Source organism: Chanodichthys erythropterus, chromosome 1 (assembly GCF_024489055.1).
Source record: "Chanodichthys erythropterus isolate Z2021 chromosome 1, ASM2448905v1, whole genome shotgun sequence".
In the NCBI taxonomy this organism is placed as follows: domain Eukaryota; kingdom Metazoa; phylum Chordata; class Actinopteri; order Cypriniformes; family Xenocyprididae; genus Chanodichthys; species Chanodichthys erythropterus.
In genome coordinates, this window is record NC_090221.1 from 37,407,905 (window position 1) to 37,479,993 (window position 72,089).

General features: G+C 38.6%; 4 protein-coding genes across 5 annotated transcripts; 3 read left to right on the top strand and 1 right to left on the bottom strand.

Annotated features, from left to right (window-relative positions):
• The first annotated feature begins 320 nt into the window (after positions 1-320).
• Positions 321-7,501, top strand: si:zfos-741a10.3 (uncharacterized protein LOC796591 homolog). Of its 2 annotated transcripts, none has more exons than XM_067383900.1 (5): positions 321-447; positions 2,998-3,330; positions 4,044-4,151; positions 4,574-4,645; positions 6,559-7,501. In XM_067383900.1, exons 1-5 carry the CDS (start codon positions 327-329, stop codon positions 6,720-6,722), a joined length of 798 nt encoding a protein of 265 aa, XP_067240001.1. In that variant the 5' UTR covers positions 321-326; the 3' UTR covers positions 6,723-7,501. The 2 variants fall into 2 exon arrangements, with proteins under 2 accessions (XP_067240001.1, XP_067239991.1); XM_067383890.1 differs by having other exon boundaries at positions 4,571-4,645; positions 6,559-7,500.
• A 7,055-nt stretch (positions 7,502-14,556) lies between these two features.
• LOC137018995 (uncharacterized) lies at positions 14,557-19,447 on the top strand. Its single transcript, XM_067383913.1, has 5 exons — positions 14,557-14,744; positions 15,426-15,764; positions 16,725-16,955; positions 17,056-17,148; positions 17,238-19,447. Exons 1-5 carry the CDS (start codon positions 14,702-14,704, stop codon positions 17,309-17,311), a joined length of 780 nt encoding a protein of 259 aa, XP_067240014.1. The 5' UTR covers positions 14,557-14,701; the 3' UTR covers positions 17,312-19,447.
• A 1,868-nt stretch (positions 19,448-21,315) lies between these two features.
• On the top strand, positions 21,316-28,029 carry LOC137018999 (uncharacterized). Its single transcript, XM_067383927.1, has 4 exons — positions 21,316-21,500; positions 23,651-23,980; positions 25,155-25,265; positions 27,420-28,029. Exons 1-4 carry the CDS (start codon positions 21,458-21,460, stop codon positions 27,548-27,550), a joined length of 615 nt encoding a protein of 204 aa, XP_067240028.1. The 5' UTR covers positions 21,316-21,457; the 3' UTR covers positions 27,551-28,029.
• Positions 28,030-68,381: 40,352 nt separating this feature from the next.
• On the bottom strand, positions 68,382-69,928 carry im:7150988 (Golgi-associated plant pathogenesis-related protein 1). Its single transcript, XM_067383984.1, has 5 exons — positions 69,864-69,928; positions 69,668-69,691; positions 68,908-69,117; positions 68,751-68,828; positions 68,382-68,646 (listed from the first exon to the last, which is right to left on the bottom strand). Exons 2-5 carry the CDS (start codon positions 69,672-69,674, stop codon positions 68,489-68,491), a joined length of 453 nt encoding a protein of 150 aa, XP_067240085.1. The 5' UTR covers positions 69,675-69,691; positions 69,864-69,928; the 3' UTR covers positions 68,382-68,488.
• Between the last annotated feature and the right edge of the window lie 2,161 nt (positions 69,929-72,089).

The window sequence follows — 72,089 nt, forward strand, 5'->3', positions numbered from 1 at the left end:
TTTGTGGTTGGTGACTTTCTTCTGCTCTGCGCTTCTGCTTTTATGCTGGCAGAAATAATTAGTCTTTTTCTTAAATCATATCCACCAAATGATTTAGCAGATAAGAACAGATGAACGTTTATTTGATTTAGACTAAGAATAATCTCTGAGCAAGTACATTTGTAAATTTTAGATGATAAACATATAGCTTAGAGCTGCTTGTTTATTCTTTTTTTAGTCTTTATTGCTGAAAAGTGTGGAAACTGCTGACCCACAGCGTCTGTCTCTCCTTGAAATGAAGAAACTTCCTCTTTCTTCTTTCTGTGTAAAAGTCAGATAATTTCCTGATGTGTCAGTCGAGCTGCATGAACACAGACGGACAGAAGCCACGATCTTCTGCTGGATTATTGGGCTCTTCTGGAGAAATGAAGCTCATCTTTGGACTGATGCTGCTGAAAACTGCTGCATGTGAGTCGACTTTCAGATCAATTCTACAGCAATTCTATTCACAATTCTATGGCCTAGGACTTGAACTTATATGAAGGTCACACTACAGCTGTCTTGAAATCGTTTATCTTGCACTTATCATTGATTCATTTTTAGATTTAGATAAATTGTGTTTTATTGTTTAGATTTTATTTATTTACCCTTGCTGTATACTTTGATTTTCAAATATATCATGTATATCATGAAAATGAATGATATACATTTACATTTGCATATAATCATTTATCAGATGCTTTTATCCCCAAGCGACTTACAAATGAGGAACATTAGAAGCAATTCATCACAGAGACAACCATGTCCATGTTTATAGTATATTGCCTGGTTTATTAGGAATTAAGCAGAGAGAAGATAAATACGATTGTTTTAGTAGTAAGTGTCAGTTTAATATTGTAGTTAATTGTTTGTGAAAGTGATAGTTATTACTTTTAAAAGCTATCATGATCTAACCCAATGTTCATGAAGGGTTCAAGAAAAAAATACAAAAATGATAGAATTCTTCTGTGATTCATGTATGTTGACTGTTGGACTTTTAGTAGACAAATTAAATAGAGAGAATGTGAAAAATTTTAATTTAAGACCGTTTATTTAAAAAAAAAAAAAAAAATGAAAGTGCCCATTGCTGAAGAAACACGCAGAGCTGACAAATAAATATTTGTGTTGTAAAATTACATTTTTCAAAAGCTATTTTATTTTTTAGTGATCTGGTCATTGTAGTTGTGTCCCAAATGGTACACTATCTTAAAGATTTCACAAGGGGGTTTCACAGTGATGCCACTGATTTTTGGCTCCCCAAAGAACCTTTCAGTGATCAGTTTTTAACATTTGGACAGTTCTCAACATAACATTTATACACATATAGAGTACACATATACACTCTTAAAAATAAAGGTTGTTTATTGGCATCGATGGTTCCATAAAGAATATTTAACTTTAAAGGTGCTCTAAGTGATCCTGAGCGGAGTAACTTCCTGTTGACGTTCGAAGTGTTGTCAAACAAAACAAAGGCTAGCTAAACCCTCCCTCCTCCTCCTCTTCCCCTCCCCTCCCCTCCATGCTTCCTGAAACAGTCATGAACGCACATTTAAAATCATTCTCGTTGGTTATTGGCTGGAGCGTGTTTATTATGTTAAGTGGTCCAGGCTGCACCAGTTTGTTTTTATTTTCGGAGCTTGTGGCGACTACAGAGACCACGTTTTTTTACAGTGTGTTCAGGGGACAGACAGCTAGTGGATAGTGAGGAGATGTTTGCTGTATGTGACAAAAAATGTTTTGGCCTAAAAACACGTGACGTCACTTAGAGCACCTTTAACTTTACATAACTTTTTTTTTTCAACTGTTTTTACACGTTTTCAAAACTTCGCACACAAATCTGTAAATTGCACACACAAAATGCAAAATGTCTCACATCTCTTGCAAAATGAAGCACTGCATTCAAAATATCACAAATACATCTCACAAGCAAACATTTGTCTTACGTTGTAAACACGTTTGCCATAATATTCTATTTTTGGATATATCATAAAGTTATTCAAAGCCTAAAGCTCTTCTTTCATGAGCACCACATTTCTGTTCAAGAATGAAGGTAATTGGCTGAGAGATGTTGAAAAATTCACAGTAAACATGAAAGCAAGATTTAAACCAAACTATTTATTTTTTACTGTAGTATTTGTGGTTGTGAATACAGTATTACGGTATGAAAGAAAAGAAATATATCAAGCATGTGTAGTTGAACAGAAACAGTGCATGTGTTTGAAAAAGGAAATCAATTTACTTCCTGTGTGTTAAATAGAGAATTGTGTTTTGCAAAAAGTTTTTTATGAAATTGAAAACTGAGTCGAAGGCCGAGGATTAGTGTATGGTTTTGCAGATTTGGTGTGTGATTCTGGTGTTTGAGTGTTGGGCTTCAGAAATTGTGTGAAAAGTAAGAATTTTGTGTGTAAGCGGATGAAAAAAACTCAGTTGAGTGCATGAAGTGTCCGACATTTCACACTTAATTCTTAGTGCATAAGTGCACTTTTTCTTTTTGGCATTTTCAGTGTGAACACACTAATCACACTATTTATACTATATAGCGTTGTGCACAGGTATGCACATTTTTTCTGTCTTGTCTGTTTTTTTAATTATTGGAATATTAATATGTGAGTAAAATTGTAAATCAGACTAAAGGGATGATCATGTGCTGATGTCTGAGATTGATTGGAGTTCAAATGCTTCAGTGAGATCAGATAAAATGTCTGTTTATTCACATTTATACTGTAGAAGTTTCATTTGATTAAAAAGGTTTTTCTGATTTTAATTTATACTGAAAGAGTCACTAGTGCTTCATAATTTTTGCATTCATTTGAATGTCCAACATTTAAAAATTATACTTATTTTACGGAATTTTACAAACTAGAATAAACACCCAAAGAGTTGACAAATTAACCTCTCTCTCTCTCTCTCTCTCTCTCTCTCTCTCTCTCTCTGTGTGTGTGTGTGTGTGTGTGTGTGTGTGTGTGTTTTGTTCTTCAGGTCTGGACGTTAACTGCAGTTTTAATCAGTCAGATCCCTGTCATGCAGCTTTAGGAGACAAACTCAGTCTGCTGATGGCGGACACTAGTAAATATAACCTAACGATAAAAAAGAAAATAAGCAGCACAGAAGATGATCCAGTTTGTAAAATAAAAAAAGGCACAATAAAGAAGAATGAATGTGATCTTTATAATAAGAGACCTGAAGTGTCAGTCATTAATGGGACTCTGATAATAAACGGTGTGATCAGAGCAGATTCAGGGACTTACACTTTAAAACTCGATGGCTCAGACGGCACAGAAACATCTAGAGATCTTCAAGTGATTGTTGAAGGTACAGTAACTCTCTCATCAGACTCATTACAATCTCACTCTAAAAACTGCTGGGTTAAATATGGACAAAACCAGGGATTGGGTTGTTTTTACCCAGCCATTTTTTTCAACCAATTTTGGATTTATTTTTTTAGCCAGCAATATATTAATATAGTAAAAGGCATGTTTTTGCTCACCCCCAAATAGGGGCAAATTTGTGGGGTATTTTAAGCTGAAACTTGACCAGACCAGAGACTTATATTACATCTTGTGAAAGAGGGCATAATAGGTGCCCTTTAACCCAACCTGCTGGGTTTGTCCATATTTTACCCAGCTTGGGTTTTTTTAACCCAGCATTTTTATGTTCTCCAAAGATCTCACTCTCATGCAAATCAATGAAAATAATAAAAACTGTGATCAGATTCTGGGACATAATATATATTAGTAATCTATGACTCAGACGGCACAGAAACATCTACATATCTTCATAAAGATGAGACTATTTATAATCTGATACATTAATCAGAGCTGTAGCCACATTAGAGGACATCATGTCACCAGTATATTCAGATAACTGTTTGATCAATATGTGTTAACAGCAGATTTTCATTCTTATTAAAACAATTGTTCGATTCAGTTACTGTGGTTTCTATTATTGTTTCTGTAGTTATGAATGAATGAGGAGCTTCAGTGTTTAACTCTTAATAACCTCATCCTGTGTTTTTCCTTCCATAGCTCCTCCCGTCACTCCGATCGTTCTCGGATGTCTTGCTGTAATTCTCGTAGCTCTGGTCATCACGGCATATTACTTTTACAAGAAGAAGAATCAGATCAAATCAACAAGTCAGTCTTGAGTTCATGATTCTGTGAAATTGCAGCGCTGCTGTATTATTAGATTCATCATTTTATTTGTCCTCGTCTGTAAATCAGTTTAGGTTAAATCATCAGATTTATGAATATATGTAAATATAATGGTAATTAATCTGCAGTTCATACACACACTGTTGTGATTCGTTCACCCAAACATCTGTCATTATTTATTCACTCTTATGTTGCTCCAAACCTGTATGTTGTATTTTATAAAGTAAATAATGACATATTTACATTTATACATGAAAAACTTTATCTTACAAGTATTTTAATAGAAAACAGATGAAAGCAGAAACAGTTTGGAGGCAATTTATTGGTTAGCTTTAAATGAGTGATAGATCATAAATCATTATTTATGTTTTTAAAGATGCTTAATGTCAGTGTTTTCTCAGCAGGTCCAGTGTCAGACGGTCCAGAGCCTGTGAATGAACACGTCAATCAGAAGAACAGAGAAGAAGAACAGAAGGGTTAGTTAAAATGAGCTAGTAAAAATGAGCTTTGATGAGTAAATAACACACAGTTTCAGGAGCTGAATATAATGCATAATGGTTTACAGTAGCAATGTGAAAATGCAAATCTTGCCCTCGTTGTTATAGGATAAACAGTGTCAGTGAATCAAATCAGAGATGCAAACGCTCTACTATAGGAAAGATCACAAGATATCAACTAAAAATATTGTAGGATTTCACAGGTTTATGGAGATTCATGACCTTTTTATTATCATCAGTATGATAAAGATTAGTCTTGATCTAATTTGCAATATTATAGAGCCGAAAATGGCATGAAACTATAAAGTGAAAGATAACATGATAAAAAAGCATCTGTGGCTTTAGTAAAAACACCCTGCCCTAGAGTCACCCAAAGATCAGCAGAAAATTGACCAACAGCAAGTCTAGAAAGGAAGCTGAAAGTTTTTTCTGTGTTGCTGTTGTAACACCATGTGTCACGCATGAGTCACGAAAATGAGATAAAGAATAAAGTCATGATGAGTCCCAGTGTCTGTGTGAGAATAAATAAATATAATCAAGAGTGGAAGTAAATAAAATAAAAAAATATAAAACTTAAAATAAATTAAATGCATTATAAATAAGTATGTAAATAAAACAAATAGTATAAAAGAATTTAAATGCACTATAAATGTCATTGGATGGCTGTAATGATCACACAAAAATGAGAAGTACAAACTAAACAGTCTTTAATAATAAATCCAGTAGATCACCGGAAAGAGAAAACTCAAGAATAACACAACCACTTTACCATAAACAATAATGGACAATGAAACAAAGGAAACGAGGGCTTGAATACCATAATCAAGGTAAAACAGAACAGCTGCAGGAACTAATTAACTACCAGACAGACTAATAATGATCAGGAACACAGGCTAAACGAGAAGACGGAAAACAGAAGCAGAAAACAATGAAGCTAAGAGGCCGTTTACACGACACGTTTTCAATTAAAAACGTATTTTTTAATCTAAAAACTTTTTATGTGTTTTGGCCGATCTTTTACATGGCAACGGCCTAAAAACAAACTTTTGAAAACAGATTTCAAAGTGCAAGTTTTTGAAAACACTGTTTTTATCTCCATGTACACTGCAAAAACGTGAAAAAGTACAACTTTGTTTTGGTAAGCTTTTCTCTTCAAGCATGTGACAAAAAGAGCCGCTCAGATTTCACTCCCCTTGTGATGCAGGAAGGGGATCTTATTACAATATTATAAGAAGAGATTTTGTGAGGGGTTTTTTGTCTGTGTATTTATGTTGCATCAACTATTCAATCATTGCCACAATCCTTTTTTTCTGTTGCTACTGTTATGTCATGTATCTCTGTTTTATATTTAAAATTTTACTATGAAATGCAACTGCATTCATTTCTATTCTTGGACTGGGCAAATGTCTACTGTCCACTTGATTGTGATTTTTGTTCATGATAGTCTCTCCATCAGTGTCGACTCCGGTTTGGACAATGTAAGGCTGAACACTTTCCTCATTTTGGCTGCGTGAGATTCTCCAGCTTTGTTGTTGTTGAGCTGTTAAAGCTCCTCCCTCTTCAGGAGCAGCAGCTCATTTGCATTTAAAGGGACACACACAAAAACGGCGTGTTTTTGCTCACACCCAAATAGAGGCAAATTTGACAAGCTATAATAAATGATCTGTGGGGGATTTTGAGCTGAAACTTCACACACACATTCTGGAGACACCAGAGACTTATATTACATCTTGTGAAAGGGGCGTTATAGGTCACATTTAATCTCCACTAATGTCATTTTTAACCATGTTTGTAGGTGACGTTGTCTTTGGTACTTCATCATTTACACATTAATGCAACAGAAATCTTGTTTATAATCTCATCTGTTCATTATCTGTCGTCTGTGTCTGCAGATGAATATGCCACGATCGACTCTCAGAACAAGAAGAAGAACAAGAAGAAGAACAAGAAGGATGAAGAGGTTCATTACGGAGAAGTGACGTTCACCAACTCAAGCGTTCAACAGCCGCGTCAGACGAAGGAGGACTGTGTTTACTCTGAGGTTCACACACGCTAATGAGAAACTGCTTCAAAACCCACAGACTGTGAGTCTGAATGTGTCATGAAAACACAACGCCCCGGGTTTGAGCTGCTTATGATGCAACGCTGAGGTTATTGTGTATTTCTTTCCTGTGTGGGAGGAGAAAAGACTAAAGGGAGTGTCTGATGCAACCAGAACAGAAATATAACCGGACAAACTCTGACTGATGTGAACTTGTGCTAAATAAATAATCAATAATTGTTCTTTATATTTATCTTTGTCAATCAATGCAATTAAAATAAACACACGTGTTTCCTGCACTCTTGTTCTTCTGTTTCCTTCACTTTGTCTCCATCCAGTGAACAACAAAACATCACAAGAAACAGAAACTGATCCAGTGTCAGTTCTGAAGCGCTGTGTGTTTCATGTGTTTCAGCGAGAGAAAATTTGAGGATTTACTGACCGCTGAACAACAAGGATGAACGATCATAACAAGAGCTGAAGCAGAAGATCACCTAGTTGTGTTTTAGTGTCTGCTGGTAGATTTGATCAGCTGACTCGTCACTACACTGTTAAGAGCTCATTAAAGCTGTGACATCATAGAACAGCAATTATTTACATGTAACACATGTTAAATCTAACACGCCAGATGAAAGGGCTTTCAGTCAAATGTTACAAAAGTTTCAAAATAGGAGACAGCAGAGATAACATGAACAAAGACTGAAAGCTGCTGTTACTATGGCAACAGACTGAAGTGTGCTGATGGAGACCTCGTGTGGTGAACTCGAGTAATGACAGAGATTCGGTACAAATGAAGGTTGTTTATCAGGAAAAAAAATTTTTTTTAAAAACTGCAGTAATTAGGTGGTTGTTAATATAAATGTAATTTTTAACTCAATGCTTTCATGCTTTCAATCACTCAGAAATGTTTCACGCAGGGCCAGATTTACCTCATATCTGTGGGTTTCAAAGTGCAAGTTTTTGAAAACGATACTCTCTCTCTCTCTCTCTCTCTCTCTCTCTCTCTCTCTCTCTCTTTAGTGTACATACTCAAAGTTACAAGTTTAGGTTTTAGCAAATATACACACTTAAAACACCTCAATGAATGTATTGTGTAATATTTTAGTTCATGGTGAAGTGTGTGTGTGTGTGTGTGTGAAATTTTATTAGTAACACTTTACGATAAGGTTTCATTTGTTAACCTTAATGTATTAACTAACATGAATTAACAATGAGTAATAACGTTAGTTATTAAAGGTGCCAAGTATAGTATTTATTTGGATGTTTACATTTGATTCTGAATGAGTTTGATAGTGCTCTGTGGCTAAAGCTAACATTACACACTGTTGGAGAGATTTATAAAGAATGAAGTTGTGTTTATGAATTATACAGACTGCAAGTGTTTAAAAATGAAAATAACGATATCATGGATCATGTCAGTTATTATTGCTCCATCTTGCCATTTTTTATTTAGCTGGCATATGCAAATATTGGGGGCGTACATATTAATGATCCTGACTGTTACGTAACAGTCGGTGTTATATTGAGATTCGCCTGTTCTTCGGAGGTCTTTTAAACAAATGAGATTTATATAAGAAAGAGGAAACAATGGAGTTTGAGACTCACTGTATGTCATTTCCATGTACTGAACTCTTGTTATTCAACTATGCCGAGGTAAATTCAATTTTTGATTCTAGGGCACCTTTAAAAATACTGTTCGTTGTTTGCTCATCTTAGTTCACAGTGCATAAACTAATGTTAACAAATAAAAAAAAAAATATTTTAATAATGTATTAGTAATTGTTGAATAATTTACATGAACTAAGATTAATAATTGCTGTAGAAGTATTGTTTGTTCTTAGTTCATGTTTACAAAAGTATCTGACTAATGTTAACTAATGAAACCTTATTGTAAAGTGTTAAATATCTGCTCTTGATCTTTCAGTTTTGTGTTTTTTTTGCTCTCTGATTTTGAACTTCTGCTTGAATTTGCAGTTCCCTTTCGATACTTCACTCGTACTGCGTATGGGGAAAAGTCTCCCTTTTTCTCCGTTACTGAAGCCTTTTTCAATAACGCAGTGTAACTGCATCGTCATTGGTTCACTCATAGACAAGTCGTTGAACCAATGACGGCGCGGCATAGCTACGCGACCTATGGCGAGAGAGCGCGTGAACTTTCCCACCGAAATGGGCGGGGTAAGGGGCTATATAAGCAGGCGTTTCGCCATAGGATTTCAGTCCTTTCTCCTTCAGCGACGACAACGCATCTCCTCGCTGATCTCCGCCTGAAGCCTGAGGAAGCTCGCCGCCTTCGAGAAGCTCCCGCCGCCGTCTGAAGAGGCCCCGCAGCGGATCCAGCTGAACTCGCCGGTTGGAGACAGCGCCGGCGCCCTCCCTGACTGCCGCCATGAGCGCCGTCCTCGAGACGCCCGCCTCCCACTCCCGCTTCCGGCCGCCTTCTCAGCGTGTCTCCTGCCGCCATCCGGTGCGCCCCTTGAGAGCTTTCCCACGGCTTATTGCCGCTCTAAAAGAGCGTTTCCTCAGCGGTTCTACCGCTCTAAAAGAGCTTCCGCGGCCCTCGCCACTCTAAAAGAGCCCCCCAATCGTCGTTATAACGGCGGCGGCGTGTCTGCAAATGGCGCCCCACTCTTGTGGCACGTGCAGAGCCCCTCTGCACGATGATGACGGACACAGCGAGTGTGTCGCGTGCCTGGGCAAGTCCCACGCCGACGGCGGCGCTCGCTGGAGCCTCATGCCCGCACTGCGAGAGCATGAGCCTCGGTTCTCTGCGCTCGCGGGTCGCCTTCTACACTGAAGGCGATCTCGCCGCTCACGCCCTCCCGTCTCCCTCCTCCCGCGAGCCGGCCAGGAAGAGACAGCGGGTTAGAGCGACTCAGCGCCCGGAGTTGTGTGAGCTCACGTCGGCCCAGCCCCCGTGTGCCTCGCCTTCTCCCCCGAGAGAACATTCTCCCGTCATGTTCTCCCGACCAGAGCAGCGTCCCTCTGCAGATGCGAGCGACCTTGTCTCGTTTGGAGGATCTGATGAAGAGCCGGATGACTCCATGTCTCTTGCGGCTTCTGAAGCAGAAGGATGGGCTGGCGAGCCGGACGAACCTGCTCCCCCGCCTCCTCTGGAGCCCATTGATCACGGCCAGGGTATGGATACCGAGCTCTTCCGCATCCTATCCAGAGCAGTGGAAGAGCCAAACCTCGACTGGGCCCCTCCGGAGGAGCCATCGCGTAGCCGCCTGGATGAATGGTTCCTGCCAGGCCGCCGCCAAGCCCCTCGCCAGCGTTCTGCTCCATTTCTTCCTGAGGTGCACGAGGAGCTTACGAAGTCGTGGCGCGCTCCGTACTCCGCCCGCCTCCACACAACACACCGTTCTGCCCTCACTGCTGTCGACGGCGCAGAAGAGAAGGGCTATGAGCATTTTCCGCCCCTGGATGAAGCGGTGGCAGCTCACCTCTGTCCTCCCGCGGCTGTGGGATGGAAGACCAAAAGAGCCCTGCCTTCCAAGCCCTGCAGAACCACCTCTACTCTGGCTGGAAGAGCCTACACCTCTGCAGGCCAAGCTGCTTCGGCGCTTCACACCATGCCGATCTTCCAGGTGTTCCAGGCCAAACTCCTCCGCTCACTGGACGAGTCCGGCATTTATGAACCTGCCTTCAAGGATCTCCGCAGCGCCACCGATCTAGCCCTGCGGGCCACGAAGGCCACTGCCCAGGCCATCGGTCATTCCATGGCCAGCCTGGTTGTGCTTGAGCGCCATCTTTGGCATCAAGCAGCGCAGCCTAAGGAGCATCGTCAGCGCCCTCGCCCTGCTAAGCGCCAATCCTCCTTCCCGAGACGCCAGGGACCCTGGCCCAAGATTGTGCTGGACCCGGTGACTCCGAAGACGTCCTGATCCAGCAGGAAGGAAGAGGGTTGGGGAATGTCCCGTTGCGACCGGACCACCCCAAAAGCTCCCTCGTGCAGTCTCCCCTCTGCCTTGTTTAATTCCGGGCGTGGGAGAAATGCTCTGTGTTGTAGCTGGGCCCACACATGTTGCGCCCAAACAAAACGCAGTTTTCATGGCGAACATGGCGCCCTGGCGATACAGCAGCACGCGGCTTCCTTCAAGAACAAAGCCTATCTTCCTCTGAAGCTCTTCCAGAGAATCTTAGGGCTGATTGCTTCCGCCTCCCCAGTTCTGCAGCTCGGCCTTCTTCGGATGCGGCCGCTACCGTTCTGGCTGAAATCCCGGGTCCCCCCACATGCCTGGCGGCACGGCCGCTTATGTCTCAAGGTCAATTGGGCCTGTCTTTTAGCCCTGAAACCTTGGATGAACCCTGCTTGGTTCAGTCTTGGGATACCCCTACAGGCGGTGTCACGAAGGACGGTGCTCTCGACGGACGCATCCAACTCAGGTTGGGGGGCTCTGTGCGAGGGCAAACCGGCCCTCGGCTCGTGGTCCCACGAAGAAAGCCATCTCCATATCAACTGCCTCGAAATGTTGGCAGTGATGAAAGCCCTGCAAGCGTTCCAGGTTCACTTGACGGGACGCCACGTCTTAGTCCAATCGGACAGCATGACTGTGGTGTCATACATAAATCACCAGGGCGGTCTATGCGCTCTGGCGAAACGTCTTCTGGAATGGGCAATACCAAGGCTTCGGTCGCTCAGGGCGACTCATATACCTGGCAAAACCAACCTGGGTGCAGATATGCTGTGACGGAGCAACGTCCCCTCAGACAAGTGGATGCTCCATCCCCAGATGGTTCTCAAGATTTGGGAGCTCTTCGGGAGAGCAGAGATAGACCTCTTCGCCTCAAAAGACAACTCTCATTGCCCAACATATTTCTCAAAGGAAGTCGATGCGCTGGCCCACACCTGGCCCAGCACACTCCTTTACGCATTTCCCCTGATCGCACTGATCCCGCAAGTCATCAGGCGAGTCAGGGAAGACAGACACAGAGTCCTTCTAGTGGCCCTGCTCTGGAGGAGCCAGACTTGGTCCTCAGAGCTGTTCAGGCTCTCCACGAGAGCCCCATGGCCCATTCCCCTGAGGCGGGACCTCCTCTCTCAGGCGAACAGAACAATCTGGCACCCCCAGCCAGAGCTCTGGGCTCTACACCTCTGGTCCCTCGATGGGAGCTGACTGACCTTCCCATGGACGTACTAGAGACCATATCTCAGGCGAGAGCCCCGTCCACGAGACGCCTCTACGCCCAGAAATGGTCGGTCTTTGTTGATTGGTGTTCCACACGCAACATAGACCCCGTGGGGTGTGACGTATCTCCGATACTGTCCTTCCTGCAAGAGCGTTTGGATCTGGGGCGCGCCCATTCAACGCTCAAAGTATACGTAGCAGCCATCTCAGCGTTTCATGCTCCTATCGCTGGCCAATCAGTGGGTCGAAACAACCTTGTGGTTCGTTTCTTAAGGGGTTCTAGGCGATTAAATCCTCCTCGTCCCCTTACTGTTCCCACCTGGGACCTTTCTTTGGTCCTTAGGGCTCTCAAAGCAAACCACTTCGAGCCGCTGAGTTCAGCTGACCTCAGGCCTTTAACCCTTAAAACCGCTCTGCTACTTGCACTAGCATCGGTCAAGCGTGTTGGCGATTTGCAGGCCCTCTCTGTGAGCCCTGCGTGCCTCGAATTTGGGCCTAATGACTCTAAGGTCGTACTGAAACCTAGGCATGGCTACGTCCCCAAGGTGCTCTCTACTCCGTTTAGAGCTCAGGTCATTTCGCTCTCTGCTCTTCCTCCCTCCGCGGATGAACAGGAGCTGGAGTTACTCTGCCCTGTCAGGGCATTGAGGACCTATGTAGAGCGATCACAGCCTTTCAGGCAGTCAGATCAGCTCTTTGTCTGTTTTGGTGGCCGCACCAAAGGGTCTTCGGTCTCAAAGCAACGTCTCTCGCGTTGGATAGTCGACGCCATTAATCTGTGTTACTCCTCCCTGGACATTGAATGCCCCTTAGGAGTTAGGGCCCATTCCACTAGAGGAATGGCTTCCTTCTGGACCTGGTCTAATGGAGTTTCCATTAAAGACATCTGTGAGGCGGCCGGCTGGTCCTCGTCGTCCACTTTTGTCAGATTTTATCATCTGGACGTTCCGGCCTTACAAGCCCGGGTCCTCTTGGTGTAACCAGGCGGCCTCTTCGAGTTCCGCCTCTCACCGATCAGGAGTTATCTCCTCTTGTAGTGTAACAAGGGTTTACGACGGCTTTGCCTTCTTACTTGCTCTCTTGGTCCCCTCTCTGTGTCCAAAACAAGTTATGTCGTTCCCTGCCGTGGCACGGCGCGGTTGAATTTGTTCCCCATACGCAGTATGAGTGAAGTATCGAAAGGGAACGTACTCGGTTACTAACGGTTCCCTGAGATACGGAACGAGTACTGCGTTACTTGCCGTGCCACGAGGCTGCGGCTTCAGTGTCGTCGCTTTAGTCGATTGGCCTGAAATCCTATGGCAAAACGCCTGCTTATATAGCCCCTAACCCCGCCCATTTCATCGGGAAAGTTCGCGCACTCTCTCGCCATAGGTCGCGCAGCTATGCCGCGCCGTCATTGGTTCAACGACTTGTCTATGAGTGAACCAATGACGATGCAGTTACACTGCGTTATTGAAAAAGGCTTCAGTAACGGTGAAAAAGGGAGACTTTTCCCCATACGCAGTACTCGTTCCGTATCTCAGGGAACCGAGGTTACGTTAGTAACCGAGTACGTTTTTTAGATGACTTTTAACATGTTTTGCCACATTCGTGCATTTTTCTTCACAAGATCTCTGTCATTATAGAATATTGCTCAACACATCGTTCTTTAAGAATTGTAAATGGAGTCTGTGTTGAAATGTTTACTTTGGAATTGATTTCAGTGAAAATAAAATTATTTTAAATTAAACTGGTTTTGCAGTCAAAAAACGCAACTCGTTGGATCTTAAGTTTAATATAGACCTAGTCAATTTTTTTGTTTTATTTCAGAAAGCACACATGAATTAAATTTAAACAAGTTTGCAATATAAATGACATTAAAATGAACTCGGTATTGAGTTAAATGAAATCAATTAAAAATAATTAAACTGTTTTTGAAGTCAAAAGCTGCACGCTTGTTTGATTTTTTTTTTAAAGCTGTTTAAATTAATATAGTAATTTTTTTATTTTAATTCACAGAAATCACACATTAATCATATTTAAACATATTTGGAATTTTGCAATATAAAAAACTAATTTAAATAGTAGATGATCAAATTAACTTTAGTAAATGAATCCAGCTGTAACTCTTGTTTCCTCCTGCAGATGTCACTAGTAACCAGGAAAGTTTCTCATCTTTGACTCTTACACTCAAACATTACATTATAGACTTACATTATTCCTGTGTTTATTTTTATAAAGTTTATTTGACACAGGGGTGTCCAGTCCTGCTCCTGAGGGCCGCTGTCCTGCAAAGTTTAGCTCCAACCCAACTTAATAATATAATTTTATATTATAATTTAATATAAAATTAAATTATATAAGTACAATCAGTACTCTTAAGTACATTAAAAATGAAGTACTTTTGTATTTTCACTTTATAAATATTTTATTATATGTATCTGTGCTTTTACTCAAGTACTTGATTTGTACTTCATCCACTGACAAATCATGACAGATGTTTTTAGTAAATGGTTTGTTTGTCAGTAATGGTTTCTACTCAAAGTTATTTTAATTGCGGTCGATCCTCAGTGATCCTGCAGTTACAAAAGCAACCAGGGGGATGAAAACAGCTTATTAACATAATAACATCTTTATGAAAGTTAAAAATTGCAGAAGCATTAGTCGATGGAAAGTTCCCACCATTATTTTGTTGTTCTTGTGCATGACGTTCATCCTCAAACTTCTGCAGTAAATGATGTGAACTTCCTCTTCTCTCAGGAAGTTTGCAATAGTCTGAATATACAGTGAGCACAGATGAGTGTCAGCAGATCTTGATTGCGTGACTGAAGCAGCATCTTCTCTCTTCTGCTGGATTATTGGGCTCTTCTGGACTCTAGAGAAATGAAGCTCATCTTTGGACTGATGCTGCTGAAAACTGCTGCATGTGAGTCCACTTTCAGATCAAACTCATCTAATGATGAGATCGTGTTCTGCTGCTTCCGCTCTCTCTCTCTCTCTCTCTCTCTCTCTCTCTCTGTCTACCCACTCTGTTCATCTCTCTTTCCCCAATGTTCTCTGTTTTCTATAAGTTCATATGCACTAAACTAAACTTAATTTACTGTGTTTATCCAATTGATTTGTCCAATGTATTTGAATGAAAACAATTAAAAAATATATCCTAACTTCTTGAAGTAAGTTAAACTCAAAAATGTCCATGCATGCAAAAAAAAAAAAAAAAAATCAGAATCAGAATCAGAAAGAGCTTTATTGCCAGGTATGTTGTTTACACATACTAGGAATTTGTTTTAGTGACAGAAGCTCCACAGTGCAACAGAGTAACAGTGACAAGACAAGACACATAATAAAAAGAATAAAATAATACACATTTACAAGATAGACAAAGTGCAAAAAAAGCAAAAAACAATATATATTATAGACAATTGTATGTACAGTTATGATGTGTGCAAATTTGAAATATAAATAAGCATTTTAAGTAAATAAAGTGTAACCGTGTTGTGTGTTCCGTGTTTGTCAAGTGTTCATGAGATGGATTATATATATGTTTGTGTAATATTCAAATCCTGATGATAGAGATGTGTGTGTGTGTGTGTGTTTTGTTCTTCAGGTGTGGAGCAGAACTGCTGGTTTAATCAGGGAAGTCCGTGTCATGCAGCACTCGGAGACAAACTCAATCTGCTGATGATGGTGCCGGATATCAGTAAATATGAGCTGAAGATACAAAAGAGTATGAGCAGCAGAGAAAAAGATCCATTTTGTAGAGTAAGGAATAACACAATGAAGAAGAATCAATGTGATCTTTTTAATAACAGATCTGAAGTGTCAGTCATTAATGGGATTCTGATAATAAACGGTGTGATCAGAGCAGATTCAGGGAATTACACTTTAAGACTCGAAGACTCAGACGGTAGTGAAACATCTACAGATCTTCAAGTGATTGTTGAAGGTACAGTAACTCTCATCAGACTCATTACAATCTCTTTTTCTTTTCTTTTCTTTTTTTTTTTGCTTTTAGCAAACTTAATTTACTGTTTATACAATTGATTTGTCCAATATATTTGAATGAACAACTTTTTTAAAAAGCTTATGCATGTAAAAAAAAATAAGCAAAATATAATGAGTTGAGATTTTCAGTGTATATGCAACTGCTCAAAGTTACAAATTTCGTTCTAGAAAATATACACACTTAAAACACATCGGAAAATCAATCAAAAATCTATTTCAATTATGCTATAAAATTCTATGAATGTTTGAATAATATTTTAATTCATGATGAGGTGTGTGTGTGTGTGTGTGTGTGTGTGTGTGTGTGTGTGTGTGTGTGTGTGTGTGTGTGTGTGTGTGTGTTTGTGGGTTTGTTCTTCAGGTCTGGAGTTTAACTGCAGGTTTAATCAGTCAGATCCCTGTTATGCAGCTCTGGGACACAAACTCGATCTGCTGATGGTGGACACTAGTAGATATGACCTGAAGATACACAAGATAATGAGCAGCACAGAAGAAGATCCAGTTTGTACAATAAAAAAGGCACAATAAAGAGGAGTGGATGTGATCTTTTTAATAACAGATCTGAAGTGTCAGTCATTAATGGGACTCTGATAATAAACGGTGTGATCAGAGCAGATTCAGGGACTTACAGATTATATCTCGAAGACTCATACAGCAGAGAAACATATAAATATCTTCAAGTGATTGTTGAAGGTACAGTAACTCTCTCATCAGACTCATTACAATCTCATGTTGTCCAAAGATCTCACTCTCATGTAAATCAATCAGATGAATCTCCGTGAAGGTTTTATTCATGTAACACACAGTAAACACACTACATACTCCAGGAATATATGAGTAGTGTGGAAGGATGGCATTCTGCTGTGTTTGTCATGTGACTGTCATGTGTCCCTCCCTCCAGCTCCTATTGGCTCAGTGGAAGTGTCAATCATCTGCTCCTCCAGTGGGGTGATGAGGGCGTCCTGCTCCTCTGATGGAGATCCGCTCCTCTTCAGCTGGACTCTGAATGGAGATCCACTGATGGATGGAAACATCATTGATCTGGATGAGGGAACTGATGGAAACATCAGCTGCAGCGTGAAGAACCACGTCAGTCACCAACAGAAGACCGTTAGTGTAAAACACTGTCCTGGTGAGATGATTTCTGTTCATCTACAGATATCAACAACCCAATATAGTTTATCTAATTGATTGATTGATTGGTTGATTGATTCTGTCTGTGTTGTTTTCAGCGTCTCTGGTGTTTGTTCTGGTCTGGTGTTTTCAGATGATGCTTCTGTTGGGTCTGTTAGGAGGTTTTCACATCTACATGAGACACACGTCAGGTCAGAGACATTTATCATCATCATTATGGATTTGACATGCAGATATTAAGAGTGTGAAGATGATGATGATGAGAATCTGATGCTTTTAGGAAAGAAACAGGAAGATCAACAAGTGAGAATGAGCAGATTTAGAGAAGGACATGAACACACAGCAGAAGATTGAGGAGAGCAGCAGCAGATCTCATCACATCTATGAGAAATCACTTCAGAACGGCCAAGACTTTCACATCCATCCAACATTTATTTTACACATCTGGAGTATTTATTTACTTCACGACACAAGATCTTCACAAGATAAACACATTGTTCTTTAAGAATTGTAAATGAAATACATTGTTTTTCGTTGTCAATCAATGCAATTAAAACACACACGTGTTTCCTGCACTCTTGTTCTTCTGTTTCCTTCACTTTGTCTCCACCCAGTGAACAACAAAACATCACAAGAAACAGAAACTGATCCAGTGTCAGTTCTGAAGCGCTGAAGGAATTCTGAAGGAATTATTTACATGTAACGAATGTTAAATCTAACACGCCAGATGAAAGGGCTTTCAGTCAAATGTTACAAAAGTCTCAAAATAGGAGACAGCAGAGATAACATGAACAAAGACTGAAAGCTGCTGTTACTATGGCAACAGACTAAAGTGTGCTGATGGAGACCTCGTGTGGTGAACTTGAGTAATGACAGAGATTCGGTACAAATGAAGGTTGTTTATCAGAAAAAAATGTTTTTAAAAACTGCAGTAATTAGGTGATTGTTAATATAAATGTAATTTTTAACTCAATGCTTTCATGCTTTCAATCACTCAGAAATGTTTCACGCAGGGCCAGATTTACCTCATATCTGTGGGTTTCAAAGTGCAAGTTTTTGAAAACGATACTCTCTCTCTCTCTCTCTCTCTCTCTCTCTTTAGTGTACATACTCAAAGTTACAAGTTTAGGTTTTAGCAAATATACACACTTAAAACATCTCAATGAATGTATTGTATAATATTTTAATCCATGGTGAGATGTGTGTGTGTGTGTGTGTACGAAATTTTATTAATAACACTTTACATTTACATTTGTTAACCTTAATGTATTAACTAACATGAACTAACAATGAGTAACACATTTGATACATTATTAATTCATCTTTGGATTTGGTGAGGATTTGGTGCGACAGTTTGTAAATTGGACATGAACGCAAACCCCCTTGTGATTTATGTGGGCGACCACCGATGTGTTGTCTGACCGGACAACAACATGTTGGCCCCTGAGGTCTGGGAGAAAATTCCTGAGAGCCAGAAAAACAGCCATCATCTCCAGGCAGTTGATGCGCAAGGAGAGGTGGTGTTCGCTCCACAGACCTTGAGTCGAGCCTCCGTCTAGAATCGCACCCCAACCCGTGAGGGAAGCATCTGTCGTTAGCATCTTGCGATGACAAGGAGCTCCCAACACCGGCCCTTGGGATAGGAACCAGGGTTTCTTCCACATGGCCAAGGCACGTAAGCATCGTTGTTCTCTGGGTTGGAGAAAGCACACTCTTCTTGGCGTTTAACCTTAACCCCGACATGTGAGTGAGAACATCTCGATGCCGAGCCGCTAACTGTTGCGATTGGTCTAATATTAACCAATCATCGATGTGGTTCAGAATGCGAATGCCTTGTAGACGAAGTGGTGCCAAAGCTGCATCCATGCACTTTGTGAATGTGCGGGGTGATAACGCTAGGCTGAATGGAAGAACCCGATATTGGTAAGCTTTGCCCCCGAAAAACTTCCTGTGATGCAGAAGGATGGAGATATGGAAGTATGCTTCGATTGTGACAAACCAGTCCTCGGACCTCACTGGGGACCGCTGCGCCCTAAAGCACACGAGGCGGCAGGGTTGGCAGAACAGCCCCCTGAGGGCACCGAAGAGAACTGGGCACCGTATGATGAGGTGTAAACCACTTCTCTTCGGAGGGGGCTGCCCTCAGGGTCCTGACACTGGGGGCGCAAGCGGGGCGTCCATAAGGTAGTTCTTGTCCTTGTCTTCAATGGAGCTCAAATTCAACCATAGATGCCTTTCCATAGCCACCAGGGCTGCCATGAGCTACGTCGGGAGTAATTTCCCCGCCCTCATCACTATCGCATGGTCTGAGCACTATGCACCCGATAGGAGGCTGGTTTCTTCCAGGATCTCGACACCACCAGTTTGCTTTTCGGACAAACATCCTGCCTCTCTGCTGGCCATTCGAGATTTAACTCCCTGAGGTCTGAAAACGCGTCGGCGCGTTTTGTAGGATTTTTTTCACATTGCAGCAAAACAGACTTAAATTACTCCGTCATTTCTTGTCACAGAGACATAAGTAATATATCAATTGAAACTATAGAATGTCTTCTTTTATTTGTGTACACTCAGAGTAAAAACACAATGTTGTGCTTTTTGTAAAATAAAGAAAACTAACATGATGCGTGATCTCTCGTCTCCCTCTGAACTAAGACCAATCTGATAGTTCTTAGAAAATGAACTGTAACTTAGTGAATACTAATGACAAAAAAAATGACACTTACGTCTAAAAAAACGTTGAAATGTCAGGTTTTAAATCGTGTAAGTCAAATCGAAAACAAACATTCTGTGTTTATGTAATCTGTATGAAAAGAGAGCCATGTCAGAAGTCTGTGATTCAGCTCATTATCCGCTAATGCGGCCACGGCCACAGAGCCAGCGCTATTCAGATGCAAATTCAGCTAATACATGCATTCATCGTCTCAATCGTGTATTTATTGTCTTGAAAAGTGTTTATTTGGATAGTAAAGCCGTGGTTAGCGATCTCTAGAAGACATGCCGTTAGTTCCTGGTTCCTTTTCTTCCTTATATGAATTTGTGGCCTAAAGGTGTACAGAGAGCGCCCTCCGGCTGCAAGTATGAATTAAAAACAACATTCCTAATATGTCCTCTTCTTCAATAGAATAATTTGTGGACTAAAAGTGCACAGAGCGCCCTCCGGCTGCAAGTATGAATTGAAAACACAGTATCCAGCACTCATATTGATGACAATAAATATTACTTCTAAGTATAGAAATTTGACATAAATATATAAGAATCCATCAGTATTTCTCCAAATGTGCATGCTTTTAAGCTAAAAGCCTATATGAAATGCCACAGAGGTAACATAGTTGTTCAGACACTTTGCATCACAGAAATACATTATATTTTAAAGAATATAATAGAATTAAATTGTAATAATATTTCACAGTATTGCTATTTATGATGAGCTGAGACATTATTACAGATGGTTTTTTCAAAGTTTTTTTCATTTTTATTTATTTTAGTTATTTATTTATTTATTTTTTACCCGGAGGTAACGAGTCTTACTGCAGGCCCAGGGTTGGGCGTTGTCCACACTTGTGGTCCAGGAGCTTCACAGCCCTTACTTCATCGCACCCAAGAAAGGAGGTGGACTGAGACCGATCTTAGATCTGCGAGTTCTGAATCAGGCCTGTACAGGCTCCCATTCAAGATTCTCACTCAGAAACACATTTCCAACATCAAGATGGTTTGAAGAGATAGACCTTCAAAGCCATTTCTTCAGTTTGTCTCCGAGGGACAAACCATTTTAAAAATGTTATGCATAGTCCTATCACGCCTGTTTTATATTGTTTGTCAGCACACATTACATATTATGTATCTGCATCCACTAATCTTCCACACTGACTAGTGCTGGCTATTTGACAATTCATAATCATTAATAATTATTTTGATCAATAGGATTATATAAAATATATAATAAAAAATTAATTATATAAGTAGCCTATATAAAATTACATTCAGTACTTTTTACTGAAGTACATTAACTTTTGTACTTTTACTTGAGTAATATTTTATTATATGTATCTGTACTTTTACTAAATACTTGATTTGTGCTTCATCCACTGACAAATCGTGATATAAGTTTTATTTAGTAAATGGTTTGTTTGTTTGTCAGTAATAGTTTCTACTCAAAGTTATTTTAATTGCGGTCGATCCTCAGTGATGCTGCAGTTACAAAAGCAACTAGTGTGATAAAAACAGTTTATTAACAATAATATCTTGATGAATGTTAAAAATTGCAGAAGCATTAGTCGATGGAAAGAGAAACATAAGTGTTATTTTTGTGTTCTTGTGCATGGCGTTCATCCCCAAACCTGTGAACTTCCTCTTCTCTCAGGAAGTGGGCAGTATTCTTAATATATCATGAGCACAGATGAGTGTCAGCAGATCTTCTGTCAGAGTAAGAAGTGATTGTGTGACTGAAGCAGCATCTTCTCTCTTCTGCTGGATTATTGGGCTCTTCTGGACTCTAGAGAAATGAAGCTCATCTTTGGACTGATGCTGCTGAAAACTGCTGCATGTGAGTCCACTTTCAGATCAAACTCAGCTAATGATGAGATCGTGTTCTGCTGCTTCCGCTCTCTCTCTCTCTCTCTCTCTCTCTCTGTCTGTCCATCTCTGTCTGTTTATCTAGTGGTTCTCCACTTGCATACGGCCCGTCACGAATGTAAATGCGGCCTGTGATATGCCGACCACAATTTAAAAAAAATTAAAGCATTACAATTTAGTTTTGTTTTTAAATTTAAATTAAAGTGAATTACACAAAAATAAATGAGCTATAATGCTTTATTTGTCACAAAAAAGACAGCTCAAAATGGTCAAATTTGTTATTAGAGGAGAAAAACTTAATGTGGAACTTACAATGAAGGAACACAGAAGAGTCACAGAATCAGCAGCAAAGGAAAGAAGAATCAGTCTAATAGGTGCTTAAACTTCATTGGCCGATGGCGGCCATGTTTTTTTTTAGTTACGCCAATGTCTTCAATGACTGTCATGCCCCCCTTGGACCAAGACACTGCATGCCAAATTTCAATCAATCGGACTAACGGTTGTATAGTTACAGCTGTTTTCATGTGTTTTTTTTTTTTTCAAATTGCAGCGCCACCTAATATCTAATCGACGCAATTTTTTTTATCGTGACCAAAGATTGAACCCATACACACGTGAACCGAGTTTGGTGCAAATATCTCATTTCGTTCTTGAGTTATTGCCAGTTTAGTAAAAGTGGCTCCGCCCTCATCGTACGTTCTGCGCCCCTTAGAGACCGTGAATCTAAATTTCAACTTTATTTTTGATAATTATTGATATTCAGACACCAGAGAACATTGCATTGGTTTGGTTCCGATCGGGCGAAAAACCTAGGACTAGTTTGCAAAAGCTGGTTTTTCAAAAAAAAAATTAAAAATACCTGAAAATTTAGCCAGGGTGACGAGCGAATCTGAGACATGCATTTTGGATTCCAACGATATAAGATACTTGAGCCTGGGCCTCACGGTTCAGGGGTTATGGGCCATTTCGTACTTTTGACTGCTGTAGCGCCCCCGTCAGGCCGATCGGGGCAAGTCTTGGTGACGTTGTAGGCGCTTGAACAACTAATAAGCTTATTTGCCGTACTGTCCAAGCAGATCAAAGGCTCCGAGCTTGGACTTTAAAGCAAGCAATACAGCAATTTTTACACAATAGTTGAGTTAAATAAAACTACCCAGCAGGTTGGGCAAACATTTAACCCAACCACTGGGTTAAAACAACCCAATTGCTGGGTTTGTCCATTTTCGACCCAACTTGGGTTGTTTTTAACCAAGAATTCATGTATGTTGACTGTTGGACATTTAGCAGACAAATTAAATAGTGAGAGTCGAAAATCGTCATTTAAGAGAGTTTATTATTATTATTATTATTTCTAAAATATAAAAGTGCAAACACCCAGAGCTGATAAAACAAACCTTTGTGTTGTAACAGTACATTTTTCAAAAGAAATTTTAGTTTTCAGTGATCTGGTAATAGATGTGTCTTAAATGACACTATCTTAAGATTTCAAAAGGGTTTTTTTTTTCACAATAATGCCATTGAAGAACCATTTTTTTGGTTTAGTGGTCAGTTCTCAGCATTTGGATGATTCATAACATTTATGAAATAGAGAACATAGTCTAAGTGCCTCACTCTTAAAAATAAAGGTTGTTTATTGGCATCGATGGTTCTTTTACTTGTACATAATTAAAGCCGTGATAGGGATGAAGTGTCCAACATTTCACACTTAAATATTTCAGTTAAATTAGTGCATAATAATAAGTGCACTTTATTCTTTTGGAATTTTCAGTGTGAAAACACTAATCACTTTATACTAAAAAATGCTGTAGAATTGTGTTTAAGTTTGCACATTCTTTCTGTCTCAAAAGTGTAAATCAGATTGTCTTCTTATGATCAGAGTTCAGATGTTTCAGTGAGATCAGATCAAGTGTCAGTTTATTCACATTCATACTGTGGAAGTTTAATTTGGTGGAAACATTTGTGTCTATGTTTTTGTGATTTTAATTTATGCTGAAAGAGTCATGAGTACTTCATGATTTTGCATTTATTTGAATGTCCAACATTTAAAACAGATGAAACTAGAAGAAACACCCAGAGAGCTGACAAATAAACGTGTGTGTGTGTGTGTGTTTTGTTCTTCAGGTCTGGAGTTTAACTGCAGTTTTCATCAGTCAGATCCCTGTTACGCAGCTCTGGGACACAAACTCAATCTGAGGATGCTGGAGGTGATTAAATATACCCTGAAGATACAAAAGATAATAACCAGCACAGAAAAAGATCCAGTTTGTAGAGTAACGAATAACAGAATAAAAGAGAATGAATGTGATCTTTTTAATAACAGACCTGAAGTGTCAGTCAATAATGGGATTCTGATAATAAACGGTGTGATCAGAGCAGATTCAGGGACTTACAGATTAGAAATCAATCTCCGAAACAGCACAGACACTGCAGATCTTCAAGTGATTGTTGAAGGTACAGTAACTCTCATCAGACTCATTACAATCTCATGTTCTCCAAAGATCTCACTCTCATGCAAATGGATGCTAATTACACAAAAAATAACAGATGGATGATTTCAAGACACTGAAACATCTATATTTTCATAAAGACATTCTCATCAGAATAAACTGATACTATAATCAGAGACGTAACAACCATATGGCATGCCAACCCCAATATATTACGATAATTGTTTGATCAATATGTGTTAAAGGGACAGTTCACCCAAATATGAACACTCTGTCATCATTTACTCAACCTCAAGTTGTTCCAAACCTGTACGAATTTTTGTAATCAAAAGAATATTTCTAAGCAAACAATTGATGTGCCCCATTGACTTCCATATATTTTTTCCCATACTGTGGAAGTCAATGGGGACCAGCAGCCAATTGTTTTTTGGAGAACTACATTTCTAGCAGAAAGACTCAGGGAGGTAAGATAACATGACAACCATATTTATTAACAATCAGCAAGCAAAATGTTGTAAGAAAGTTATTTGGCGTAGGCCCCGTCCGTAGCTCAGATCCTTAAGGGTTGTGGACTCTGCATTTCCTGCCTGAAGATGAAGGCAGGGGCATAGCCGACCCCCGGGAGGTATGGACAGGGACCATCCTGGTGGTGGTGGGGAGGATGGAGGTGAAGGTTTTCATCAGCATCTGCAGACTCAAACATGTGTCAGCAATCTTATATACTCCAAGTGCAAGATAATGATTGCTCTAAACTAATTGGTGACGTAACATTGAGTCTTCCTGGCAGAACTTGCGCTAGAGCTTTCATTTACATTTACATTTAGTCATTTAGCAGATGCTTTTCTCCAAAGCGACTTACAAATGAGTAGAAGCAATCAAATCAACATGAGTACAACAGTATGACATATATATATATATATATATATATAAACAAAATACTAATAGATGGAGAAAGAGAATACAAATAAAAAAAAAGGAAAATAAAATATAATAATAAGTAAGTGTTAATCTCTTTAACAGCAGATTTTTATTTTTGTTAAAACAAAACAACGGTTTATTTGAGGTGTTGTGGTTTCTTTTATTGTTGTTGTTATGAATGAATGAATGAATGAATGAATTAATGAGACGCTTCAGTGTTTAACTCTTAATAACCTCATCCTGTGTTTTTCCCTCCATAGATCCTCTAGTCATTCCAATCGTTCTCGGATGTCTTGCTGTAATTCTCGTAGCTCTGGTCATCACGGCATATTACTTTTACAAGAAGAAGAATCAGATCAAAGCGACACCAAGTTAGTATTGAGTTCATGAATCTGTGTAATGTATTATTGCAGCACTGCTGTATTATTAGATTCATCACTTTATTTGTCCTCATCTGTAAAACAGTTTAGATTAAAGCATCAGATTTATGAATATATGTAAATATAGTGCTAATTAATCTGGGGCCGTATAGAGGGTATGCATCGACGTCACTTTCCCGCCGGAACGCGCTCCCTCAGCTGGACTGAGTGGCAAAAGAAGCCGCTGCGTGACTGGATTTAATAGAGGAAACTGAGAAAACACGAGAAAAACAAACGATTACACTAAAGGTTGGAATTGGATGTGTTCCTTACAACTTCTCAAATAAAACTAATCCATGGATATCGACATGCAGCCAGGAGTCGTGTTTCCTGACATTTGTATATGCCTGATTTCGACAGCGGGGAAATACATAAAGCATCTGCCTGTGAATATTTTATATAACTACAATATAGGTAGGTTTAAATCCGCGTAATCACTTATATCAATGTTATATTGTCATATTGTCCAGCCCTAAAACATATATAGTTTTATAGTATATCGTTTTTGTCAGTGTTGTATATTGAAAAACACCCAATTATGCAGAATATAAATTTAAATAAGGTTTAACGAGTTCGTTTGCCCATATAATCTTTAGGGTATTAGTTTAGCTAATTTGGCTTGCTGTCCACTGAGCAGGGGCTCGATGAAGCATCTTCAACTCAAGCTCTGATACACCCCCACAGTGAATAAATAGGATGTGATTACATAGGGCAAGGTACCTGAAATGAAGGTGGAGTTTGGGGAGGTGGAGGGATGCTGAAACTGAAGAGAGGTAAGCAGCTGCTTATATACTCTCGCTGTTGATTGGAAGATTAGATGGGCTCGCTCCTCCCTAAATTACATTTAGGAACTTCACTTAAATCCGAGTAAAACAAATTATGCAGAATATAAGATAGTAAATATTTAATTGATCAGTTGTCAACACAACATATAACAATATATACGGTATGATTTTACCTCAAAATCTAACAATTTGACACAAAATGATAACTGCAAATCCATGTTTCTCTGCCGGAGTCCTGTTTCTGTGAATTGCAATGATCCATTTGCTTCTTTTTTCTGTAGCTTTCAGCAACCTTTAAATATATGCCTCAGGTTTTGTACAGTCAATCACAAAGCTCTTTCCCATTTTGGATGTGTTTTGTGTGTTTTTCGTGGCATTCACGCTGAAAACCAATGCTGCCGCTCAGTCGACGCGACTGCAGCCATATCCTCTATTCACAAAACATCTTAAGGCTAAAAGTAGCCAGGGTTGGGAAGGTTATTTCACTACAGATAACAAAATGCATGCTTTAAAAAGTAATCTGTAACGTATTTTGTTACATTACTCAAGTTTAGTAACTTAATCTAAATACTTTGGAATACTTTGAAATACTAAACACAAAGGACCATACATAATTATTTTAATTTGACAACATTCATATTTTAAAACCTTTATTTAAATATGGCTACATGATACCTCATTTTACAATATTTCTATGATTAAATCACACAGAGACTACTCCTCCATCCAACAGCCAATCACTGTGTGCATAGATAGTAAGCGTGTTGACATCACCCATAGCAACGAGGTCAACCCCGCCCTCACTCTTAGCTTAAGACTTCTCTCTATTCCTCAGTAAAAGTTGGTTTCACTCTCAGCAGCTTTGTGGATAGGTTTTAAGAGAAAACTCTTAGCTAAGAACTTTTTCTGCTATTTAGAACATTTTATCTTAAGATAAAATGTTTTGTGAATACGACCCCTGCAGTTCATACACAAACTGTTGGGATTCGTTCACCCAAACATCCGTCATTATATATTCACTCTTATGTTGCTCCAAATCCATATGTTGTATTTTTCAAAGAGTAAATAATGACAGATATTTACATTTACTGTATGACAGAAAAACACCAAATATAACATCTTACAAGTTATTTTAATAGAAAATGGATGAAAGCAGAAAAGTTTGGAGGCAATTTATTGGTTAGCTTTAAATGACTGATAGATCATAGGTCTATAGGTCACATTTAAGTAACATTGCAAATACATGTCTACTGACTCTCATTAAACTATCAGTAGACTGTCTGCTTAATATCTGCTAACACTATATTTTGATCCCCAACAGACATTCTACCGGAGAAGAAGACGGAGGAAGAGGTTCGTTACGGAGAAGTGACGTTCACCAACTCAAGCGTTCAACAGCCGCATAAAAAAACGCAGCAGGACTGTGTTTACTCTGAGGTTCACACACGCTAATGAGAAACAGCTTCAAAACCCACAGTCTGAATGTGTCATGAAAACACAACGCCCCGGTTTTGAGCTGCTTATGATGCAACACTGAGGTTTTTTTGTATTTCTTTCCTGTGTGGGACGAGAAAAAACTAAAGGGAGTGTCTGATGCAACCAGAACAGAAATATAACCGGACAAACTCTGACTGATGTGAACAAATAATGACTTGTTCTTTACATTTATCTTTGTCAATCAATGCAATTAAAGGATTAGTTCACTTTCAAATTAAAATTTCCTGATAATTTACTCTCCTCCATGTCATCCAAGATGTTTGTGTCTTTCTTTCTTCAGTCGAAAAGAAGTTTTCTGATGAAAACATTTCAGGATTTTTCTCCTTATAGTGGACTTCACTGGCCTCCAAACGTTGAAGGTCCAAATGTCAGTTTCAGTGCAGCTTCAAAGAGCTCTACATGATCCCAGACGAGGAATAAGAGTCTTATCCAGAGAAATCATCACTCATTTTCTAAAAAAGAATAAAAAATGTATACATTTTAACCATAAATGCTCATCTTGAACTACTCTCTTCTTCTTCTTCTCTATTTGAATTCCAGCAGTGTAGACACTGCTAAGTGTATTACTGCCCTCCACAGGTCAAAGTTTGAACTAAATTGTCAAATACAATATGCTAGTGCAAGTATAAAACAATTACATATACCATTCGCCACAAGTACCAAGTGACGCGAAGCCTCCAAACATGGTATACTCTGCTCCCCCTCACCATAAACTGCACACTTCAGGTATTGCAATGGTTTCTACTCAAAGTTATTTTAATTGCGGTCAATCCTCAGTGATGCTGCAGTTACAAAAGCAACCAGGGTGATAAAAACAGCTTATTAACGTGATAATATCTTTATAAATTAAAAATTGCAGAAGCATTAGTCGATGGAAAGTTCCATAGAAAATAAACAAGTTTTATTTTTGTGTTCTTGTGCATGACGTTCATCCTCAAACTTCTGCAGTAAATGATGTCAACTTCCTCTTCTCTCAGTAGTCTTAATATATCATGAGCACAGATGAGTGTCAGCAGATCTTGATTGCGTGACTGAAGCAGCATTTTCTCTCTTCTGCTGGATTATTGGGCTCCTCTGGACTCTAGAGAAATGAAGCTCATCTTTGGACTGATGCTGCTGAAAACTGCTGCATGTGAGTCCACTTTCAGATCAAACTCATCTAATGATGAAGCTCTGACAATAAAAACACTAATATTACAATCTGCAGGATCTAGTAATAGAGTTGTCTGTTTTAAGTGTTTAAATGTTTTTTTTTTTTTTTTAGTGTTTTAATAGTTTTTTCTTCACAGTGTAGTTTGTGGAATATTAATTGGTGAGATGGAAGAGGTTTAAAGGGTTAGTTCACCCAAAAATTAAATTTGTCATTAATTACTCACTGTCATGTCGTTCAACACCCGTAAGACCTTCCTTCATCTTCAGAACACAAATTAAGATATTTTTGATGAAATCCGATGGCTCAGTGTCAGCAAGATGTGAGTGCAGTGCTTCTACCTTAACACTCTGAGGTCTAAAAACGTGTCGGCGCGTTTTGCAGTTTTTTTTTCACATTGCAGCAAAACAGACTTCAAATACTCCGTCATTTTTTGTCATAGAGACATAAGTAATATATCAATTGAAACTACAGAATGTCTTCGTTTATTTATATACACTCAAAGTAAAAACAAAATGTTGTGCTTTTTGTAAAATAAAGAAAACTAACATGATGCGTGATCTCTCCTCTCCCTCTGAACGAAATCCAATCTGATAATTCTCAGAAAATGAACTGTAACTTAGTGAATACTAATCACAGAAAAACAAACCGTGTTTATGTAATCTGTATGAAAAGAGAGCCATGTCAGAAGTCTGTGATTCAGCTCATTATCCGCTAATGCGGCCACGCCCACGGAGCCAGCGCTATTCAGACGCAAATTCAGAGGCAATACATGCATTCATCATTTCAATCGTGTTTTTATTGTCTTGAAAAGTGTTTATATGGATGTAAAAGTCATGGTTAGCGATCTCTAGAAGACATGCAGTTACTTCCTGTTTACTTTTCTTCTATGGATGAATTTTAGATGAGTTTTTGTTTCTTTAGCGCCCTCCTGCTGCTGTATGAATTGGAAACTCCATTCATGGAATAGCCTCTTCTTCTTTTAGATGAATTTGTGGACTAAAATGCACAGAGCGTCCTCCGACTTCAAGGATGAATTGAAAACACCAGCGCTCATAGTAATGACAGTGAATATTAAATAAAAATAACTCCTCTGTATAGAAAATTGACATAAGCATATGAGAATCCAATATTTCTCCAAATGTGCATGCTTTTAAACTAAAAGCCTATATTCAGACTCTTTGCATCACAGAAATACATTATATTTTAAAGTATAATATAAAACCATTACTTTATATTGTAATAATGTTTGTCTGTATGTTTCATATATCATGATGAGCTTGAGACATCACAGAAGGTTTTTTTTCACAGCCTACCTGACTGAAATGCCTCATTAATATGCAAGTCATTTCAGCTCATTACTATCCAATTCTTTTGTCTTCTCAGGTGAGAATGGCCCATTTTCAGCGGTGATTCACGCCTCCTCGCATACTGTGTTTCTTGGCAAAAAGTGTCTTACAAAAACTAAATTAATATATTGTTTTATATGAAGGAGTAGGCAGCATAATTTTTACATAATTCTGAAGCAAAAATTCTAGTCTACAACCTCCAATACCCAGAAGTCTTGTGAACACAGATTTAATATAATTTTTTTGGCCTTATTTCAGTGACTTAAGTTTTTTGTTTTTTCAATAACCACGCATAAACGTTATTCCTTCAAAAACACAAACATGTACATACATGTTCCTCACATATTATTGTAGCCTAGTTTGTGCTGAATACAGTGTAATGACACTTTTTCCATTAATATGTTTATGAAGAACTGAAAAAAGCACAAATGTCAGAGCATGTCAAAAAATCTCCAGGCCCCAAATCAGCCTCAGACTCCAGAGGGTTAAAGGGCACCTATTATGCAAAATTCTCTTTTGTATGGTGTTTGGACATAAATGTGTGTTGGCAATGTGTGTACACAACCACCGTATAGTGATAAAAATCAACCCACTCCTTTTTTTTAATCCCCATAAATCATAAGCAGTGTCTCAGAACAAGCCATTTCCAGATCTCTGGCAGTGTGACATCACATTAGCCACAGGCCCCGCCCACAAATGTTGACAGACACTGACGTTTGAAAATAGAACGGGTGAGTTCACAGCCAGGTTACTGTCCTCCCAAGCGTTTTAGGTGTTCTGTAGCTGGATGGATTAATCCACATAGTTCTCTCCTTTTACTCACGAAATTCGTATAAGTCTGCGTGAATCATTTCACACCGGACTCCTTTGTGAACCAATGTCAATACAAAGGGACAATACAAAACAGAGGTTGTGCTAAAAATGTGTTACTCAAGGATAGATCAGCTTGTGATCCAGCTTACAGTCTCCAGAGTGATACTGGATAAAGCAGTAATGAAAGTGAGAGCACTTTATTACAGTTCATCGGAGTTGATTTGCGGATATGAAGTTTACCATTTTATTAAGAACCAGCCAAAAAGGCAAAAAGTATTTATATATTTGTTTACTGTTAGTTGTAACGAGTGTTTCTGTGTAATTCGCTGTGTATGTTGATGATAATGCAAGGGAGAGAGAGAGAGTTTATGGATAATATTTTAATGCACACTTGCACTGTGTTTTATTAAGCTCTTAAAGTGATTTTCTAGAGTGAAAACGGACGCTTCATATTTTATGTGAAGTACAATAAACGTCATAAAACTCAGTAAAGTCAAACGGGGTTTGTACCAATATAGTGGATAAACACAAGAAGACAATATAAGTTATAACCGTAATTAAACTATACCTGCAGTATATCTCCACGCAGCATGTATTCGCAGTTTCTGGCATTATAGTGTGTCCTGACTGACTCCTGACACCAGAGAATCAGCTCTTGAAGCTCCGCCCTCTCAGGCCGAGCACAGCAGCTCATTTGCATTTAAAGGGCACACACTGAAACGCTGTGTTTTTGCTCAACTCAAAAAGTGCCAAATTTAACATGCTGTAAATAATTATCTGTGGGTATTTTGAGCTAAAACTTCACATACACACTCTGTGAGACTTTTTTACATCTTGTAAAATGGGGCATAATAGGTCACCTTTAATATTATACAGTGACTAGAATACTTTTTGTGCACCAAAAAACTAAATAACGACACGTGACACCACAGGATATCGAGTCGGCTGACAGCTCCAGATATTTAGCATGCTAGATATTTGTGTGGCGTCAGTGAGGTGTCGTTGAGTAGTTCACACATAAAGATTGACTCGTTAACTGGCAAATGAGGCTTAAAATCCTGTAGTGTAAACTTGGCATTAGTCACAGTAAAAGAGTTTGGAATGTGTGTTAAATACTAATTAAATCAAATTAAATCTGACTTCTATGTCTTAATGTTCACTATGGATACTAAGCCATATTCATCACTCTTCTTATAAATCTTCCGGTGCAAACAATTACAGCTGTGCTTCTAATGATAGATTACAACATATTAATTTAATGGACTTACAAACTAAGCTAGGATTTTATTTTTTAAAAGTTTACCTGCAGTTCTGTTCTATACAGTTAAAGGGACCCCCTGGTATTGTAAGGCTTAATATAACATAAATGATGTCTCTTACTGAAATATGTAGTAGAAAAGATTTACATTTAAAAATGGGACAATGGGCGGCGCCATTTTGTTTAGCTGTGCAGTGCGTTCTATGTCGATGACGTCAAATGGTTGCTCTCGGAGAGTTACTGACACTGTTCTATTGCTATTTTTACCGCAACTCAACTCAGAATATAATATATGATGCCACATTGTGCAGCTTTTGGTTGTCATTTTTAGTCAATGAGAATGTGGATGAATAAAACTTCCTAAAGATATGCGTTTTCGTTCTCATCACTTCAGGTCTGGTGCCTTTGAGGCTTTTAGTAGACCACAGCTGAAAGAGCTTACAGTTGGACATGGATATAAGTGTGTGCTTTAACCAAATGCCGCGCCTGTCATGGAGACTGATGAAGGAAAGCCTATAACACATCTGGATTGAGACAGACTGACTCAAAGCTCGTGTGCTGTGATTCACGAGATATCTGTGATCTCATAAAACAGTAGCATCTTCTCAGCATGATTAACTGTGTGTAATGCATTCAGGTGATCAGATGATTATATTCTGAGTTGTGTTTTGGTGAAAATAAAAGAGCAGTGAGTGCAACCATTTGACCAAATATGTCATGGACTTTTTAAATAACTTAAATCTTTCATGTCATGTCATCATTTACGTTATATTAAGCCATACAAGTCTTAAAACCAGGGGTTCCCTTTAAAATACCTTCACATGTGGTTTGGATAGTGTTCTGCTGCTTTCTCTCTCTCTCTCTCTCTCTCTCTCTCTCTCTCTCTCTCCATGTCTCTATCCTATAAGTTCATAGCTGTATATCTTTGCACTCATCTATATTCTTTTTTTCTTTTTCTTTTTTTTAACAAACTAAACCTAACGTACTGTGTTTATACAATTGATTTGTCCAATGTATTTGAATAAACAAAATGTAAAAAATGTATCCCAACTTCTGGAAGTAAGTAAAACTAAAAGTAAAAGAAACAAAAAAAAATAATAATAATAATAATGTTGAGAGTTTTTGTACAGTGTATGTGCTAGTGTACTGCTCAAAGACACAAGATTAGGTTCTAGCAAATATAAATCTCGATGATCCTATAAAATTATATGAATGTTTGTGTAATATTTTAATTCACTCTATTTGTGTGTGTGTGTGTGTGTGTGTGTTCTTCAGGTCTGGAGTTTAACTGCAGTTTTAATCAGAAAGATCCCTGTTACGCAGCTCTGGGACACAAACTCAATCTGAAGATGCTGGACGTGATTAAATATACCCTGAAGATACAAAAGATAATAACCAGCACAGAAAAAGATCCAGTTTGTAGAGTAACGAATAACAGAATAAAAGAGAATGAATGTGATCTTTTTAATAACAGACCTGAAGTGTCAGTCAATAATGGGATTCTGATAATAAACGGTGTGATCAGAGCAGATTCAGGGACTTACAGATTAGAAATCAATCTCCGAAACAGCACAGACACTGCAGATCTTCAAGTGATTGTTGAAGGTACAGTAACTCTCATCAGACTCATTACAATCTCATGTTCTCCAAAGATCTCACTCTCATGCAGATCAATCAGATGAAATCTGTTTAATTGTGTTGTTTTCAGCGATTTCAGAGTCTCTGGTGTTTGTTCTGGTCTGGTGTTTTCAGATGATGTTTCTGTTGGGTCTGTTAGGAGGTTTTCACATCTACATGAGACACACGTCAGGTCAGAGACATTTATCATCGTCATTATGGATTTGACATGCAGATATTAAGAGTGTGAAGATGATGATGAGAATCTGATGCTTTTAGGAAAGAAACAGGAAGATCAACAAGTGAGAATGAGCAGATTTAGAGAAGGACATGAACACACAGCAGAAGATTGAGGAGAGCAGCAGCAGATCTCATCACATCTATGAGAAATCACTTCAGAACGGCCAAGACTTTCACATCCATCCAACATTTATTTTACACATCTGGAGTATTTATTTACTTCACGACACAAGATCTTCACAAAATAAACACATTGTTCTTTAAGAATTGTAAATGAAATACATTGTTTTTCGTTGTCAATCAATGCAATTAAAACACACACGTGTTTCCTGCACTCTTGTTCTGCTTCCTTCACTTTGTCTCCATCCAGTGAACAACAAAACATCACAAGATCCTTTGAGGATTTACTGACCGCTGAACAACAAGGATGAACGATCATAACAAGAGCTGAAGCAGAAGATCACCTAGTTGTGTTTTAGTGTCTGCTGGTAGATTTGATCAGCTGACTCGTCACTACACTGTTAAGAGCTCATTAAAGCTGTGACATCATAGAACAGCAATTATTTACATGTAACACATGTTAAATCTAACACGCCAGATGAAAGGGCTTTCAGTCAAATGTTACAAAAGTTTCAAAATAGGAGACAGCAGAGATAACATGAACAAAGACTGAAAGCTGCTGTTACTATGGCAACAGACTGAAGTGTGCTGATGGAGACCTCGTGTGGTGAACTCGAGTAATGACAGAGATTCGGTACAAATGAAGGTTGTTTATCAGGAAAAAAAATTTTTTTTAAAAACTGCAGTAATTAGGTGGTTGTTAATATAAATGTAATTTTTAACTCAATGCTTTCATGTTTTCAATCACTCAGAAATGTTTCATGCAGGGCCAGATTTACCTCATATCTGTGGGTTTCAAAGTTTTTGAAAACGATACTCTCTCTTAATGATATTCTACACACTTAAAACACCTCAATGATATGTATATGTGTGTGAAATTTATTAGTAACACTTTACAATAAGGTTTCATTTGTTAACCTTAATGTATTAACTAACATGAACTAACAATGAGTAACACATTTGATACATTATTTATTAATCTTTGTTTACGTTTGTTAATAAAAATACAGTTATTCGTTGTTTACTCATGTTAGTTCACAGTGCATTAACTAATGTTAACAAATAAAAACATGATAATATATTAGTAAATGTTGAATTTAACATTAACTAAGATTAATAATTGCTGTAGAAATATTGTTTGTTCTTAGTTCATGTTTACAAAAGTATCTGACTAATGTTAACTAATGAAACCTTATTGTAAAGTGATAAATATCTGCTCTTGATCTTTCAGTTTTGTGTGTCTGTGTTTTGCTCTCTGTGGTTTTGAACTTCTGCTTAAATTTGCAGTTTTTTAGATGACTTTTAACATGTTTTGTGCACTTTTTCCACATTTGTGCATTTTTCTTCACAAGATCTTTATCATTATAGAATATTGCTCAACACATCATTCTTTAAGATTTGTAAATGGAGTCTGTTGAAATGAAAATGAACTCAGTATTGAGTTAAATGAAATTAGAATTTTTCCTCTCAAGAGCTGTAAGCTTGTTTGATTTTTTTTTTTTTTATGGAATTTAAATTAATATAGTAAATGTTTATTTTAATTAACAGAAACCACACATTAACTATCTGGTCTTCTTTGTTCAGGAGTCACACCCCAACCCCAGGACAAAAAAAAAAAGTTTTTGTTCAATAATATTATTTTATTATTATTTACAATTTTTAGGGTATTTTATGATACTATGCAATATTTATAAAATTTTGATTAGCTATTTTCCCCATTGAAAATATATATATTTTTTTATTATTATTATTAAAGCAGTATTCCATGTTAAAATAGAGACATGGCATTTAATATCCAATTTTTTGAAGGTAGATTAGTGCCATCTAGTGAGAGTAAAAAAAGAAAAACTTTTGTAATGACATGATGTAACCACTAGTTTCCTCCTGCAGATGTCGCTAGTAACCAGGAAAGTGTCTCTGCGCACCGGTTCCATTCTGAAGTGCACCAGAAGATCTCAACGTCATAGAAGTCACCTTTTTCTGTCAGAACATGCTTTGCTCCTCCGTCCTCACTACTCTTGATGGTGAAGCGGCAGAGGCTTACCTACAAGGCCTTGCATGGTTTAGCGCCACAATACCTGTCTGAAATTTCACACCCCAAGACGAAATCTCTGCTCTGCCGATTCTGGCTTTTTAATGGTTCCTTCAAAACGTTTACACTTTATGGGTGACCCGAGGCTCCCATCCAAAACTTACAAGTTTACCTCGTCCCTGATCAAAGTTGCTGGCCAAGCCCCCTCCGTCCTGCACGCAATGGCCATCCTGCAGTCTACCAGGCCAAAGCATCAAAACATCAAAAGATCTGTATGAGGGTAGTCCAGACCCAGAGGTAATGCAGGAACTGAATTCAGCACCTTACTATGCCCTTCTGGCTACGAAGGTTACTGTAGACCCAGGGTTGGGTGTAAATAAGAGCAATTTCCTATTTCCCTTGGACACACACAGTGTTCATGGCCCTTGTTTTCACGATGGACAGGCATTGAGTATTTGGATCAGTACCTCGGTGGATGGACACAAACGTTTCCTCTCCCAATCAGGAGGATGAAAACAGCTTATTAACATAATAATATCTTTATTAAAATTAAAAATGGCTAAAGCATTAGTCGATGGAAAGTTCCCACCATAGAAAATAAACATTTGTGTGTTAGTTACTTTTGTGTCCTTGTGCATGACGTTCAACCTCAAACTTCTGCAGTAAATGATGTGAACTTCCTCTTCTCTCAGAAGTATGCAGTATTCTTATATATCATGAGCACAGATGAGTGTCAGCAGATCTTGATTGTGTGACTGAAGCAGCATCTTCTCTCTTATTGGGCTCTTCTGGACTCTAGAGAAATGAAGCTCATCTTTGGACTGATGCTGCTGAAAACTGCTGCATGTGAGTCCACTTTCAGATCAAACTCATCTAATCATGAAGCTCTGACAATAAAACACTGTAATATTACATGAAGTCTTTTCCAAAACAATCTGCAGGATCTAGTAATAGAGTTGTTGTTTTTAGTGTTTACACGTTTTGTTTAGTGCTTTAATTGTGTTTTCTTTGCAGTGTACAGTTAGTGGGATAATAATCGGTGAGATGGAAAAGCTTAAAGGGTTAGTTCACCCAAAAATGAAAATTCTGTCATTAATTTCTCACCCTCATGTCATTCCACACCCGTAAGACCTTCGTTCATCTTCAGAACATAAAGATATTTTTGATGAAGTCCGATGGCTCAGGGAAGCCTGCATTATCAGCAAGATCTGGTTCTACCTTAATATTATACAGCGACTAGAACACTTTTTGCACCAAAAAAACAAAAACAAAATAACTTTTCAACAATATCTAGTGATGGACGATTTCAGAACACTGCTTCATGAAGCTTCAGAGCTTTACGAATCTTCTGTTTCAAATTAGTGGTTTGGAGCACCAAAGTCAAGTGATTTCAGTAAACGAGGCTTCGTTATGTAATGTGTTTTGAAATTTCAATAGTTCACGTGACTTTGGCAGTTTGATACGTGATCCGAACCACTGATTCGAAACAAAAGATTTGTAAAGCTCTGAAGCTTCATGAAGCAGTGTTCTGAAATCGTGCATCACTAGATATTGTTGAAAAGTCGTGTTTTTTTAATTTATTTTTTTATATTAAGTTAGAACCACTGTAGTCGCATGAACTGTTTTAATGTTTTTAAAACATTTTTTGCCATTTGAATATGTTAATTTTCTTGCTGTCAATAAAGGCCTCTATGAGCCATCGGATTTCATCAAAAATATCTTAATTTGTGTTCTGAAGATGAACGAAGGTCTGTGGAACGACATGAGGGTGAGTAATTAATGACAGAAATTTCATTTTTGTGTGAACTAACCCTTTAAGCCACAGTAAAAGAGTTTAGAATGTGCGTTAAATACTCATTACATCAAAATCTGACTTCTATGTCTTAATGCTCAGTATGGATACTAAGTCAGGAGTCTAAAGACATCACTCTTCTTATAAATCTAATGATAGATTACTTTAATGAGCTTACAAACTAAGCTAGCATTTTATTTTTAAAGGTTTACCTGCAGATCTGTTCTGTTATGTTCTATACTGTTAAAATACATTCTCATGTGGTTTTGGATAGTGTTCTGCTGCTTTCTCTCTTACACCCCTCTCTCTCTCTCTCTCTCTCTCTCTCTCTCTATCCATGTCTCTATCCTATAAGTTCATAGCTATATATCTCATTCTATTCTTTTTTTTTTTTTTTTTTTTTTTTTTTTTTTTTAAGCAAACTGAACCCAATTTGCTGTGTTTACACAATTGATTTGTCCAATGTATTTGAATAAACAAAATTTAAAAAATGTATCCCAACTTCTGGAAGTAAGTAAAACTCATAAAAAAGCCTATGCCTGTAAAAAAGAAACAAAAAATAATGTTAAGATTTTTTTTTACAGTGTATGTGCTAGTGTACTGCTCAAAGATACAAGATTAAGTTCTAGCAAATATAAATCTTGATGATGCTATAAAATTATATGAATGTTTGTGTAATATTTTAATTCATTCTATTTGTGTGTGTGTGTGTGTGTGTGTGTGTGTGTGTGTGTGTGTGTGTGTGTGTTTTGTTCTTCAGGTCTGGACGTTAACTGCATTTTTAATCAGTCAGATCCCTGTCATGCAGCTTTAGGAGACAAACTCAGTCTGCAGATGGCGGACACTAGTAAATATAACCTAATGATAAAAAAGAAAATAAGCAGCACAGAAGAAGATCCAGTTTGTAAAATAAAAAAAGGCATAATAAAGAACAGTGGATGTGATCTTATTAATAACAGACCTGAAGTGTCAGTCATTAATGGGACTCTGATAATAAACGGTGTGATCAGAGCAGATTCAGGGAATTACAGATTGATACTTGAAGACTCATACAGCAGAGAAACATATACAGATCTTCAAGTGATTGTTGAAGGTACAGTAACTCTCATCAGACTCATTACAATCTCATGTTCTCCAAAGATCTCACTCTCATGCAGATCAATCAGATGAAATCTGTTTAATTGTGTTGTTTGCGATTTCAGAGTCTCTGGTGTTTGTTCTGGTCTGGTGTTTTCAGATGATGTTTCTGTTGGGTCTGTTAGGAGGTTTTCACATCTACATGAGACACACGTCAGGTCAGAGACATTTATCATCATAATTATGGATTTGACATGCAGATATTAAGAGTGTGAAGATGATGATGAGAATCTGATGCTTTTAGGAAAGAAACAGGAAGATCAACAAGTGAGAATGAGCAGATTTAGAGAAGGACATGAACACACAGCAGAAGATTGAGGAGAGCAGCAGCAGATCTCATCACATCTATGAGAAATCACTTCAGAACGGCCAAGACTTTCACATCCATCCAACATTTATTTTACACATCTGGAGTCACTCATTTATCATATCTGCTCTTGGTGTTTTACTTGAGTTTGGGGTTTCAGTTGATTTTTCTTCATTTAAGTTTTACGTTCTTGATCAGTGTCTCAGTTTTGCGAGTGTCTAATGTTTTGCTCTCTGTGGTTTTGAACTTCTGCTTGCAATTGCTGTTTTTTTTTAGTTTTTTTTTTTTTAGCAGACTTAACACATTTAGCAACACCATATGCATTTTTCTTCACAAGATCTTTGACTTTATAGAATATTCCTAAACACATTGTTCTTTTAGAATTGTAAATGAAAACTGTATTGAGTTAAATGAAAATAAAACAATTTGAAAGTAAACTTATTGCAGTCAAGATGCAAACATTTTATTTCACAAAGACCACATGAATCAAATTGAAACAAGTTTGCAATATAAAACAATAAATCTAAATAGATATCAAATTATAAAACTAACTTTGATAAATGAGTCCAGCTGCAACTCGTTTCCTCCTGCAGATATCGCTAAACTAAGAAAGTATATAAAGTTTGCCCTGTCCAAATACCCACACTTGTGGTCTTGGCCACATGAGAGCTCGTGCTCTCAGGAAGTAAGTGTGCAAGACTGTCTCTTATGCAGTACCCTTAATGCACACTAAACCCACACTATCTCAGCTGAATCCAAAATGGCACACTTCTATGCACTTTGAGTCTTGTGGACTTATAATGGGTGCTGCGTGCACGTGTCCATTAAGTCCACGAGACCTAGGGTGTCCCATTCATCATTTTAGGTTTCAGAAGGATGCTCACGAGCGCGCCCTCGATGCACACTTCAGCTGAGCCGCCAAGTTTGCGAGCTGTGGGGAAGACTTTACCCGGCAGTCAAAGCGCCATTACATCACAAAAGTGCGGACTCAGAGTAAGACCATAAGGGTTTAGGGTGCCATTTGAGATTCAGCCGTTGAATACTGCTTCGGAGCGGTATTTGAGGCTAAGTGTATCTCTGTCTTCTGTTAGTTACATAGCGACCACTGAACAGACATTTAGAAGTGTATTTTAAAATGCAAAGTATTGAAAATAATAATTAGAAGCTATAAACACTTGCATTTTTTTGCAAGACTATAAGTGTGTCCCATCGGGTAATTAAAAGTTCTACACACACTTGCAGTCTTCACGCCCACTTGAACACTTGAGACAAGTACAGGAAATACGTCATGTAAGTAGACAAGTGGTCAAGTGAAAAGACAGCATGTGTGGGTATTTGGACAGGACATTAATTTGACAGACTTAAAGGATTAGTTCACTTTTAAATAAACTTTTCCTGATAATTTACTCACCCACATGTCATCCAAGATGTCCATGTCTTTCTTTCTTCAGTCAAAGAAATTCAACTTTTTGATGAAAACATTCCAGGATTTTTCTCCATATAGTGGACTTGAATGGGCACCAAACGATTGAAGGTCAAAATTAGTTTCACTGCAGCTTCAAATTGTTCTACACAATCCCAGATGAAAAATAAGGGTCTTATCTAGTGAAACCATCGCTCATTTTCTGAAAAAATTTGAAAATTATATAAGTTTTAACCTTAAATGCTCATCTTGAACTAGCTCTCTTCTTCTTCTTCTCTATTAGTTTGAACTAATTTTTATATAATATTGAACTAGCATATTGCATATAAAAAATTAGTTCTAACTTTGACCTGTGGAGGGCAGTAATACACTTAGCAGTGTCTACACTGCTGGAATTCTAATAGAGAAGAAGAAGAAGAGAGCTAGTTCAAGATGAGCATTTAAGGTTAAAACTTATATAATTTTCAAATTTTTTCAGAAAATGAGCGATGGTTTCACTAGATAAGACCCTTATTTTTCATCTGGGATTGTGTAGAACAATTTGAAGCTGCAGTGAAACTAATTTTGACCTTCAATCGTTTGGTGTTATATTGACATCCGCGTATTTTCCGGAAGTCTTTTAAACAAATGAGATTTACATAAGAAAGAGAAAACAATGGAGTTTGAAACTCACTGTATGTAATTTCCATGTACTGAACTCTTCTTATTCAACTATGCCAAGATAAATTCAATTTTTGAATCTAGGGCACCTTTAAATACATGAAATCGGGGAACACATGACAACAGCAGCCAATAGGCAAGTGACACAAGGAACAAAGGAACCAATGACAGAACAGAACTGAGAAACCACATGACCATAACCAACGAATCAGCACATGACACAGTGACTAAGGGAGCACATGAGGAGCAAGGGAAGCATGTCACAAACTGCATGAACAAAATGAAAAGAAAAAAAAAAGACATTAAATCATAAACATAAAATATGAACATGAAAACAAGAACATGAACCAACACCCAGCAGAGGGTATTTTGTATGATTTCTCTTATTTTGTTAAAATTATTCACATTTTCACAGATTCTGCAAGGGGTTCCCAAACTTTTTCATGCAACTCTAAGTGTTTACATGTTTACGTGTGATTAGTGTTTTATAGTGTTTTCTTAACAGTGTACAGTTTGTGTAATATTAATGAGAGAGATGGAGTTTAAGTCACAGTAAACGAGTTACCCATGAAACCAAAATTGGACTTTGTCTTAAAGTTTACTATGAAAATACTAAGTGCGGGCATCCAAATTCATCACTCCTATTCTTCTTATAAATCTCCCAGTGCAATCTATTACAGCTGTGCTTCCACTGAAATTACAATAAATAACTTTGAGTTTGCAAACTAAGTTAGCATTTTATTACATAACTGAACGCAGAAACAAATATAGACACAGAGACACGATCCATATCCACCGGTGTGTGAGCGCATTTATAACTTTACTATGGTAAACATATAGGCTACTGTATGAGCGTACCATGGTAAACATGAGCGCACGTCACGACAGAAGTTAGCAGGAACACATCGTACAGTCATCAAACAGTAAAATATGTTTTATAATATAATAAAACACTTACTTGAGTGTCGTCGTTCATATCCATAACATCTCCGTCCAGTCAATGGATAAAACACCACCCTGTTGTCCAGAGATGCTACGAACTTATCACTGCTGCTGCCGAGTGGATTGTTTCACACGTGTTCTTCGTGTGAGAAGTGTGTTTTCCGAGTTCAATTCGACATTGTTTTCCTCTAAAACTCTCTACAAACTTGTTTTGCAAACAGCCCCCCTTCAGCTTCGCCATTACGCATGACGCACGTCTGGATATCTAGCTTTGCGCATATCTCTCCTCTCGACAAGCAATCGACTTCCCACTAAAGCCGCAGATCATTGTTTTCAGAAATTCATTGGCTATCAGATATGACCGTCATTTTCAAGCTCTGACATTACTGGTTTGCTCTGCTGTCAGTCAAATGGAGGGAGGTACCTTTCATCTGACTGGGTACTCTTTGGCTATTTCTGCCTAGTAACAGCGACCAGAGGCTCCAATTGGTCCAAATGAGGTGTCAATCGAAAGGTTGAAGTTCAGCGGCCATTTTAAGATAGAGAAACGGGGTTTGTGACATGTTCAGCTTAATGTTTTCTCAATATCGCTGTCCAAGACATTTAACCTCTTAAATTCCAGTGTACCGCCGGCGGTACACTGGAACGCTATCTGGTTAACAGTCACAGTCTGTGTTAAAATCAAAATAATAGTTTTTATAATTATATTCTGCATATGGTCTTCATGGACAAAGTATAACAGGTGTTGTTGTACCTCCATACCAGAAAATACAAATATCATTCTCTGATTGATTAAAACCTAATACTTTAGCTTTTACAGTTTTTTTTTTCTTTGTGTCATCTGCTTACACACAAAATCCTTACTTGTCACACAATTTCTGAAGCCTGACACTCAAACATCAGAACCACACGGCAAATCTGCAAAATTATACACTAATTCTCAGCCTTTGACTCAATTTCATAAAACAATTTTTGCAAAACACAAAACACAATTCTCTATTTAACACACAGAAATTGAACAGGAAGTATATTGATTTCCTTTTTCAAACACAACCAGTGTTTCTGTCCAACTACACATGCTTGATGTATTTCTGTTCTTTCGTACTGTAATACTGTATTCACAACCACAGATACTACAGTAAAAAATAAATAGTTTGTTTTAAATCTTGCTTTCATGTTTACTGTGAATTACTGCCAATTACCTTCATTCTTGTACAGAAATGTGGTGCTCATGAAAGAAGAGCTTTAGGCTTTGAATAACTGTGTGTATATGATATATCAAAAAATGAAATATTATGGCAAACGTGTTTGCAACTTAAGACAAATGTTTGCTTTTGAGATGTGTTATATTTTGAATGCAGTGCTTCATTTTGCAAGAGATGCACTGCAAAAAATTCTGTTCTTACTTAGAGTTTTTGTCTTGTTTTTAGTCAAAATATCTTAAAGTTCTTAAACCAAGAAGCATTTTCTTGACAAGTAAAAATTATTTTCTTGTTTTCAGGAAAAATGAGTCAAAATTAAGTAAGTTTTTCCTTAAAACAAGCAAAATAATCTGCCAATGGGGTAAGCAAAATAATCTTATTTCAAACCAAGAATAAGCTATATAATCTTGTTTTCAGTTTGGACTAAGATTATTTTGCTTGTTTTAAGGAAAAACATGCTTAGTTTTGATTTATTATTCCTGAAAACAAGAAAATAATTTTTACTTGTCAAGAAAATGCTTCTTGATTTAAGAACTTTAAAATATTTTGACTAAAAACAAGACAAAAATTCTAAGTAAGAACAGCATTTTTTGCAGTGTGTGAGGCATTTTGCGTTCTGTGTGTGCAATTCTTGAATTTGTGTGTAAAGTTTTGAAAAAAAGGAGGCAAACTTTTAAAACGTGTGTAAGCAGTTGAAAAAAAAAAAAAAAAAACGGTAAGAAGTTTGCAAAGTAAGCTAACATTTTATTTTAAGAAGTTTATCTGCAGTTCTATTCTTGTATTCACACCTCATCACATCCTCTTACAATTCTCTCTCATTTCAATTCAAATGACTTGAATTGGCATGACAAATTATACATTGTGTTGCCAAAGCATAAATATGAGCAGGAAAAATGAAAATGAACAAAGCAGAACAAATTGTGTGATGAACAAGTGTAGAAAAATGGGGGATAAAAGTACAGTGTATGTATTGTGAGTGGTGTGTATGTTAGCATACGTGTGTGCATGTGTTTGTGTACAAGAGTTTGTGTGAGTTCACGTGTCTGTTAGTGTGTGAGTAAATGGGCACACTGATGGCTAGGCAGGAACACAAAGCACAAGTGGATAAGCTCTTGTGGTCTGTCAGGCACCACACCGGTCTTGCTGCTTGGCAGAGAGAGTGTGAGCAGCCAGGGAAGCTCAGCTTGCAGGACAGGACTGGAACAAACACAGCAAACACAAGACAAGGCACAACAAGACAGATGGCAGAGACTAAAGCTATGCAGCTAGTAAGGAACTACGACTAAATAAGAGAACTGATAAAGAGGGGAGAACTAATGCTATTAATAAAATTAAAAGTAAAAGAGCTAGTCAAAAAATTAACGTTAAAGGAAGACGACTAATGGAGAAAATAAGGGGAAAACTAAATACTGAAGTTAACAGACCTCTAACCCTTCAGATCTGAATCATGTTCCACTGAGCAAAAAAAAAAAAAAATGTATCCACTTGATATTTTCTCTTCTTTAATGAATAAATAAGTCAAAAAAAAAAAAAAGATTTGTGCAAACTAATTTTTTTATTAGATTTTTTTCATGTACAGTACAATGGACATCAGGGTTTAAGCAACAAAAAATGTGTCATATTAACCATACAGTTCTTATGATCTAGAGTTCAAACACAATATGTGAACTATAGCATTGAAGATTTTGAAAATAACATACTGTAACAAAGAGCAATGCAATAAGAATGTAGAGAAAATGTAAGATGATAAGATGAATTCTCAAAAAAACTTGTTTTATTATTTTTGTTGTTTGCAGTGGTTGAATGGGAATATGTGTGTATATGTCTGTGTGTTTGTGGGTGTGTTGTGTGTACTTGCTGTTTTTGATAAATATACGACTGTGTGCATATAGCATCAGGGCATCAGTTTGTGTGTGTGTGTGTGTGTGTGTGTGTGTGTGTGTGTGTGTGTGTGTGTGTGTGTGTGTGTGTGTGTGTGTGTGTGTGTGTGTGTGTGTGTGTGTGTGTGTGTGTGTGTGTGTGTGTGTGTGTGTGTGTGTGCGTGCGTGTGCGCACTCATTTCACATTTGCTATTTCTGTTTTTCACTAAAACTAATGAAAAACTGGATGACAGCTTATGATCATAACATAGAAGACAAAATCAGAAAAAAAAATAATAATTTGATTAAGACCTAATGTCCATTTTGATGGACATCAAACTTCAAACTTCAGCTGTTCTTCAGCTCTGAAAGATTTTCAAATTAACTTTGAATATTATCACTTGATATTATTAAAGGTGCTCTAAGTGATGTGTTACGTCCCAGGCATAAAGTTTGTCTAGGAAAAGGGGAGTAACAGTGAAAAAAATAATAATAAAATGGAACGTTGGGGTGAGTGCGTGTTACCGTCCCCTGCCCTGCACGACAGACACAAGTTGAAGCTAAACAAAAGGGGTTTAACAAAATATATTTTTAGACAAAGTAAAAAAAAGTAAATCAAAGGAAGCAAAAGAGACTTCAGGAGGGGGTATTGCCAAAATAACAAACAAAAGTACCCTCTGACTAGTTAAGAAGTAAAACTACTTAGACTACCAAAAGAAAACAAATAAACAACAGAAAAGTACACTAACTCCCTAACTAGCCAAAAACAGGAGAAAACTTATTACAAAAAACAAATAGGCACCCACCTCCCTACAGCTTCCAACACGTTTGAGCATGTAGATGACAGCAACAATGACTAGATTACCAAAACTCAGGCTACAATAAGCCTATTAGCTATGTAGAAAAGCTTCACCGTCTCACACAATTAATCACACAACTCAGAGCAACAAGCAGAGGGCTGTTTCATAAAACAAGATTAGAAAACAAGCCAGGCTTATTTTACTTAGTCAGACTTGTTGTCAGTGAATTCTGTTTCATAAAACAAACTTAAATTAGTTCAAACTCAGTTACTCTGGCAACTTATGCTGGGAAACTAGCCTGGTCTGGAGCAGGCTAACTGTCAGGCTAAGCTGAGCTTCTCTAACACTGACCAATAGGAACGCAATGATATTACAGCTGACTCTCTCACATACAATTATTTGACTTTATTAACATATATATATATATATATATATATATATATATATATATATATATATATATATATATTGGTGTAAGTTTAAGACATTTTTATTATTTTAATATTTTATTAAAAGGTAAGCATGGTGAAAAATAAAACATTTGAAGAGAAGTAATTTCTTAAAAGTTAAGTGTTATATAGCCCACTGAATCATTCTCAGACTTAATACTGACAACAGCGGAAGCACTTGGGAGAGAACTGTCAGAGACTTATTTCTTAGCACAGAAGAATACAAGAGGATTACCAAATCATTGTTTTAAGTGTGAATATATAGCAAAAGTAACACAGAAATTCAAAATCAATAAACCTGTGACAAGGCCCCTGAAACAATCAGGCCTTCATTTGTAAGCTTTCATTAAGTGATGAGTGATTTTTTTTGCTAGACAAAGAGCAGGAGGAATACCAAGTGAGTGTTTCAGAGCCAGTAAAAGCTATGAAACGAGTGACAGAGTAAGATGTGGCCTGCAGAAGTGACATGCATGGTTGTTGTCCACACTGGAACTACCCACTGCAGTCAAAGCACAATAAAGTCAGCTAGCCCATATTTAATCTATACTCTGGTCTTTATATATATATATATATATATATGATTAGGACACTTTTTGCTATTGAAATGACTGGGGAAATGTGTCCTAATCAAACTGATTTATATATATATATATATATATATATATATATGTTTTCCTTTCTTACTGGCTAAATGTTTTGTGCCCAATATTTAATTAGATTGTTTTAAAATATATGAATACATTTCTCTCTGGTTTTGTTTGGCAGTAGTAATCTTTATGGTTATTAGAAGATCAGAAATTAAAATCACAAAATTAAAAATCAAAATGAATATGCACAGACTAAATTTTAATTGGTAAGATGAATCTAAACTCAGTAATTGTCCCAAAGTACAGTGATTTACCCCATTACAATAGTCAATTTACAGTTACTATCATAAAAATACACTTACTTGTAGGTTTGAAAGTGTACATAAGGCACATTTAATGTCCAACATCAAATATTTTAGCGAAATGTATATTTTAGAATTATTGCGCTTCTATTGCGTCTCGTCTGTTTAGCGCGCATGCGCGCAGCAGCGCTCGTTCACTGTGAAGTTTAGCCGCAAAATGGAAATATTTGCATGACTTTTTAACATTTACAGATGGAGAATAAACTTGTGAAAAGTAAGTTATACACTGAGGAAAACACTATGTCTCAAACGCATAAAATAACACAAAATGTATGCCGTTTCCTATGGTGGATCGATTTGATCCATGATCGACCTTTAGGGCTGCTTAAGAAAACAGTGCATGCGAAATTATCTTGACTAGGTGAACCTGGATCGAATTAGCGGGACTGCGTGAACTTCAATTACCTTTTATGAAACTGTTTTAGCCCAAACTCATTTGTTAGGTTAATTCAAGTCAGGTTTTGTAGTTTAATCCTCGCTTTTCTTAGCATCTTTTATGAAACAGCCCTCTGAGCAGGAGAGGAACACAACACTCTGGAAGGCAGGCTCTGGGAGCTTCTTTTCAGGGTGCAGCCAAAACGAGCCCCAGGTGTGATCAATCAACTCGATCTCTCTCTCCCCAGCACCTAGTAGAGCAGCAGAGAGAGACACACAGAGAAAAGGGAAAAAACCCAGCACACAGGGCAGAATATATACACCAATGACACAATCATGGAACGTAACAGATGTCACGTGTTTTTAGGCCAAAACATTTTTTGTCACATACAGCAAACATCTCCTCACTATCCACTAGCTGTCTGTCCCCTGAACACACTGTAAAAAACCGCGGTCTCTGTAGTCGCCACAAGCTCCGAAAACGGCAATAAAAACAAACTGGTGCAGCCTGGACCACTTAACATAATAAACATGCTCCAGCCAATAACCAACAAGAATGATTTTAAATGCGCGTTCATGACTGTTTCAGGAAGCACGGAGGGGAGGGGAAGAGGAGGAGGAGGGAGGGTTTAGCTAGCCTCTATTTTGTTTGACAAAACTTCGAACGTCAACAGGAAGTTACTCTACCCAGGATCACTTAGAGAACCTTTAAGATTATAATTCGGTTGTTAAGTCTGACGTCACGCGGCAGCGCTTCCGGGTCCTAACACTCTATCTCATACCACAAGAAAACAACAAATGGTGCTAATATACACACACGATGTGGTGTAATACTACAAAAAAATTATAATCATAACCTTTATCTCCATACCAAAATTCCAGATGGCCAGACAATGATTTATCTTTTATAAATCGTTAAAATATTAATATCTGTGACGCTGTGAGCACGGAGACTGTTGTGTAGACTGTAAGTATTTAAAATGTTTAACTTTTTTTAAATGATTGATGTTTAATATGAATAAATAGCGCTCATAAACAGCCGTCGATGGCATTCTCAAGTGAAACGAGTCGAAACGGCGTTCGTCACGACTTAACAAGCAGATAGGTGCAAGTTGATGATGCCATGAACATAGATCTTCATATAAAAGATAAAAAAGGAGCTCCTCCTCCTCCTCCTGTCTAGTTGGTTAGCCATGCCTGTCTTTTGTGATGCCTGAAGCACAATCAGATTAAGTTTTGGGTCATTCTTTCAATGTGATTGGTAGAACATGGACCAATCAGTGACCAGGCAGTACTTATATTATAAAACATAGAAACGTATTGGTTTAAATTGGTTCCATTCCAATGGAATGACTAAGAACCTATGGAAAAGGACCAGGCAAAAAATTCAAGGTAGACCAGGCTTAGGGAAATCAAAACAGCCAGGAAACCAGAGGGTGGGATGGGAGGGAGGTACAGTTAGACACAGGAACCAGCTTGACTGGTCTGGACTGTAAAATAAATCCAGGAAGCAGGACTGCACTAACAGAGAAGGAGCGTGTCTTTGAAACAGACTCACCTGGAATGGGCAATGGAACGCCCTCTAGGGTCACAGGATCAGACTCAGAAACAGACTCAGAAATGTCCTCAGAGGCTGGACACTGGACTGTGCTCAGGGGCTGGAGAGGGCTCTGGGACTGCTCCCTCTGGAGCTGGCTGCTCGGAGATGGCTTCCGTGGCCATAACGGTCTGAATGAGGGCCTGATGGGTACATGAGTGATCATGAGCAAAGATGAAACTAAAATCACTCAATTATAGCTAAACATTTGCCATTAAGATCAATGTGAATGAATGAGTGTATGAAGGAATTAATGAATGTGAACTTTTTAAGACCAAGTGTCTGATATGTGTCTATATAGACATCTGCTGAACTCTAATTCTGGGAATGTTTGTGACATTTGTGTCTAATAGTAATTTATGATGAGAGATTTTTATGCACATTTATACTCTCTCTTTCTCTCTCTCTCTCTGTGTGTGTTTTGTTTTTCAGGTGTGGAGTTTAACTGCTGGTTTAATCAGTCAGATCCCTGTTATGCAGCTCTGGGACACAAACTCAATCTGCTGATGGCAGACACTAGTAGATATAACCTGAAGATACAAAAGAGAACAAACAACTCATATGATCCAGTTTGTAGAGTAAAGAGTGACAGGATAAGGGAGAATCAATGTGATCTTTTTAATAACAGACCTGAAGTGTCAGTCATTAATGGGATTCTGATAATAAACGGTGTGATCAGAGCAGATTCAGGGAATTACACTTTAAGACTCGAAGACTCAAACGGCACAGAAACATCTACAGATCTTCAAGTGATTGTTGAAGGTACAGTAACTCTCTCATCAGACTCATTACAATCTCATGTTCTCCAAAGATCTCACTCTCATGCAAATCAATCAGATGAATCTCTGTGAAGGTTTTATTCATGTAACACACAGTAAACACACTACATACTCCAGGAATATATGAGTAGTGTGGAAGGATGGCATTCTGCTGTGTTTGTCATGTGACTGTCATGTGTCCCTCCCTCCAGCTCCTATTGGCTCAGTGGAAGTGTCAATCATCTGCTCCTCCAGTGGGGTGATGAGGGTGTTCTGCTCCTCTGATGGAGATCTGCTCCTCTTCAGCTGGACTCTGAATGGAGATCCACTGATGGATGGAAACATCATTGATCTGGATGAGGGAACTGATGGAAACATCAGCTGCAGCGTGAAGAACCACGTCAGTCACCAACAGAAGACCATTAGACCAGTCTGTCCTGCTGGTGAGCTTTTAATACATGAATGTCCACATATTTGATAAACAGAAGCAACAAGATGAGTGAATCTCACAAAACCTGTCAAGAACATGTCAAAGTCACATTTAATTAAGTCAAGATAAATTATATTTTGAATAAAGAAAATTAGGATGCTTTTACAACCATTTCCTTTTTTTGCATTGTAACATTATTTTCATAATTAAATGAAAAATATGTGCTTTTTCAGACAATACCAAAGCCTGTCATTTTATTCTTAAGAAAAAAAGAATAAAACACCTCTTTTTAACACGTCTGATGCTTCAGAAAAGGCCAACGAAATTGGCATGTGGAATTTGCATGACTGGCCACACCTGTGACATACAGGTATATACTGTAAGCTGTCCGGCATGCTACACACACTCAGGTTTGTGCTGAGGAGCCGAGGTATGTCTCAGCCATTTCAGTGGGGCAGTCCAGCGTTGTGGCAGGAGGGACACCATGTCTTGTTCCTTCAATCTTGTTTTTTTAGGAAAAACATATACAGCTCCACAGACCAGAGTGCTGAGGAAGCACTCTTCCTCCCAAAGGGGTACCCGACGGGTAACCCGCCAAATTTGATCTAATGGGTGGAATAATATTTACGTGTCGGGTGCGGTGTGGGTCGTGGTAGGCACGGGTGGACTGCAGGTCCAATAGCCAAGGGCATTCCAACTCAATTTGGTGCATCTGACAGCTGCTTTCAAATGGTCCCGTGCTTATTTGTGTTCACGCTCTGTCTGAGGACCATTAAAGGCTTACAGCACGATTTGCAGCTGAGCATTGTAGCCAATCGTGCTGCATCTAGTCAAGTCAAGTCATCTTCATTTATATAGCGCTTTTCACAATACATATTGTTTCAAAGCAGCTTCCCAGTGACAATAGGAAAATTCTTAGCGAACTAAAGTTGGTTTTTGATTGAATCCATTGTAAAAAATTTTAATTATTACTTTAGGGGCTGCTTAAATGACACCTTTCCTACTCAAAACCGAATACCTTTTGATGCATTCTTGCTGTTCATTTACGTGTTTAGTCTATAGGTTTGTGTGTTTGAGTGTGTGTGTGTGTGCGCAGAAGCTTGGTCTTTTTAAAAAAGTAATATTTGCCAATTATACAGAAAAGTTTGTTTTTTCCGCGGATCTATGCAAACTGGAACCGTTGCACGTTCCATCTGATTGAAAGCTAGTGATCATATTAAAGGGAGCACGCTTTGCTCACTGTATGTATTTAATATAGGCTATTCACAATTTGAATAAAAGTTTTAGAATATTTTAGAATATATCGTGGTTTTTATGTCAAATGGGTCGGGTCAGGTATGGGCTAAAAATAGTGTTCTGTTCATAACTGTGGGTGCGGGTTTATCAAACAGGACCGATGGTGATTTAGGTCTGCTTCAGTCGCTTTTTTGTCTGACCTGACCTATACAGCGGTTGAAACCTCTGCAGGGCAAGCAGTACTGCAAGCAACTCAAAGCAACTGATGTGCCATTGCAGTCAAGGTCCAAAGCTGCGTGCCCATTGCAAACACCTTGACCCAGCCTGACTTAGAGGCATCTGTTGTAACAACTATGTGTCTGGACACTTGTCCTAAGGGAACCCCAGCCCATAGAAACGCAAGTTATGACCAAGTGATGAATGTATGGCGACAGATCTATGTGATAGGCACACAATGTGTGCTGCTGTGCCATGCCCATCTTGGGACACGGGAATAAAGCCAGTGCTTTAGCTATCCCATGTGCATCAGTCTGAGCGGTGTTACTACTACGGAGGGTGCAATATACCCAGGAGCCTCTGAAATTGTTTCAGTGGAACTGCTGTTTTCCCCTGAACTTCTTCAGGCAGTTCAACACTGACTGAGCATGTTTGCCCGTAAGTCATATTCACCAAGTCCAAATCCATACTGAGAAAAGAGATGCTCTGCACAGGGGAGAGCTTGCTCTTTTCCCTGTTGACCTGAAGCCCCAAATGGCTCAGTTCTCTGAGCACCAGGTTCCTGTGTGCAGACAACAGAACTCGAAGGTGATCTAGAATGAGCCAGTTGTTGAGATAATTAAGAATGTGGATTCCCACTTTCCTTAATGGGGCAAAAGCAGCTTTTTCGACTTTCGTAAAGATGTGAGGTGACAGGAACCGCCCTAAGCAGAGGACCTTGTACTGATATGCCTAACCGAAGGAATGGACTATGTTGAGGTACAATCTAGACATGGAAATACACCCTTCAGGTCTGTTGCTGCAAAACAATCCTGCTGGCAAGCACAAGTCAGGATGCACCTCTGCATTGACATTTTGAATGTGCAGGTCTAGGATTTGTCTCATCCCACCACCTTTTTTCGGTACAATGAAGTGTGAGGGCTGTAGAAACCCTTCCTATCTTGGCTGGAAGGACAGGTTCTATTGTATTCTTTGCCAGGAGGACTGCAATATCTACACGCAGGACAGGGGCATCTATTTCTGCCTCTGAAGTAAATAGAATGCCACTGAACCTGGGCGGGCTCCTGGTGAACTGAATTGCATAGCATAGTTTATTGTCCTGATGAGTCAGCGTAATGGGTTGGGAAGTGGCAACCACGCATTCAGACTTCTGACCAATGGTATTATCATAACAATGACGTACAATGTTGCCGTCTGTGGCAGCAAAGTTGAGTAATGGTCGCTACATTGGATGGCATAGCCTCCCATAACTGTGTCTGTGGGTGCATACAGACACCTACCTTGGGACGCTTCAAAGTCGTCGTAGGGTTCTTAGTTGTCACCTAATGAGTGGGCGGTGCCACCTTCCTGCGGTAAACTCCGTGCTGCGGTCGGATTGAGGGACGGGGATGGTGTGACTGCTCTTTTTGCTCTTTTGCTGAAGCGAACAACAACCACAGCAAACCAACTCAAGGTGAATGGATTGAATGACTGAAGATATCCACTCTTTGAGGAACAAATCTGACTGTGTGTTGCATGCCAGTCAGCTTATATATCTGTGTGTCCAGGGTGTGGCCAGTCATGCAAATTCCACACGCCAATTTCATTGGCCTTTTCTGAAGCATCAGAGGTGTTTGGGGCTCCCAAGAGTGACCCCTAGTGTCTTCACTCAACACCACATCAAAGTGAATGACAGATGCGCTCAAACTATTTCATGGGGTTTTTAATCTGGGTGATTATTAGGAACATGATTTGAGAGCTGAGATCTTAATACACATTTATAGTCTCTCTCTCTCTCTCTCTGTGTGTGTGTGTGTGTGTGTGTGTGTGTGTGTGTGTGTGTGTGTGTGTGTTCTTCAGGTCTGGAGTTTAACTGCTGGTTTAATCAGGAAGATCCCTGTTACGCAGCTCTGGGACACAAACTCAATCTGCTGATGGTGGACACTAGTAGATATAACCTGAAGATACAAAAGATAATAAACTACAGCACTGAAGAGTACTGTAGAGTACAGAATCAAACGATAAAGGAGAATCAATGTGATCTTTTTAATAACAGACCTGAAGTGTCAGTCATTAATGGGACTCTGATAATAAACCGTGTGATCAGAGCAGATTCAGGGTTTTACAGATTAGAAGTCGTTGGCTCAGATGGCAGAAAAACAACTAAATATCTTCAAGTGATTGTTGAAGGTACAGTAACTCTCATCAGACTCATTACAATCTCATGTTCTCCAAAGATCTCACTCTCATGCAAATCAATCAGATGAATCTCTGTGAAGGTTTTTATTCATGTAACACACAGTAAACACACTACATACTCCAGGAATATATGAGTAGTGTGGAAGGATGGCATTCTGCTGTGTTTGTCATGTGACTGTCATGTGTCCCTCCCTCCAGCTCCTATTGGCTCAGTGGAAGTGTCAGTCATCTGCTCCTCCAGTGGGGTGATGAGGGTGTTCTGCTCCTCTGATGGAGATCTGCTCCTCTTCAGCTGGACTCTGAATGGAGATCCACTGATGGATGGAAACATCATTGATCTGGATGAGGGAACTGATGGAAACATCAGCTGCAGCGTGAAGAACCACGTCAGTCACCGACAGAAGACCGTTAGACTCGTGCAGGACATGCAGGGGGTCAAATGTAAAAAATAAATAAATAAATAAATAGGGCATATACAGTATATTACATCCAATATAGCAATATACAGTACTGGCTTGGACACATTACTATTAATGTTTTTGAAAGAAGCCTCCATTTATTTGATCAAAAATACAGAAAAAAACAGTAATATTATGAAATAATATTACAATTTAAAGTAATGGTTTTCTATTTTAATATACACTTTAATATATATTTATTCCTGTGATGCAAAGCTGATTTCTTTAGCATCATTACTCCAGTCTTCAGTGTCACATGATCCTTCAGAAATCATTCTAATATGCTGATAATAACATGTAAAAAAAATAACTTTTAACCGGGACTGGATCTGGACTGGATACATTTCACATTACAGGCTTGTAGGTGGCACTTGGGCTTCATTTAACCAACTATGGTTGTTTCCATTAAATGGTAAATCATTATGCAATAAGTAAATATGAGTAAATTGAAAAGTACTTACCATTAATGCGACTTCTGGTGCTGTGTGGTTTTGTGTAGTGTACTCATCATCTTATTTATTAGCCATTTCATGCTTGTTAAAAAATTAAAACAGATAGTGGCTATGTAGTTTTCATAGATTTGTGAATAAGACCGGGAAATTACCACTCCATTTCGTGTACTGTCCAATGAAATTTCAGCTGCTTGTTCCACATCACAATTGGTTGGTTTATTAAACATGACAAATGAGCATCAATGAATTATGTGATCAAATATTTAATTGAAACAACACGTTAGCTTTGATTAATGATGAGAAAGGTTTTAAAAATCATGATTGTTTGGCTTGTTTTTTCCTGCCGTTGAGCCTCAGGCATTCACTGAAAGTCATATGGCTTGCGACCCTGAAGGTTCCTGACCGCTGTTGTAAGCAGACAGTTTGGTCACATTTATGATTATGGGATTACTGATATTAACTTACTGTATTTTATTTTTACAATGAGCAGAATAATTGTGATTTATGATGAGAGATCATTATACACATTTATCTCTCTCTGTGTGTGTGTTTTGTTTTTCAGGTCTGGAGTTTAACTGCAGTTTTCATCAGTCAGATCCCTGTTACACAGCTCTGGGACACAAACTCAATCTAGTAGATACTAGTAGATATGACCTGAAGATACAAAAGAGAACAAACAACTCATATGATCCAGTTTGTAGAGTAAAGAATGGCAGGATAAAAGAGAGGGAATGTGATCTTTTTAATAAGAGACCTGAAGTGACAGTCATTAATGGGACTCTGATAATAAACCGTGTGATCAGAGCAGATTCAGGGAATTACACTTTAAGACTCGAAGACTCAGACGGCACAGAAACATCTACAGGTCTTCAAGTGATTGTTGAAGGTACAGTAATGCCGAGTTCAGACTGCACGATTTTCAAAGTAGTCGGGTCACTGTTCTTTTCACGCTGCATGACTATCTTGGCCATCATTCAGTCGCTGCTGTGTTCAAACTGCACGATGGATCGGCGACAGAAGGTTTCACACTGCATGACTTTACAATAGGAAGAATCGCCGACAACTCTGTCTGGCATTCAAACAACGTTTCACAACCAAACACACGCGAGATGTGACAAGGAAACAACGCGATATCACGCATGCAAGACCAGAGTTCTCACGTGAGACTGCGTTTATTATTAAAAACGGTAGCCCGCAAGAAGCTTGCAATATGAATTGCCTGTGAGCTGATTTGCAGCGAAAACAAGAAAAAGAAAAGAAGAATATGGAGGAGGAAATGGTTGGGGAGACGCGAGGAACAAGGATTGCGTGTTCTGTTCTGCAACGAGAGTGGTCTATAACTCCTCCCCGAACTCCCCGCTGCTCTGTATCTTGCTCTCTCATTGGCTGTCGGTCATCGCCGATGTAGTTTTCAGTCAGAACACTTTTCACACTGCAGGATTTTGAATCGCCGACAGGTCCAGATATTTAGCATGCCGATTCTCTCAGATCGCGTCTTTGCTCATTCACACTGCGTGATTGTCACTCGCGTGAACCAGCACCGATTTGCCTGTGATTTCGGGCATTTGTCGGCGATTTCTCAAAACCTGTCGGCGAGCCAAACTCGGCTTTACTCTCTCATCAGACTCATTACAATCTCATGTTCTCCAAAGATCTCACTCTCATGCAAATCAATCAGATGAATCTCTGTGAAGGTTTTATTCATGTAACACACAGTAAACACACTACATACTCCAGGAATATATGAGTAGTGTGGAAGGATGGCATTCTGCTGTGTTTGTCGTGTGACTGTCATGTGTCCCTCCCTCCAGCTCCTATTGGCTCAGTGGAAGTGTCAGTCATCTGCTCCTCCAGTGGGGTGATGAGGGTGTTCTGCTCCTCTGATGGAGATCTGCTCCTCTTCAGCTGGACTCTGAATGGAGATCCACTGATGGATGGAAACATCATTGATCTGGATGAGGGAACTGATGGAAACATCAGCTGCAGCGTGAAGAACCACGTCAGTCACCAACAGAAGACCGTTAGTGTAAAACACTGTCCTGGTGAGATGATTTCTGTTCATCTACAGATATCAACAACCCAAGATACACTCACCTAAAGGATTATTAGGAACACCTGTTCAATTTCTCATTAATGCAATTATCTAATCAACCAATCACATGGCAGTTGTTTCAATGCATTTAGGGGTGTGGTCCTGGTCAAGACAATCTCCTGAACTCCAAACTGAATATCAGAATGGGAAAGAAAGGTGATTTAAGCAATTTTGAGCGTGGCATGGTTGTTGGTGCCAGACGGGCCGGTCTGAGTATTTCACAATCTGCTCAGTTACTGGGATTTTCACGCACAACCATTTCTAGGGTTTACAAAGAATGGTGTGAAAAGGGAAAATCATCCAGTATGCGGCAGTCCTGTGGGCGAAAATGCCTTGTTGATGCTAGAGGTCAGAGGAGAATGGGCCGACTGATTCAAGCTGATAGAAGAGCAACTTTGACTGAAATAACCACTCGTTACAACCGAGGTATGCAGCAAAGCATTTGTGAAGCCACAACACGCACAACCTTGAGGCGGATGGGCTACAACAGCAGAAGACCCCACCGGGTACCACTCATCTCCACCACAAGTAGGAAAAAGAGGCTACAATTTGCATGAGCTCACCAAAATTGGACAGTTGAAGACTGGAAAAATGTTGCCTGGTCTGATGAGTCTCGATTTCTGTTGAGACATTCAGATGGTAGAGTCAGAATTTGGCGTAAACAGAATGAGAACATGGATCCATCATGCCTTGTTACCACTGTGCAGGCTGGTGGTGGTGGTGTAATGGTGTGCGGGATGTTTTCTTGGCACACTTTAGGCCCCTTAGTGCCAATTGGGCATCGTTTAAATGTCACGGCCTACCTGAGCATTGTTTCTGACCATGTCCATCCCTTTATGACCACCATGTACCCATCCTCTGATGGCTACTTCCAGCAGGATAATGCACCATGTCACAAAGCTCGAATCATTTCAGATTGGTTTCTTGAACATGACAATGAGTTCACTGTACTAAAATGGCCCCCACAGTCACCAGATCTCAACCCAATTGGGATGCGGTGGAACGGGAGCTTCATGCCCTGGATGTGCATCCCACAAATCTCCATCAACTGCAAGATGCTATCCTATCAATATGGGCCAACATTTCTAAAGAATGCTTTCAGCAGCTTGTTGAATCAATGCCACGTAGAATTAAGGCAGTTCTGAAGGCGAAAGGGGGTCAAACACAGTATTAGTATGGTGTTCCTAATAATCCTTTAGGTGAGTGTAGATTAACTGATTGATTGATTGATTGATTGGTTGATTGATTCTGTCTGTGTTGTTTTCAGAGTCTCTGGTGTTTGTTCTGGTCTGGTGTTTTCAGATGATGTTTCTGTTGGGTCAGTTAGGAGGTTTTCACATCTACATGAGACACACGTCAGGTCAGAGACATTTATCATCATCATTATGGATTTGACATGCAAATATTAAAGGATTAGTTCACTTTTAAATAAACTTTTCCTGATAATTTACTCACCCCCATGTCATCCAAGATGTCCATGACTTTCTTTCTTCAGTTGAAAAGAAATTAAGGTTTTTGATGAAAACATTCCAGGATTTTTCTCCATATAGTGGACTTCAATGGGCACCAAACGGTTCAAGGTCCAAATGACAGTTTCAGTGCATCTTCAAAGATACCAGACGATGAATAAGGGTCTTATCTAGAGAAACGATCAGTCATTTTTATAAGGACAAATGCTCACCTTGCTCTGTTCTGCAAAGCGCGTTCGTGACCTCGCGTAATACGCAATTATGTTGAAAAGGTCATGATTGACGTTAGGCGGAAGTACGATGTCAGTGTTTACAAGCTGAACCTGCAAATACTATGTCAAATGCCGTTTACAAAAAAAGGTAAAACAACTAATGGTTCTTCCATCCTGTGTTGTCAGTGCCATCAGACTGTCATACCCTTCTCCATCAGAACAAAAACACCTCTAAAGGGGGTCGCACACCGGCCGCGCACATCATATACGCGCAAGCTCAACTTTGACTCAACTCCTGATAGAAGAGCTGCACAATGGGAGTGTTTTACGTCAACAGGGAAATGTTACATATGCTAATGCTTTAATATTTTGTACTGAGGTTAGTGTACACGGAAAAATGGCACAACAAAGCAAAAGGAAAGAAAATGCTACGTTCATTATACATTTTTAGACTTTATTCAAGCTGTTAAACTAAAAGTGTAAAACTAATGTATCTTGCAGCACAGGGTGAAGTCAATATGTACATTAATGACGATTTGAGAGAAATATGATATACATTTAATGTAAAACAATATACATGGCGCTCTGTGGCGCGGCAGGATTTTGAACAACTTCCTGAGTCGTAGCTGGGCGCCGTGGACAGGCGCCGAATGTCACCACCGGTGTGCGTACACTCATAGAAAACAATGCGTTTGAATTTTAAAGACGTGGCGTGGCGCTGAGCTTCGGTCCGGTGTGCGACCCCCTTAAAACACTGTTGCTCAGTAACGGTGGAAATCCATTTTATCCGGTAATGCAGCGAGACAGAAACAGGGACTCACCGACTGATTCTAATGGCGGGATAGAAATGGTCCAGTCGAGGCAGCATTGAGATTCTTCCTCTGTTGGCAATGGTTGGCATTTGCCACATGTGCACCACCACGCTTCGTTAGATCTTCGTCTGCCCGATGCTTGAAAGGTGTGTGTCGCTGCAGCAGTCTCTTCCATCTGCCTAATTTCGTCCTCTGTGTATTCCGGTTCAAAAAGGTATTGCAGGGCGAAAAACTCATCTTCTCCTTAAAGTTCAAAATTGTCCAACATTGTTGTTTTACGCTTATTCATCGTCTGGTATCTTTGAAGCTGCACTGAAACTGTCATTTGGACCTTGAACCGTTTGGAGGCCACTGAAGTCCATTATAAGGAGAAAAATCCTGGAATGTTTTCATCAAAAACCTTAATTTCTTTTCGACTGAAGAAAGAAAGTCATGGACATCTTGGATGACATGGGGGTGAGTAAATTATCAGCAAAAGTTTATTTAAAAGTGAACTAATCCTTTAAGAGTGTGAAGATGATGATGATGAGAATCTGATGCTTTTAGGAAAGAAACAGGAAGATCAACAAGTGAGAATGAGCAGATTTAGAGAAGGACATGAACACACAGCAGAAGATTGAGGAGAGCAGCAGCAGATCTCATCACATCTATGAGAAATCACTTCAGAACGGCCAAGACTTTCACATCCATCCAACATTTATTTTACACATCTGGAGTCACTCATTTACTTATTTCACTTCACAAGATCTTTGGCTTTAAGAGAGTTGAAAGAAACAGAAATGACACTGAATGTATTAGTGGTAAAGGATTCATGATTAAGTGCAAATAAACATGGCAGTTTTAATTGCTTGGTTAATGCTTGTGTTTAATGATGAGTCACTTCAGCATCTGAAAGCTCCACATCTCTGTTTCTTCTGTTTGAGAGTCTCTCTGTGCTTTTGACAGTGGAAGTGTTCAAAGTGTTGTTTTTCATTATAAAAAAAAATAAGAAATCAAGCTTATACATACATCTCGAACCAAAACCAAAACTCTTTAGGGGCATTTTTAGACCAATCAACATTAAATTATCATGACCAGATCAAATGTATTTTTTAAGAGCCTCGGACAAGAGATTGTGGATGACATGAGGAAGAATTATTTAAGGTGGTTTTACTAAATGTATGCACCTTTTTGACCATAGAGTTGTTGCTGGTGATGTTAGCAGCCTACATCTTTTCTGGCGCTCCAGTAATGTTCTTGAAGTCTCTCCCATTATGGGACCTCCAAGGATGTCCTACTTCTTACATGTGTGTCTTTGAGTAGCTGCACTTCTTTTCTGCTCATAAATTTTATTTGGGAGATCAGTGCCGTTACTGCAGACCATCCATACTGTAATGAACATGCCAAGCAACCCAGAGCCGTGACGGGGGATACGTTACGTTTGGTATCACATTTGGGTTTTCATGTCTTTTATTTTGTATAATCACAGTTATGTTTTCTGTTTGTCTGCGTGATTGTCACTCGCGTGAACGAAAAGTCACAAATTCAAAAAAATGTGACAGTAGAGATAATGGATACAATGATTTGTCCCTGAAACCATAGATCTATATGTTGCTATACTAAGCTGTCCGCCATATTGGAACAGTCAAATCCAGTCTGTGACACTCAAGAGCAAGTTGACTGTGTGTCTGCAACCTAGCTATAAGCATGTGTGATATCTATATATCTGCAATATGATTTTCACTTCATTTCTGCATATGGATATTTCATATTGGGTAATACTTAAAAACTCAAACCAGCACATTCTCACCTCTGAAAGTTCATCCCTGTTACAGGTCTAGTTGCAGCAAGGACAATTCAGAATCAGACATCAATAAAAGTGGGTTTATGTAGAAAAGGAACACAGAACAACTAAACCAAAGCACACTTAGGCAAACATAAGAACAGACACGGAGTGCAGGGAAGTGAGTCTCTGAACTTGAAGAAACATTCACTTGTGTTGTAGGTGGTGGGACAAGTCTGTGGCAAACCTCAAGTAACGTTAGGTTATTTTCCATACCATTCAGAGCAAAAAGAAGATCGAAGCAATTGTCAGACGCACAAAACTAATTTTATCTTTAGCTAAGAGCCTATTACCATCATAATCCAATCATGATTTAATTAATAAATCAGACCTAACTGTTATTTATAGTTTATATATTTAGATTATATGTGTTTGTGCACATGGTATCAGGAAGCAACGTATACCCACATAATGACAGGGAGGTCACTACGGTGCGGAAATCAAGTTACCCCTCCCACTTCTGCTAGTTTTACTGAGATGTCTTGTCCCGTGCGAATTGGCCAATAAATATTACAGTTGTCCTGAGGTAAAATTACTTTACTCCACCTCCCCATGTAAAACTAATCCCGTCTGAATGGGGCTATAGTCTGCACAATGCTGTGACATTTTAAAATATACATCCATTTGGATTACACAGTCTAAACATAAATTTAATGTGATGCATATTTGTCAGTCAGTATTGAAACAAACCCATCAGAAACTTAAAGAGACTTGATTTTTTTCCTCATTTTTGTTTCAGTGATTTAAATATCAGGAATACAGAAAGTACACTTATGTGTGTTAGTTATTTTTGTGTCCTTGTAAAGACGTTCAACCCCAAACTTCTCCAGTAAATGATGTCAACTTCCTCTTCTCTCACAAGTGTGCAGTATTCTTAATATATCTTGAGCACAGATGAGTGTCAGCAGATCTTCTGTCAGAGTAAGAAGTGATTGTGTGACTGAAGCAGCTCTCATAATACTTTAAGGAGTTTGCAAACTAAGTTTTTATTTTTAAAATTTAACCTGCAGTTCTATAAATACTGTCACGTGGTTCAGTGGTTTCCACATGGTTTTCCGCTGCTTCCTCTCTCTCTCTCTGTCTATCCACTCTGTTCTTCTCTCTTTCCCCAGTGTTTTCAGTTTTCTCACAGTTCATATCTCTATCATTGCACTCATCTGTATATCTTAGTGTACTCCTCAAAGTTACAATATTACAATATACTGTTGATATTTGAAATCAACCCAAACAAACCCACCCCTCTCTTCATTGCTCCGCCTCCAAAATTCACGAACACTTCACTGCCCACTCCAAACCGCCTCATTTCGAGCTGGTCTTGAACCCTACATGCCGCCGTGCTAACAAGGATTCTAAACACTAAATTCCTTTAAAACCTCTTGGAAAACAGAGCAAAATTATTCTCAAGGATCCTGTAAAATTCCATGAATGTTTGTGTAATATTCCTGATGATAGAGTGTTGGATAGAGATAGTTATAGTGTGTGTGTGTGTGTGTGTGTGTGTGTGTGTGTTCTTCAGGTCTGGAGTTTAACTGCTGGTTTAATCAGGAAGATCCCTGTTACGCAGCTCTGGGACACAAACTCAATCTGCTGATGGTGGACACTAGTAGATATAACCTGAAGATACAAAAGATAATAAACTACAGCACTGAAGAATACTGTAGAGTACAGAATCAAACGATAAAGGAGAATGAATGTGATCTTTTCAATAACAGATCTGAAGTGTCATTCATTAATGGGACTCTGATAATAAACGGTGTGATCAGAGCAGATTCAGGGATTTACAGATTAGATCTCGAAGACTCAGACGGCACAACAACATCTACAGATCTTCAAGTGATTGTTGAAGGTACAGTAACTCTCATCAGACTCATTACAATCTCATGTTCTCCAAAGATCTCACTCTCATGCAGATCAGTCAGATGAAATCTGTTTAATTGTGTTGCTTTCAGCGATTTCAGCGTCTCTGGTGTTTGTTCTGGTCTGGTGTTTTCAGATGATGTTTCTGTTGGGTCTGTTAGGAGGTTTTCACATCTGCATGAGACACACGTCAGGTCAGAGACATTTATCATCATCATTATGGATTTGACATGCAGATATTAAGAGTGTGAAGATGATGATGATGAGAATCTGATGCTTTTAGGAAAGAAACAGGAAGATCAACAAGTGAGAATGAGCAGATTTAGAGAAGGACATGAACACACAGCAGAAGATTGAGGAGAGCAGCAGCAGATCTCATCACATCTATGAGAAATCACTTCAGAACGGCCAAGACTTTCACATCCATCCAACATTTATTTTACACATCTGGAGTCACTCATTTACTTATTTCACTTCACAAGATAAACACATTGTTCTTTAAGAATTGGAAATTAAATATGTTTAAATTGATACGATTAACTCTATATTTAGTTAAATGAAAACAAAATGTGAAATTGTTTTTGCAGTGAAGACACAGTGTACATGAATTAAATTTAAACAAGTTTGCAATATAAAAGCAATAAATCTAAATAGATATCAAATGAAAAAATTAACTTTAGTAAATGAGTCCAGCTGTAACTCATATCCTAGTGCAGATTTTGCTAGAAACCAGGAAAGTGTCTCATCTTTGACACTTACTACTCAAACATTAAATTATAGACTTATAATATTACGGTTTATTTTTTAAGCTTAGTTTATTTAAAAGATTTAAAGAATCAACAGTTTTTTCGAGTCAGAAACTTTAATGACAAGCACTTTTTCAGCACCAGATTTGCACTGGAATCACATCTTTAAATGTCCTGGAGCTTTTTAAGTTGTGTGAATGTTTCTACATTATGCATATCGATACACTGTTGCCAAAAGTTTTGGGATGCCTGCCTTTACATGCACATGAACTTTAATGACATCCCATTCTTAATCCGTAGGGTTTAATATGGAGTTGCCCCACCCTTTGCAGCTATAACACCTTCAGCTCTTCTGGGAAGGCTTTCCACAAGGTTTAGGAGTGTGTTTATGGGAATTTTTGGCCATTCTTCTAGAAGCGCATTTGTGAGGTCAGGCAGTGATGTTGGCGAGAAGGTCTGGCTCACAGTCTCCGCTCTAATTCATCCCAAAGGTGTTCTGTCGGGTTGAGGTCAGGACTCTGTGCAGGCCAGTCACGTTCCTCCACACCAAACTCACTCATCCATGTCTTTATGGACCTTGCTTTGTGCACTGGTGCACAGTCATGTTGGAACAGGAAGGGGCCATCCTCAAACTGTTCCCACAAAATTGTCCAAATGTCTTGGTATGCTGAAGCATTAAGAGTTCCTTTCACTGGAACTAAGGGTTCAAGCCCAACCCCAGAAAAACAACCCCACACCATAATCCCCCTCCACAAAACTTTACACTCGGCACAATGCAGTCAGGCAAGCACCGTTCTCCTGGAACCACCAAACCCAGACTTGTCCATCAGATTGTCAGACAGAGAAGCGTGATTGGTCACTCCAGAGAACACGTCTCACTGCTCTAGAGTCCAGTGACGGTGTGCTTTACACCACTGCATCCCACGCTTTGCATTGCATTGGTGATGTGAGGCTTGGATCAGCTGCTCGGCCATGGAAACACATTCCATGAAGCTCTCTACACTGTTCTTGAGCTAATCTGAAGGACACATGAAGTTTGGAGGTCTGTAGCTATTGACTCTGCAGAAATTTCTGCGCACCTCAGCATGCGCTGACCCCGCTCTGTGATTTTACGTGGCCGACCACTTCATGCCTGAGTTGCTGTTGTTCCCAATTGCTTCCACTTTGTTATGATGCCTCTAACAGTTGACCGTGGAATATTTAGTAGTGAGGAAATTCCACGAATGGACTTATTGCACAGATCGCAACCTATCACGGTACCACGCTTGAATTCACTGAGCTCCTGAGAGCGACCCATTCCTTCACAAATGTTTGTAGAAGCAGTCTGCATGCCTAGTGCTTGATTTATACACCTGTGGACATGGAAGTGATTGAAACACCTGAACTCAATGATTTGAAGGGGTGTCCCAATACTTTGGCAATATAGTGTATCTACTGTGGTTCAAAATATATAAATTCATTTTTCAGAGTTTAGAGTCCAAACTAGCAACATGCACACCTGTTCCTAACTGCATTATCATCATCTTGAAAACCAAGCTTTGCACTATCAGTTCTGTCAATTTTGTTTTTGTCAGTTATATGCAAAATCTTTTATCTGTTATAAACCCTCAAAACAATGAGTGAACTGGGCAACTGCACTGTAAAATTCCCAAGAAATGGTGTGTTTATCTTCCTGTTCTTTGTCCTGCATACGCGCTTCACTCTTTCAATGAAGTTCTCTGACTTCCTCTAGTGATAAGAACTGACAACTTGGAAACTTGCAATACAACGATGATTGAGAGATGAACAAATAACCCTGATGATCATATTTCTTCGGGGGGAAAGAGGTATGGATAGACAAGTAAACACAAGTTGCTTCAGTCCAGTAAGTGTTAATCTTAAAATATTACCAACAATATCAAAGTTATTCTTAAGTTTACTTGATATAAATCAGTGCAGATTTGACACAAAGACACGTGAAGCTCGAGCTGAAGGACGTTTGGACAGTTATACTAAAAGACTTTTACAGTCTAAACTCTCAGACAGAGAGAGAAGGACTGGAGGAGATTGAGAGCAACAGGTTTATCAGATCATTCTTGATCATTTAGAGACCTTAGAAATTTGCTTATCAAAATATATGATGACTTTATAGATAAGTTCAGGAGTTTAACACATGTCACGTATTTACTTATTTCACTTCACAAGATCTTTGTCCTCATAAAATATTGCTAAACACATTCTTCTTTAAGAATTGTAAATTAAATGTGTTGAAATTGATAAGATTAACTCTGTATTGAGTTAAAATAAAATAATTTAAAATTAAATAGTTTTTGCTGTCAGAAGATGCAAGCTTGTTGGATTTTAAGTTTATCAGTTTTCATTTTATTTCACAAAATGCATGAATCAAATGTAAACAAGTTTGCAATATAAAAACAATCAATCTAAATAGATATCAAAATATCAAATTGACTTTAGTAAATGAGTCCAGCTGTAACTCTTGTTTCCTCCCGCAGATGTCGCTAGTAACCAGCAAAGTGTTTCATCTTTGACACTTATTAGTCAAACTTTACATTATAGACTTACATTATTACTGTGTTTATTTTTATAAAGTTTATTTGACAGATTTAAAACTGCACTACAGAACTTTAGCCTCTCTATTCTCACCTGTGAAAAACATAAAATCACTTTGTCTACTGTGTTCTTCTTCCTCCTCATTTCAGGACATCAATGTCACTGACATGCATAATTATACATATATGTGCACATACATATACTCACACACACCCATATATACATATAGCATGCATACTCCAACCCACAAACATCTATTTTCCTAAAAAGGAAATATAATGGTGACAGATTAATATTGGCACATCTGAATTATTTAATTACCCTTACAGCAAAGGCAGGCAGGTAGATATAATCTGTAAATTGTGAAAGAAAAATGCAAAAATGTCAGAAGCTTTAATGACAAGCACTTTTTCAGCACCAGATTTGCATGCACTATTTTTTATTTTATTTTATTTTATTTTATTTTATTTTATTTTATTTTATTTTATTTTATTTTATTTTATTTTATTTTATTTTTTTCTTGGAGTTTAGAGTGTGGCAAATGTGAATATTATCCAAACTATCTTGGACATGCTCCAAAAGAAACATGCACACCTGTTCTAGTTGATAACAGATAGTGGAAAGTGGAAAGCTTGGTGTTGAAGATGATGATAATGTAATTAAGGAATAGATGTTCATGTTTCTTTTGGAGCTCGTGTTCTCAAAACAGTGAGTGAACTGGGCAACTGAGGTATTCCTGAGAAATGGTGTGTTTATCTTCCTGTTCTTTGTCCTGCACGCGCTTCACTCTTTCAATGAAGTTCTCTGACTTCCTAAGAACTGACAACTTGAAACACTAACTAGAGGGTTAGCTTCTTATGTCTTAGTGAGATGATATTTAAATGCTTAGTTTTAAGCTCTGTAGTTTGGAAACATGCAATACAATGATGATTGAGAGATGAACAAATAACCCTGATGATCATATTTCTTCAGGGGGAAAGAGGTATGGATAGACAAGTAAACACAAGTTGCTTCAGTCCAGTAAGTGTTAATCTTAAAATATTACCAACAATATCAAAGTTATTCTTAAGTTTACTTGATATAAATCAGTGCAGATTTGACAGAAAGACACGTGAAGCTCGAGTTAGACAGTTATACTAAAAGACTTTTACTGGATAAACTCTCAGACAGACACAGAAGGACTGGAGGAGATCGAGTGTGACAGGTTTATCAGATCATTCTTGATCATTTGAGACCTTAGAAATTTGCATATCAAATATAAGATGGCTTTATAGATAAATTCAGGAGAGGTTGTTGCTTCTTTCAGTATTTGACAGTTTCAGTGTTTCAGAATTTCAGCTAGTTAGCAATAAATGCACATTTGCTTTTGATACAATGACTTTATTAAAACAACACACACACAGGATTTGATTTATTACAAGCCTGTCTTTCATATGATGATTAAGTCATTTTGAATAAAAGCATCTGCCAAAATCATGCAAAAGTTTACATTTGGAGAAATTCAAATCCAAAAAAGAAAGAAAGAAAACAATCATTATTTATCTTTAGGCAGAACATTTTTCTCATAGAAACCAGCATTGGTTATGTTTCCAGCAGGTCTGTACTGACCAACAACAAAAACTGTGTTTCCATCAGTAGCCATCCCAACTCCCAGCTCTGTGGACGACTTCCACACAACCTGGGTGAAATGCCCTGCAGATTATATATATCACAGTTACACAGAGATTATAATAAAGGCCATTAAAATAATGTCAATTTCCTCATTGCTAAATATTTGCTAATATTGCTAATATTACCTGTTTTGGGTTGATGTCCTGGTGTGTCAAAGTTGTAATCTTTGATCTCACCGTACCACGAGTCCACAGCCTCCTTCCCTGCAACACAGAAAACAATATATGTTTTAAAGTTCTCACTCATTTTGAACATGCTGATTTATTAAGCTGCAGATTTTACCTGTGGGTGTCTTTGTTTGGGAGCTAAAGGCATAAAACACATTCTCCCCATCATTAGTGTCACTGTGGCCCAATGATTTATTGCTCAGCATGTGTTCTGCCCACTTCTGAGCCGTGCCGCACAGATCCTCACTGTACGTCAGCGCCGGGGCCTGATGCTGCGCACGGTACTGGTTGTGAGTGTCCAGAAACTTCTGTTTAAAGCTTTCATCTGTGGAGAATCACACAAACACCAGCACTCAAGAGATGGATGGACAGACTTGGATCGATCTTGAAACCTGGAAGTAAGCTAGTTTCTTTGAATGTGCAAATGTGAGACTTCAAAAATAACAAGTGCAGTAAATTATAAAACTATTTGCACTACATTCTTAAAAATACTGAAATAAACCATCAATGGTTCCATGAAGAATACTTAACATCCATGGAAACTTTCCATTGCTTTATAGTGGAAAAGTTTCTTTATATTGTTAAATGTTCTTCACACTAAGAAAAAAATGTATCTTGTATGGCATCACTGCATGCGGAAAAAAACAAACAAACAAACAAACAAAACTTTTGGAACCTTTATAATTAAGACAGTGTGCGTATGATTATGAGAATAAAATAAACAAATACAATAACAAATGCCAAATGTTTGCAATATCAAGCAGCATAATGGACTGTTTTCGTTCAGGTAAAATGACTGGAAGTGAATGACACCAGAAGCTGCTTAAAGTTAGAATAATTAAATACAGAAATAAATATGAAGATCAATGACCCACCTGCCATAGCTGAAGAAGTATAAGCTGTAAAAAACAAACATAATTGTTGTTAATATTCATAATAACTATATATATATATATATATATAGATATATATATATATATATATATATATATATATATATATATATTATAATTTATTGAGTACAAATAGCCTATGTAAACACAACAGATGTTCCTCTCTGGTTCTTCATACCTTCTCTTGTCCTGGAGTTGTTGGGTTGTTTTGTTCTCTCGCTCTGCCTTCAGCACAGATTGATGTGTGTATATATACTGTGACTTTATCTCCTCCTCCTCCTCCTTCACTCTTCAACTCCATCTCTTTAGTTGAACCTGAGGGTGAAACTGACACCCCTAGTTCAGAGGGACAGAAAGAAATGTCCAATAGTTTGATTCACAGGAACTCCCTTCATGAGCTTTTGTGTTGTTGTACTGTGTGTGTGTGAGAGAGAGAGAGATAAAGAGTTGATTCCAGAGAAATGTGAAAGAATCAATCATGGAAAATGACAATCTGAGTGTAAGAGCCACATAAGGACTATAGTTCATCGAGAAAAAAAAACAAAAAAAAACTATTTCATGAAAATTTATAAGTAATTTATTGGTTTAAAATGCATAATTTAGTAATGTTTAGATCTGATAACATTTCTGTATTTTGTGCTTCCAATCAGATAGCACTACATCATAGCATAAACAATTGGATGTAGTTAGTTTTAGTTTTGAAGTAAGAGACGTTGGAAGCAACACAGTTTTTTGACCGTGCATACCATGTCTGTGTAAGTTATTGTTTTGGAAGTAAACATCTAAAAAGAAGACACTTGGTTTGCTCGTGTTTCCAAATACTGGTTGTAGACTGACTTCAAAAAGTGGTACAGAAGAATTAAAAACAACTAGGTGCCACTACATTAGTCAAAAAACTCGCTAATACGAAGCTACTCTGGATAACGAAGAGCTAGCTTGTTGCTGCGGGAGCTCAGCGGATCGAACTTTAGCGCCGAAAACGAGACACGGGAACGGGCCTGTCTGCCACAGCGAACCGCGAAGGACCGTCATCAAGGACGCAGTTTCTCCGCTGTTTGTCGGGCTTCCATACGCACCGCTAGCTAGCGGCTAAGTAGTCTGTCTGTTAAGAGAGAAGTGACGCTGCGCGCTGCGGCTGAGTGAGACAGAGTGGACTTTATCTGTGTGAATTGTCAAGAAATGAACTTTTTCTCTGCATAACGTATGCTGATATTAAACTCTGATTCAGTCAATGTGGAGTTATGGCGATCTTTAAGAAGTTGTATTGCACTCGTTTTATTAAGAAAAGTACATTAGAAGACAGTGCTTGAAACGTTTGCATACAATTAGAGCATTTACTCTGCAATTTGTAAGATGGCTGAGGAAGATGAACATAGATGTATCGAGGATACAATGGAACAGAGAAGGTCACATAAGATGACAGAGAAGGCGTTAGAGGAGAGATTGCAGAGGTGCATTGCACAGAGAAGAAGAACATTAGGAACTCTGACAAGTCAAGTCAAGTCAAATTTATTTATATAGCGCTTTTACAATTGGTAATTGTTTCAAAGCAGCTTTACATATTAGAAGCACAGAAAAAAAGAGAAGTGGTTAAAAATAAGCTGTACAAACAAGCGTGGTAATATGTAACATATACAAGATTAAGCCAATGTCGGCTGACTTCCAGGGGTGGAAAAAAACCCCTAGGAGAAAAACCCAGCGTTCTAACACTGGGAAAAAAGTCCTAGGAGGGAAAAAACCCCTTGGAAGATATATATAATATATGTAAATGGTTATGGAGATCAAAATCTGAATTATACATTTTTATTATTGAGATTAAAAATAGATTATATATAAATATATGTAAGTGGATACGGAGATTAAAAATCTGAATTATAGATGCAGCCAGAACGTACTCGGTTACTAACGTAACCTCGGTTCCCTGAGATACGGAACGAGTACTGCGTATGGGGAAAGGTCTCCCTTTTTCCCCGCTGCTGAAGCCTTTTTCAATAACGCAGTGTAACTGCACCGTCATTGGTTCACTCATAGACAAGTTGTTGAACCAATGGCGGCGCGGCATAGCTGCGCGGCCTATGGCGACAAAGCGCGCGAATATTCCCGCCGAAATGGGCGGGGTATAGGGCTATATAAGCAGGCGTTTCGCCATAGGATTTCAGTGTCAATCGACTGAAGCGACGACCCTGAGCCGCAGCCTCGTGGCACGGCAAGTGACGCAGTACTCGTTCCGTATCTCAGGGAACCGAGGTTACGTTAGTAACCGAGCACGTTCCCCTTTCGATACTTCACTCGTACTGCGTATGGGGAACGAATTCAACCACGCCGTGCCACGGCTGGGAACGATATAGCTTGCATTTGGCCACCCAGAGGGGGGCAAAAGGACAAGCGGAGGCAAAGCCTAACC

Coding starts and splice junctions, on each gene's coding strand:
- LOC137018999 (XM_067383927.1), top strand. CDS start 21,458: ATGAAGCTCATCTTTGGACTGATGCTGCTGAAAACTGCTGCAT. Junction 21,501..23,650: donor GCTGCTGAAAACTGCTGCAT/GTGAGTCCACTT, acceptor TTTGTTCTTCAG/GTCTGGAGTTTAACTGCAGT. Junction 23,981..25,154: donor TCTTCAAGTGATTGTTGAAG/GTACAGTAACTC, acceptor TTCCCTCCATAG/ATCCTCTAGTCATTCCAATC.
- LOC137018995 (XM_067383913.1), top strand. CDS start 14,702: ATGAAGCTCATCTTTGGACTGATGCTGCTGAAAACTGCTGCAT. Junction 14,745..15,425: donor GCTGCTGAAAACTGCTGCAT/GTGAGTCCACTT, acceptor TTTGTTCTTCAG/GTGTGGAGCAGAACTGCTGG. Junction 17,149..17,237: donor CTACATGAGACACACGTCAG/GTCAGAGACATT, acceptor TGATGCTTTTAG/GAAAGAAACAGGAAGATCAA.
- im:7150988 (XM_067383984.1), bottom strand. Junction 68,829..68,907: donor CCAAACAAAGACACCCACAG/GTAAAATCTGCA, acceptor TCTGTGTTGCAG/GGAAGGAGGCTGTGGACTCG. Junction 68,647..68,750: donor AGGACATCAACCCAAAACAG/GTAATATTAGCA, acceptor TATAATCTGCAG/GGCATTTCACCCAGGTTGTG.
- si:zfos-741a10.3 (XM_067383890.1), top strand. CDS start 327: ATGTGTCAGTCGAGCTGCATGAACACAGACGGACAGAAGCCACGATCT. Junction 3,331..4,043: donor TCTTCAAGTGATTGTTGAAG/GTACAGTAACTC, acceptor TTCCTTCCATAG/CTCCTCCCGTCACTCCGATC. Junction 4,646..6,558: donor CAGAGAAGAAGAACAGAAGG/GTTAGTTAAAAT, acceptor CTGTGTCTGCAG/ATGAATATGCCACGATCGAC.